Source organism: Harpegnathos saltator, unplaced genomic scaffold, assembly GCF_003227715.2.
Source record: "Harpegnathos saltator strain DR-91 unplaced genomic scaffold, Hsal_v8.6 scaffold29, whole genome shotgun sequence".
NCBI lineage: Eukaryota > Metazoa > Arthropoda > Insecta > Hymenoptera > Formicidae > Harpegnathos > Harpegnathos saltator.
The window spans coordinates 296,899-368,987 of record NW_020230083.1 but is presented as its reverse complement, the minus strand read 5'-3'; the positions used below and the strand labels follow the sequence as shown (position 1 = coordinate 368,987).

General features: G+C 43.8%; 4 protein-coding genes across 4 annotated transcripts in view; all 4 read right to left on the bottom strand.

Moving 5' to 3' along the window:
• Positions 1 to 30,596: 30,596 nt before the first annotated feature.
• On the bottom strand, positions 30,597 to 31,106 carry LOC105181504 (uncharacterized). The gene has a single exon (XM_011138314.1). It carries the CDS (start codon positions 31,104 to 31,106, stop codon positions 30,597 to 30,599), a length of 510 nt encoding a protein of 169 aa, XP_011136616.1.
• Positions 31,107 to 32,259: 1,153 nt separating this feature from the next.
• LOC105181503 (uncharacterized) lies at positions 32,260 to 33,057 on the bottom strand. Its single transcript, XM_011138313.2, has one exon. It carries the CDS (start codon positions 33,055 to 33,057, stop codon positions 32,260 to 32,262), a length of 798 nt encoding a protein of 265 aa, XP_011136615.2.
• A 9,621-nt stretch (positions 33,058 to 42,678) lies between these two features.
• On the bottom strand, positions 42,679 to 51,303 carry LOC109503689 (odorant receptor 24a-like). The gene is made up of 9 exons (XM_019840610.2): positions 51,103 to 51,303; positions 50,140 to 50,262; positions 49,921 to 50,038; positions 49,600 to 49,861; positions 46,563 to 46,736; positions 45,101 to 45,191; positions 43,081 to 43,217; positions 42,880 to 43,012; positions 42,679 to 42,797 (listed from the first exon to the last, which is right to left on the bottom strand). Exons 1-9 carry the CDS (start codon positions 51,247 to 51,249, stop codon positions 42,747 to 42,749), a joined length of 1,236 nt encoding a protein of 411 aa, XP_019696169.1. The 5' UTR covers positions 51,250 to 51,303; the 3' UTR covers positions 42,679 to 42,746.
• Positions 51,304 to 71,761: 20,458 nt separating this feature from the next.
• Positions 71,762 to 72,089, bottom strand: part of LOC109503688 (putative odorant receptor 85e) — a 5,574-nt gene continuing 5,246 nt past the window's right edge. Inside the window, exons 4-5 of the mRNA XM_019840609.2 lie at positions 71,956 to 72,088; positions 71,762 to 71,869 (exon numbers count right to left, since the gene is read on the bottom strand). Coding sequence (XP_019696168.1) covers positions 71,819 to 71,869; positions 71,956 to 72,088 — 184 coding nt within the window. The 3' untranslated portion in view covers positions 71,762 to 71,818. The remainder of the gene's footprint in view (positions 71,870 to 71,955; position 72,089) is intronic.

Sequence of the window (72,089 nt, the reverse complement as noted above, 5' to 3'; positions counted from 1 at the left end):
TCACATTGATAATCTTAATCGGTGCGTCCGATTCGTGCCATTGGTGCGGTTCTAATATATGGCTTGAAGAGAATCCCAAGAGCGATCCAATGTTGTTTGAGTTGCTAAAATTTATTCTATAAGCACATTTTATTTCACTCTTCATCGTATTGTTATTGACACGAATTATTATAGGATATTCATTCTCGTCATCTCTATATGGATTATTTTTGGAACGCACTGCTTTTGGAGAATGTGAAATTGCACGTTTCAGATATTCGTATATGGCGCGCAATTCGTACGATCCTTCAAGAATCGTAATTTCTTCATCATTAGCACCATAGTAAAATTTATTATTCGACGAATTTACGTTTGGTATGGTATTGTATGCTTCGAAATCCGTTAAACCGAGCTCGTAATCACCATCGTTCAAATCTATAGCGGGAAAGTAGCTCACCGTAAGGGTGCTACTGTTGCCAGTCAACGTGAGCGTTAGCGACATGTTTGCAAACTGCCGAACGAATACTGACTGCTGTTAGTGGAATGCCATCATCATCATTTAAATTGATCCTCTACCGTTTGGAGAAACTGTAAGCACAATTGTCCGCAAATGCTCTGGTTGTAATGTTGATATGATGTGCGATTGTACAAAATTTTCACTACATCTCTCTCAAGGTATCGAATCAATTCCTTGGGCGGTCGAAGATTACCAAAATTGTCAAAATATACTGCGTGATTTCCTCTTTTCGCATACGCCACCCAGTGAGTACCTGGTTCCTCTATGTCGTCTAAATTTACAATACCGCTCTCGTTTTGACGTACTCCATCTATCGGTAAGGCGTCACGCATGAAAACACCTCGAAAGAAAAATATACGCATACGCCTCGCTAGTCTTTCCAACTGTACATTAGTCATTGCACCCGTGAGTAATTTTAGCGTTTCTTTGACGTTTTTTTTTGCTGCAGCGCCTTTCCCGCACTTGTACGGAGCAAGATAGATTCCGCGACCTTTCGTAACGTGACCTTCCATTGCGCGATAATAACGTTTTAATTCTTCCAGCTGGCGTTGCGCGGCTTTGCCATCATTCACCGCTTTTGCGACACCCGACGCTCCACCGACTAGTGAACCGAGAACTCCCAGTAATGGTAGAACTGGTAAAATAGCACCCCGTTTTGCTACTGGAAGTGCTCGTTTTCGGATTTCTTTCTTGGACGACTTCTTTTTCTTCGTGCCCATGCCCGTGCCGATTTTCGTTTTGGCTTTCATAGCAGCCCAAACGACTGCAGCAGCAGCTTTCTCGCCTAGAGTTGATTCTTTCGAAGTTATGCGTTTCCGCGCTTTCACAGCGAGAATCTCGTCCGCCGCGTGCCGATCAGTGAGATTATTGCTACGCGTATAGGCTATATCGTGCTCACGACACGCCGCGTCCAATGAATTAATGCCTTGGTCACCTCTGACCAATCGTTTTACCAAGCGAGTTCCAGGACCACAAAATTGATATCCGGGAATGTGTAGTTCGATAGGAAGCGCATTTATCGCGCGATTCAATAGATCACTGACGACTTTGACTTTTGTCGTCGACATTCACTACAGTCCCTGATCAGCGGTGCTGGATATGTGTTTGCTGCCACGGACGATTGTAATGTTCCAAATACCGACGATACTGCTGAACTTCTGAATCGACTTTTAAATGTTACGGGAGTCTATCCTGCAAATCGTCAATATACTTTTTGCAAATTTGCGTAACAGTACAATCTTCGGTATATATTTCAGTTGTTCGGAGGTTAGCTCTCGAATATCTCGAATATCATGAGTATCTGTCAACAGGAGGAACATTTTCTAAACTGAGTGTTTTCAAGACCGACGCGCTTATATATAGTTAAATCAACGTCGCATTTAAATTAAATCGCAACGATCCGTTAGCGAAATCAATTTTTTGACTCACGGGGAAATATGCGGTTCGTGAAGCAACCGACGTCGATATGCATGACAAATTTCGACAATAGAACGGAATCAATGCTTGAGCAAGAGACGCGCAGGCATGGAAACATGTTTCCGAACACCATACGCGGCATCATATGCGGTCCCTTGAATTGCGGCAAAACAAACATTCTCATCAGCTTGTTGGAAAGTCCGCACGGTCTACGTTTCGAGAACTTGTACGTGTACTCGAAATCGTTGCAACAACCTAAATATCGCTACTTGGAAAATCTGCTGAAATCGATAGATGAAATTGGATACTTTACATTCTTCAATAACAGCGATGTGATTCCAACGACCGAAGCGCCCAAAAATTCCATTTTCATCTTTGACGATGTTGCATGTGACAAACAAGATACGATAAGAAAATATTTTGCAATGGGTCGTCATTCGAGCGTTGACTGTTTTTATCTCTGTCAGACGTACGCAAAAATACCCAAGCATCTTATACGGGACAATGCAAATCTTCTGATTCTCTTTAAACAGGATCTTTAAACAGGATGGTACCAACTTGAAACATGTGTACAACGATCATGTGAACACTGACATGTCATATGAGGATTTCAGTACATTGTGTTGCAAATGTTGGGAGGATAAATATAGTTTCACAGTGATTGATAAGGACAGCTCAATGACTGACGGACGATAGAGGAAAGGATTTAACGACTTTGCTGTGCTGCGAGATGCACAATCGTCATTTTAATCTCAACGTGGTAACATCTTCAATGTCCACAAGACAAACATATCAATGATGAATAGTAGCGTGAAGATCATGGATCGTGAAAAGGTAGCGGAAGAGATTGCGAAAACAAGCGAATCGATCCGCAAGAAGTATAGCGCTTTGAAAACCGGTAGAATGGTGGAAAATGCTGCATTGGAGTGACACTTTAAACCTATTATTGAACCTCTCAAGCAAATCGCGGGAAACAGCGCTAATGTGGAAAGTAACGTTGATCTTAAAACTGAGCCACTATCAATGAATACAAGCGAAGAAACAAAGAGTGTAATATTAAAACCCGAGAAGAAGATAAAGCGTAAGGCAAAACTTTCACCAGTCGCATTGACTACACCGAAATGGAAACTATTAAACGATTCTCTGATAGTTCCTACATCGACGGAAGTTCTACAACATAAGGAACTACATGGAATGTCGCATGAACCTTCACCGATCGACAATCTACTCACTGATGATGATGATGATGATGATGAGAATGTTTTTGAAATCTCCGATAAACCGGTAGTGACATCCGTTAGACATCAGTTGTGAACGTACAAAGGACAATAAACTTTACGTGATTATTTTGGTCCGTTGGGTCAAAAATATATGGGAGCTGTGCTAAGTAGTGGAAAAGATAACACCATAGATTATGTTTACGATGTACGTCTTAGTAACGATGGAGCGATGCTCGGTGATGAACGTATCGGTGTGGACAGAGACGATAATATAATCATAGGCGAAACAGGATATATTGGAACATCAGGTCTTCACGAGCTAATATTCAAAAGAATCCCCGACGATTCCATGCACACCGAAGCTGATATACAAAAATACAAAAGTATACTATTGGCGACGAATACTCACAGACGTAGGTAGCTCCCACAAAATCCTATACTCGGTAACAAGGGACACAAATATAAACATATCATCGCGCCCCTAGTATCACATGCGTCGAGTGATAAAGTGGCAGGAAAAGGTTTATACGCATCGCAAGCTATGATGACCTTAAATGACATCAATATCGATTACGTGCATTGGGATAATTCCAACGAGCTGGTGGATCGTCTGCGGTTGCTTGAAGCTTCGCGCAAAGCTGGCAACAACGCGCACAACGAAATTTTATCGATTATCGAAGAACTCCGTAAAGCTGGTCTCATTATAAATTAAGCAGCGTGGCATTGACATGAATCAGTCAGTCGGCACAACTTACTCCGAAATATCGATGAATAAGTTTGGAGTGTCGCGAGAGAACAATGGTGCGAAAACTGATCGAGCGCTTCAATGGAATGAATACATTGAAAATTACGTACATAAAAATGCCCTTACTTTAAACGCTGCCAAAGTTTTTGATGCAAAGTCGCGCAAGATAAAACATGTAGCACAACCGGAAGCTGACAGTGACGTTGCAACCAAACGATGCGTGGAAGAATGTGTTGCAGGTATGAGGAATCATTTGAACGACGTTGCAACCAAACGATATATACATGAAAATGTCTTTGTCTAACCGCCAATAGTAAAGATTTTGATGGCAAAGGTTTTGATGCAACACTGCACGCTACCGCGGCCGAAAGCCTTCAATGACGCTGCGCACAAAAATTATGTGGATGAAGGTATAAAGTCTGTAAAACTTCTACTGCATGAGAGTAATGTTGAAAAGAAGCAATATATACATGAGAATATAAATTCTGTAAAACTTCTACTGCATGAGAATAACGTTGAGAAGAAGCAGTATATAGATGAGAATGTTAAAAAATTGAAGGAATGGCTGGAAGATTACCGGAAGAAAATCATACAGAGCATAAAAAGCATTCATGAGAACATAGAACAAAATTTAGACTGGGCACATTCAGAGATATAAAAATTACGGGAAATATAAAAGAAGAATATTACAATTAAATTGACTTATAGTATCGACATAAAAAAGAGAAGGATCATCATCACGAGGTGCAATGGTGAAGCAATCGTCAAAATTTAACAAAAGAAGAAAAGTTCAGAGAAGCAACTCATCGGTACTATTTTAACTGTTACTGCTTATGTAAAGCGACAAAACCGCATGCATGATGGGGAAAACGACTCGACGAATAACGAGGAAAAATAATAAGAAGAAATATTCTGAGAAACAACTAATAAAAGAATTACACGCTCCAGCGAAACGAAATTTTCCTCGTAGACGCGTCATAGTGCGTGGATACGATGATCTTTGGCAGGCCGATGTGGTGGAAATGCGTCCTTACTCGCGATTCAACGAAGGCTACCACTACATACTCATCATTTTCGATGTACTGAGCAAGCATGGGCCATGCCGTTAAAGAGCAAAAGCGGAAAGGAGGTAACTAAGGCATTCGCAAAGATAGTTCGAAAGGATGAAAGATGTCCGAAGAACTTGCAAATTGATCAAGAGAAGGAATTTTACAATACAGAGTTGCAGAGACTTGTGAAGAAGCACAGTATTAATCATTATTCGACTTATTCACTAATGAAGGCATCTACTGTGGAACGATTCAACCGCATGTTAAAGAACGACATGTGGAAAATGTTTACATTCAACGGAACTTACAAATGAATTGACTCGTTATCGCGCCTCCTCGCTGAATACAACACGCGAAAACATCGAACTATCGGCATGCGTCCTATCGATGTGACTCCTGCCATTGCTAGTAAGCTCTACACGTCAACACAGTCTACAGTAACATAAAAATCGTAGCGCCTGCGATATTCAAAGTGGGTGATCTGATACGTGTCAGCAAATTCAAAATTATCTTTGAAAAAGGCTATATACTGAATTAGACAACCGAAGTGTTTAAAATCGTCAAAGTACAGACAACTAATTCTGTAACTTAGCTACTCGCAGACTCACGCAGGAAACCTATTGCCGGTGGATTCTACGAATATGAACTACATAGTATGACTAATCCAGGTATACAGGGTGTCTCATTTTAATGTCCCACCGTAAATAACTTTCCGTAAATAACTCTTCAGTATTGAAGTTTCAAGAAAAATGATATAAATAAATGTAGAAATTTAAGTAAGCTACCTTATGATGACTTTGACTTTAGCCTCTATTTTCAAGGTCATTTGAAGGTCAACTTGCGTTTTTTAAATAGGAACCCTTCTTTTTTATTATACTGTTTTTTCTACTAGTTAATTTGAACAACTTTTGTCTAAAACATTTTTTTATTCGTCTAATATATTTTTATTTGAGGAAAACTTGATAACTTTTTCAATATTTAACTTATGATATCTCGCTAACTATTTGTTGGAAGAAAAAGTAGTGCTAGACTTTCTTGCTTTATTTAGTCTCAAGAATATATTGTTACAAGTGCCCTGATTTTTGTTAATTTGATTTTGAAATTTCCAAAGTCGGTAAGTTACCAAACAACACGACTGTTGACTTGTAATTGATACAATTTCAACAATTTTTTCTCTAAGCATTTTACGACACCGGTCAATGGTTCAATAAGACAAATTATTTTTTTACACTCCAAAAGTAAATTCTTTCATTGAAGTATCAGCTGTATCTTAAACAGCACCCAGAACAATTTTATCTTAACTATAAAATAAATTCCAACATATAATTACCCGGATAGTACGCGTATAATATACAGGGTTTTTCAATTGGTGCGGGTCGATGTTGGCAGCCTGTGGCGGCCATGTTGTTTTGGCGACGTCTGTCTAATCTGTTGTTTATTATTCAGTTACTGATGCCAAATCACCATGACAAGTTACACGATTGAGCAGCACGTCCAAATGATAAAACTTTATTATCAAAATGAGTGTTCGTTAGTGCAAACGTTGCGCGCGTTGCGCCCATTTTACGGCAGATGCGGTGGCCCTTCAAAATCGACTCTCCAACGTTTGGTGGCTAAATTTGAGACGACCAGTTCGGTAAACGATCAGCCAACACCCGTACGTCAAAGGAACGCCAGATCGGCCGAGAACATCGCCGCTGTAAGTGAAAGTGTGCAGGAGAACCCGAGGCAGTCAATTCCTCGCCGTGCACAAGAACTCGGCCTTTCGCAGACTTCAACTTGGCGAATTTTGCGTCGAGACTTGGGCCTGCACCCGTACAAAATCCAACTGGCCCAGGAGCTCAAAGTTAATGACCATAGACAACGCCGTTTCTTCGCTGACCGGGCTTCGAAGCATTTGGAAGAGGACCCCAATTTTGGCCGAAAAATCATCTTTAGCGACGAGGCACATTTTTGAATGAATGGCTATGTTAACAAGCATAATTGCCGTATATGGCACGACGCCAACCCACACGAGGTTCACCAGGTAGCAATGCATCCACAAAAAGTTACTGTTTGGTGCGGATTTTGGGCCGGCGGCGTCATTGGTCCGTACTTTTTCGAAAACGACGTTGGTGAGGCCATCAACGTCGATGGCGAGCGCTACAGAACGATGATAACCAATTTCTTTTGGCTCAAATTGAACAATATGGACGTAGACGACATGTGGTTCCAGCAGGACGGCGCTACGTGCCACACAGCGGACGCCACGATGGACATTCTGCATGAACGATTTGAGGGTATGGTTATCTCTCGCAGAGGTGACGTGAATTGGCCACCAAGATCGTGCGATTTAACCCCGCTAGACTTTTTCTTGTGGGGTTTTCTGAAGTCGCAGGTCTATGCCAATAAGCTACAATCGACCGATGCCCTTAAAATCGACATAACCCAAGCCATCGCTCAAATTCAGCCTGATCTATGCGGCAGAATCGTTGAAAATTGGACCACTCGGATCCGTGCCACCGTAAGAAGCCGCGGCGGACATTTGAACGATGTTATATTCCACACATAATGGCATACATGGGCCTTTCAAATAAAAAAAGAATTTCGTTAATACCTCACACACAGCTTGTTTTATTCCATTGCAACATTGGAATGGCTTACGCAAGGGATAAAAGTTGGTAGTGTTTTGAAAACGTCTCGACAAAGGCTACTAGAATATTTAATAAAAATGGGAGGTTCTATTTAGGATTTTAAAGTTGACTTTTGCGTGACCTTCAAACAACAATCCAAGGTCAAGTCAAGGTCACCGTCAGATGACCCTTCAGAACCCTACAACTTTTGTTTGAAATATTTTTCAATAAAGTCATCGGCTTGCGAAATATAGCATTGTAAACTTTAAATTGGACACCTTGTATACCTATTTGTGAATACCAAATTTCGTCAGTCATAATTAGTATGTATAAGTGTTATTCAACCTATTAAACAATATAAAAAGGGGTTCTTTGTAGAGATTTTAATCGTTTTATTTTAGTTTCTCCACTCACTTTCTCCTTAACACTCATTTACACGCACAAACATTTCACACAATTTCTTTAACATAAGACCACCTTGTCGCAACGCGACAATTATATCTTGGCTTTGGTTATTTAATTGTGTGTTCTTTTTGTTTCCTTTTTTTCTTTCAAAAAATATAATAACATATACTATATGCTATTTCTCAAAACTAGTTGAAGCTAAATTACACCGAAGCGCATTAATCGTCAAATTCCTCAGATCGATAATGTAGTATGTTCCCGCTTCGAATGACTGTTATAAACGAGCACGTACTATCGGATAAAAATAACTGACAAGATATTATTATAATAAATATTGGCTACATCAGTCTTTGTGTCATTGTAGTACTTCTCTTCACTCCGTACCTCACTCGGGCACTATTGCTGCTGTCCAATGTGCTCTCGTGCGTTATTTACCAATTTTCTGCTGGAGTGAATAGTTCATAACGCACTTCGTGCTACGTTATTACCATATTAACAAAACCTTTATGTCAAGAGTCGGAGTTTGACCATATCAGAGCAGAACTATGAGGATACTAATACTGTGCGCGATAGTGTTCATCGACATCAGTTATCTAATACCAGAGGTATCGTTTGAATTTGCGTCAATCCCTCGTTTATAACATATTTTCTGCACTAAAGTATTCTATTCTACACTGAAGTATTGGTTTAAAATTTAATATAAGTAGTCGCTTAATCGCAACATAGATATAAAATATCTATGTTGCGATTAAATTAAAATACTAGAATAGTTTTCCACGACGTCACGAGATCGTCATGTAATAATTGTGAAAAAAATTGTTTAAGATATACATTACTTATTTATAATACAGCACATCGAGACAGCACAACTATTTTAAGTTTAAAATGACATTATAGTCGTAGTGTGGGTTATATTCAGTAGTAAAGGAAGAGGGTCAATAAATGTTTTTTTACGCCCACATGATTTTCAAACAAATAATTTTTTTGCATTGTATAATCATAAGGAATGTCAAAAGTAACTACTAGATGAGAAAAATTCGACCCATAAATCTCAAAATTAATTATTGATCTAATCTAATAATAATTTAGATATAACTAATCGAGATATATCACTATGGTATTTAAGACTTTTTTGTAACAAATAACTAGACTGATGAAATATTTTCGGCCATAATGTTTTTCTGCCATTATATTAGCATTATTTTGATTCATTAAGAAATTATAGGGATAGTATAGGTGAGATTATCTATTATTTTATGTCCTACTGGACAGATCAAGATGAAAAAGAAGGATCGTCGAATTCTGCATAATTTTCATCAGAAGATATTTAAAAGTCACGATCGTAATATTTAATATGTCTAAAAAGTAAACAGAAAATGAAAAAATAAGAAACTGAAGCAAAAATCAAAGATAAAAAATAAAATATTAGATGTACAATTTTGCTTTCGCCGTTTTTTTTTTTCGAAATTCGAGGCTTTATTGTAAAAAACTGGTTATACATTTATGATTCAAAGTATTGTCCATCGCTGGCCACTACTTTCTCCCATCTTTCGGGCAGCGTACGAATCCCGCGTTGAAAAAACTGTCATCTTTTGAAGCGACCCACGAATCGACCCAATTTCTTATTTCTTCATAAGACCGGAAGTGCTGGTCAACTAGGCCGTGTGCCATTGATCGAAACAAGTCAGAGGGAGCAACATCTGGAGAATATGGCGGGTGGGGTAGGACTTCCCATTTCAACGTTTCCAAGTATGTCTTGACCACTTTCGCAACACAGGATCGAGCATTGTCATGCTGCAAAGTCACTTTATCGTGTATCTCGTTGTACTGCGGCCGTTTATCTTTTAATGCTCGGCTCAAACGCATTAATTGCATTCGATAACGATCGCCTGTGATTGTTTCAGTCGGTTTTAACTCATTTCAGCTCATAATACACTACGCCGAGCTGGTCCAACCAAATACAGAGCATGACCTTGGAGCCGTGAATATTCGGTTTGGCCGTCAACGTGGAAGCATGGCCGGGATATACCCATGATTTCCTGCGCTTAGGATTATCGTAATGAACCTATTTTTCGTCCCCAGTCACAATGCGATGCAGAAATCCCTTCCGTCTTTGCCTTTCAAGCAACTGTTCACAAGCAAACAAACGCCGTTCAACATCTCTCGGTTTCAACTCGTACAGCACTCAATTTTCTTACTCCTGAATCATTCCCATGTCTTTGAGGCGTTTTGAAATTGTTTGGGCCGATTCGACGCCGAATTGCAGAAAAAACGGCCCCATTTGGCGAAGACAAAAGTGCTCTTCCACGATAACAACGCACCGGCTCACACCTCCGCCCTCGCCACGGTCAAATTGGTCGAATTGGGTTACGAACTGCTGCCCCATCCACCGTATTCTCCAGATTTGGCCCCTTGCGACTTCTTTTTGTTTCCAAACTTGAAAAAGTCACTAGCCGGGCAGAAATTTGAGTCGAATGAGGAGGTCATCGCCGCCACGGAGGCCTACTTTACAGACCTCGAGAAAACGTATTTTTCAGACGGGTTAAAGAAGTTGGAGCATCGCTGGGTCAAGTGTATCGAGCTAAAAGGAGATTATGTTGAGAAATAAATCGCCACTTTTCCAAAATTTTCGTTTTTCTTTTGTAGGCTAAGTACTTATCGGACCACCCTCGTATATCTTTTGAAACCCTACAATTTTTATTTGAAACATTTTTTTCTGAAATGCTTAGTTTTTGTGATATTTCACCGTCCCGGTACTTTTGATGCACCCTGTATAATGGATATATAGTCGTGGGAAAATGAAGTGGACACTGCATGAATTTTGGCAAATCCTATGTTTCATTCCAATGTTGTAAATAAATTTCAAATTTTGAACGTAAAATATTTTTGTTGACATGAGAGAATATTAATTTAGTATATATAATTATAAAAGCAATGTTTCTATAACTATTTACATATATTTATTTATATGGTTAGCATTTAAACCTTGGACAAAATTAAGTGAACAAACAGAAAATTTTATATTCAAAGTGGAATAATATAAACATACATATACAAACGTTGAGCTTTACCTGATATGTGATTTTATTGCGTCCTCAGTATATGTTGATCCTTGTACAATTAAAGTTAATAAACAGATATGTCTAAGCAAAGAAAAGAGTTTTCCGTTCATCTGTGAAATCTAATTTTTTAAGACTGCAAAAATAAGTTAAGTTATCGTAAAATAGCCGAAAAAATATAAAGTTTCGAAAAGCGTAGTTCATAAAATTTATACAAAATGTTTATAACATAAAACTGTCAAAAATGTACATGGTCGGGGACGGAGACGTAACACAAGTGCATGATGATAGAAGAATTGTGAGAGAAGCTCAACGTAACCCATCGACAACGTCACGAAACATTGTTGAACAACTATAATTAAACATATCTTCAAAAACTGTGAGACGAAGATTAAAAGAGTTGTGTAAGTAGATGTAAACTATACATTAATAAAATGTACAAAAAGAAACGTTTAACTTTTGCAAAAAAATATGTAAATAAGCCATTATCATTTTCGAAACGAATAATATGGAGCAATGAAAGTAAATTTGAATTATTGAATAAAAAAGGAGCACACGTGTGAGGAAAACCGAATGAAGCTTTAAAGAAACAATATGTTCACATATATGAAACAATATGAAACAATTCTAAAACTGGATCTCGATAAGGAATGGATGTTTCAGCAAGACAATGTTCCGAAGCACAGAGCAAAGAAAACAAAACAATTTTTCCAGAATTGTAAAATAGAAGTTCTTGAATGGACTCCACAAAGTTCGGATTTTAGCTCAATCGAAAATTTATGGAGCTTACTGGATGTAGAGATTCCATTAAAAAAACACAATAATAAAAAAGAGTTTTTAAACGAATTGCAACTAAAATTTAAAGATAAACATTATCTGGATTGATAAACATTATCTGGAAAAATTTGTTGAAAGTATGTTATGACGTTTAAAAGCAGTAATAAAAGCAAAAGGCTGCAATATAAAGTATTAATACTTACTTACTTTGTATAAAGTGTCCACTTAATTTTGACCATGTGCAGTTTTATGTTATTACCATTAATCAATAAAAATTCTAATATATTATTTGTTACAATTGGTTTTTCTTTATATTTTGTCAAATTATACTTCGTTAATTTAAATACGCAATAAAGGTTTGATTTTTTGACATTATTAATTAAATTAAATTAACTTTTTGTTATTTATGATACCTGTCCACTTAATTTTATTCACGACTCTATACATATAATTATACGATGCGTTACATAACAATGCAATTTGATTTTAAGGTGATGAAAACTGCTATGTCATATTTCACCACCTTTTTGTCCATGAAATAAAGGAAATATAATAAATAGTGCTACAGGGGGATTTACGGCCAGATGAGTATTGCGATATTTAAATAGGTAATTAATCATTGTGCTCATGAAACACGTTTACAATCGTCATAATAAAGTGTCATGTCTGTCATTAGAAAGACGAGCATGTTAATTTATGCCACTTCTGAAGGAAATCCCAGTCAGAATCATAACGTTGATTGAAATGGTCAATGAATCATTGAATCAATATTAATTCAACCCTTATTGACGTCGAATCAACCTTGAATCAACGTTGTGCTTCTGACTAGGAATTAATAATAACATGAAAAAAGGAAATCTTATTCTGCTATATAAAAATCTTTTTATTTTGACGTTATCTACTTTGTCGATTTTTTGAAATGGCTGATTTTCTCAACACATCACGAAATAAAAGCTAATTTGTCGTGAGAAAAATTGTCTAACAAATTGTTCTTAATTGGTCTTTCGTCTCATTCATTTACGATTCGCTCATCTAGGTTCCATTCATCTAGGTTCTATTTTCTTGCGTGTTAATGGAACATCTTGGTATACCTCATAAAAGATTCATACTTTTTTTTTCAAAGTGTTTCATGTAACGTTTTTCTTTGTGCGAATATAACTCTATAACAAGCTGTTACGACATGTGCAGAACGCTCCTCGTCGATCGATTAAATGCTTGCCTTTCACGACACGTATCCGATCGTTTTTGACAACCCGGAATTATTATAATAGCATCGTGTGACTATCACTCCACGTTGGACGAGGGGCGAGAGTCATACATAAATCATAGAAATTTAGAAGAAACGATCAGTCTCGTGAGAGAATCACATATACGGGGTATCTATAAAGTCCGACCTCACCCCTGGATCTCGGAAACGGCTTTAAATATGGAAAATTGTTTCAGACAAAAGTTGTAGGATATTGAGGGGGACATATGATAAAAATATAGACTTGACATTGAGTGACTTTCTCAAGACCAGGTCAATGTGATCGATGTTTTCTTAAATGGAACTCCCTACTTTTTACTGCATATTCCTATAGCGCTTGTCGAGACGTTTTCAAAAAACTACCCACATTTGTTTTTTGCGCAAGTCATTCCCAAGATATGAAATTTCAAAGTTGACATACCGCCGGCATTCGCATTTCATTTATATGAGTGCCCCCACGGATCCTCGTCCAGGGAGCTCACTAGCTCGTTCCAGGCTCTCTTTTTCTGCTCGGCGATGGCGGCCTTGAGGGCTATCCTCGCTTGGAGGTATCCCTCTTTCGCCCTTGCGGCCTCCACGTCGCGTCACCGGGCACGGGTATGTATCCTTCTAGCGCGGACGGAGGCTCGCTGAATTTCGGCGATCTCCTCCATCCACCAATAGGCTGCCTGGCGCTGACGGGGATAGGACCGGGGCATTGCGACGTCGCATGCCGACATCACGATGCCCACTACCTCCCTAGCTCCCTCACGGGGGCTAGGGTCACACACACCTAGCCCCTCAAGGTGCCAGGTGGCCACAAGGACAGCCGTCTGGAATTTGTCCGTATCCAATTGGCCGAGGGCCCATCTTTTAGGGAGGGGGAAAACCCCTTTCCCCGGGCGGCAGTCCAGCACCCGCTGAAGGGTGAGGAGACGGAGGGACCACACTATGTATCGGTGATCGGACAGTGTTTCGCCCTCCGTCTCCATCACTCACTCCCGAAACATCCGGACGGCGGAAGGAGAAACCCACGTCAAATCGATGATGGACTCCCCCCTCAGCCGTACACAGGTGCTGGTCAGCCCCTGTTCATTAACAAGAGGCAGCGGGAGTTGCCCTCCCCGCTCCCCTCTGAATGACGGAGCCTGGCCCGAGATGGCCGAGGGAGGCGCCGACTCGTGTAGGCCGGCGCCCTCTCCTCGTCTGATGCCACCTCGGGCCCGCCTCCGACTTCCCTTCCCCCGGGGGAGCGCCGGCCCCGCTGTCCTGTCCGAAGGCATTTGCCAGGCCGGCGCCTCCACTCGGCGGCCTCCTTCCGGGAGATTACCTCCCCGCAGAAGGAGGCCGCCGCGTCCCACGCCCTCTCGCTCCCGCACATAGCTCGCATCAGGTGGGGGAGCGAGAGCTGCCCGCCTTGGCAGTCCACCGCCCCGAGCAGAACCCGGCGCTGCTCCTCCCATGCCGCGCAGGCGGCTAGGGTGTGCAGCGCCGTGTCCTCTTGCTCGGGGCAGTGGTGGCACCGAGCGGTGGGCTCCTTCCTTATCCGGTGCAGGTATCTCCCGAAGCATCCGTGCCCAGTCAATACCTGCACCAGGTGGAAGGACATTCCACGCCCCCTCCTGTCTGTCATTTCCGACAGACAGGGGCGGACAGCCTCGGCCGTTGCGAGACCGGACCCACGGGGGTCGGCTAACAAGTCTTCCCACCGCTCCCGAGTCCGGTCTCTGGCCTAGGTCATCAGGCCCCTGGCCGTCAGCTCTCCCCCCTCGCGGAGCTCCTTCACTCGCCAGTAGAGGATCCTCCTCTCCTCGGCGAGGAGCTCCACAGGGAGGGAGCCGGCCAGGGTGGTCGCCGCTATGTATGACACGGTGCGGAACCCCCGAATCGCCCTGATCATTAGGGGCCTAAGGGCCTGCCTCAGCTGCCTCTTGGCCACCGCGGTGGCCAGCAGCTAAGGGGCCCATATAGGCGCCCCGTACAGAGCGATCGAGAGAACCGCACCGACATACAGGGGGCGAGCCTGCCATCCTAGGCCCTCCTGGGCGCGCATCAGCTTGGACACGGCCAGGCCGGTTTTGCGCACCCTGGGGGCCAGCAGCCTGAAGTGTGGGCCGAATGACTACTGGCTGTCCAACGTCAGGCCGAGATATTTCATCGTCGGCCCGACGCGGACGTGGACGCCATCGACTAGGACCCGGGTCTCCGGCGGCGCCCGACGCCGGCCGTGAAAAAACAGCCTGAGTCTTCTGGGGCGCCACCTTGAGACCCAGGTCTCCGATGGTTCCCACCACCGATGCCACTGCCACCTCCGCGCGGAAGCGGGCGTCCTCCCAGTTCCCTCCTTCGGCCACCACTAACGTGTCGTCTGCGTAGCAGACGACGTAGCAGCCGTCGGGGAGCGGAGTGCGAAGGACCCGGTCGAAGCCGATGTCCCATAGCAGGGGGCCGAGCACCGACCCCTGCGGGACACCGCGCTCCATAGTGCGCCAGCCTTGAACCCCGCCTTCCTTAGTGAAGGCGAGGTCTCTGTCCCCGAAGTAGGCGGACATTATCCGCCGGAGATAGGCGGGCACCTCGAAGTGCTCGAGGGCCCGTCCTATCTCTGGCCAGGGCAGGGTGTTGAAGGCGTTGGAAATGTAATGTCTAGTAACACCACCAACAATACCCCGCCCCTTATCTCCACGACCGCCCGGGTCAGGTCCCGGACCCACTGGATTGCATCCAGCGTGGATCGTCCGGGCCTGAACCCGTATTGGCGGTCCTGGAGGTCCAGCCCACTCGAGGACATGTGCTGGACGAGGCGGTCCGCAATGATGCGCTCCAGCATCTTGCCCGCCTCGTTCAGCAGGCATATCGGCCTGTAGGCTTACGCACTACCGGGCTCCTTGCCCTCTTTCGAGAAGAGGGCCAATTTGGCCCTCCTCCACTCGGTCCACCCCTCCTCTCCTCCTTTGATGAAGAAGATGAGCTCGAGTCTACGATAATCTTCGACCTCTTCTTCCTCGTCACCCTCGTCTTCTTGACTGGCGGCGGTCCTGATGACGGCAAGGCACTGCCTCCGGCCGCCTCCGAGTAGGTCTTCGTCTTTCTGGGAGATGGGGGAGCGGGAGGCGGGGCGGGAACGGCGGGGGCCTCCCTGGCCCTCAGCTCCTCCTGGAGTCGTCCATTCTCCGCCAGTAGCTCCCGGAATTCCTCGCGGAGCTCCTCCATCTCCCTCCTTACCTCCATAAGTGAGCCCTCATTGTCTTGGGCGCCGATCCTAGCAATCAAGGTCGACAGAACCGCCTCGGAGGTCGCCAAGGCACGGTTCAGCAACGACACAAAGGTACTTTCCCTTCAGGGGTTTTCGATCTCCGTGCCACCAGCTTCACGGCGCCGACCCGGCCTCTCTATGCAGCGCCCTTGTAGCGGGATCCCTAAAGATCTGCTCAACAGGGCGTGTATCTTTCTCCATACGAAGAAGGCTCCTGCTGAGGAGATCCTTCGCCTCCCGCTTCAGGCACCTCATCTCCTCCTTCCTCTTTTCCTCCGCCTCTTTTTTTATGCGGATACCTAATCTGAAGCCCGTGGTTGTCCTCGCGATCTTTTGGTCAGCTCAAGTTGAGGCGCCTCCGCCGCCGTTGGACCCGAGCTTCTACTGCTCGTAGCCTCCCTTGTTCTCTTCCCTTGGGCTGTTGTGGCAGCAGCCTACACAGGCCCGCCACCTGCATCTTCGAACCCTGGGAAAAAAAATATTTGAAACTACCACCGGTTTCCCAGTGGTAACTTTTATTCCCTCCTGTGCCTGCCTCTTACTAGAAAGGGGACCTGGTCTACTCATATCTTCCTTTTTGCTGGAGAGGGGGCCTGGTTTATTTGCTCTCTGAATTTTAACGGGGATGTTGCTCCTGAAGGCTTTCTACGTCCCTCGGTGGACAACTCCGTATCCCGCTTCAAATGTGATATGATATATCAATAAAATAAGTTAAGTTTCAAGTAAAACCAGCATGGGCTTACAACTTTAAGAATCGTTTCTACTGGAAAAGGAGCAATAATTAGTTTCTAATTTTTATACTGAGAAACATTACCAAAATGTTAACAAAACGTTAGTATAACATTATTTATAACAACTTTACATTTGTGAATTCAACATTACCGAAACCTTCAAATCGGAGTCAAAGTTTGTTAATTATGATATTGTATACAACGTGTTAGATACGGCATATATGAGAACTTTACATGTTACTGATGTTACGTCCTGGAAGAGGAACGCAACTTGACGCTTACTTTCGCAAGCTCCGACGTACTCGCAAATCTGCGGGGTAGATCAAGGGTCGGAAACGCCGTTTGAGAAGGCGCGTTTCAGTACCGCTGGAGTATTAGTGTTTGGGCCGGAGTAATTGCGGACCGAGTGGTGAGTATCATTCGATTGAAGAAACTTCTTTCTCGCAATGATTTTCTAACATTTCATAATTTTCAGATCCGTCCGTACTTTTTGCCTCCTCGGCTTAATGGCGAGATTTACGCGAATTTTATCAAAAATCAACTCCCAGGACTCCTCGAGGACGTCCCTCTACAGGCACGAGCGGAGTTGATCTTTCAACACGATGGAGCTTCTGAGTTTTAGCCGGCAAGTGCGAGATGCATTAGATACGCGTTTTCCGAAAAGGTGAATAGGTCGAGGTGGTCCGATCACCTGAAGTAGAATAGCTAGGCCGGTTCTAACTCAATTTCCAAAATATTCTTACAAAACCCGCTTTTTTAATTAAATATTTTTATTAATACTCCCTTTATTAATACCCCCTCCCTATAATTTTTTTGCTTCCATGGACTAGATGGTGACCGTGACGTCACGAGAGAAAAACTGTCGGGATGTATGTAGACTCGAAGCTGGGCCCTCGTGGTTACTATCCAATGCTCCAAACCTCCTAGACCACCGTCGCTTGTTTCTAGTAGACGTCTAGTGAAGGTTCTTATAGTGTGCGCATGATGACGTTACGACTTTTACAAAAGTTTGAAAATTTTGATCTAACGAAATACGACTGTTCAGACAGCTGCGTATATATATGATCAATGCAATATTCATAAATAAATAACATATTCTTAGTAGCAGCACTCAAATACAAACACTTAGAAGATAGCGTTAATTTTACAATTTTTGAACCATTTAGCTCGCACAATTCCACTCTTAAATTTCGAATCCGTAGCGGCAAGTACCATGGTTTGCTCGCTTCCAGAAGTCGTTATATAGCACCACGATTTTCCATCTGTTTTCCCCAAGTATCCGCATGTAATATTAGTTGATTACCGCGATTGTCACCGAGGACCATTTCCACGACGGGTACACGCGATTGTACATTGAGTCCAATCTCCAAATACTTATAAGCCGTTGTAGTCAAAGCGTATCTGAGCCCCAGGATGCAGTAAGCATGCCATGACTCAGGAATGCTATAAAAAATATTGGGTGAGTGTAAAAGTTCGTGCGGAGTTTGTGAGTAAAAGTCACACAGTGATTAGGCAAACAAAAATCTTTATTCAATCAATGATATATTCTCCATCGTTTTCTATAATCCTTTCCCAACGTTCTGGCAGCATACGGATGCCTCGATCATAAAAACTGCGCGGTTTAGATTTGAAGAACGAAGAGACGCCGTTTTTTAAGGCCTCCAAAGAGTCAAAGTTTTTTCCATTTAAATAATTTTGTAATGACCGGAACAAGTGATAGTCAGATGGTGCGATATCAGGAGAATACGGTGGATGCGTTAAGACATCCCATTTCAGGCTCTTCAGTTTGCGCAGCGTCTTTTTCGAAACGTGTGGTCTGGCGTTGTCGTGATGAAAGACGACTCCCTTGCGATTTGACAAAATCGGACGTTTCTCTTTTATTTCTCGATTCAGATTGGTTAATTGGCGACAGTACTTGTCCGAATCAATCGTTTCGCCAGCGGGGAGAAGCTCGAAATAGATTATGCCCTTGCAATCCCACCAAACAGAGAGCATCACCTTCATCGGGTGCAAACTGGCCTTTGGCATTGCGTCACCATGCTCACCTGATTGTTTCCATGTCCGTTTGCGCTGAACATTGTTGTAGAGGACCCATTTCTCATCGCCCGTCACTAGTCGATCCAAAAACGACTCGTTATTGAGCCGCCCGAGTAAAGAAACGGCTGCAGAAATTCGCTTGATTTTGTTCTTCTCGGTCAGCAAATGGGGCACCCATATATCGAGCTTCAAATCGAATCCCATCTTTTTTAAACGCCGAAAAGTGGTTGATCGGTTAACGTTTAGTGAATAGTAGCAACTTCTTCTGTTGAAATTCGCGGATTATTGAGCATTAAAGTATGCAAAACATCGTCATCAATGTCAGAAGGTCGACCAGAGCGTGGCTCGTCTTCAAGGTTAAATTCTCCGCGCCGAAATTTAGCAAACCATTTTTCCACAGTTCGTTTAGCTGGTGCTTCATCCTGATAAATATCCTGAATGTTTTTTACGGCTGCAGCAACGTTTATTCCCTTCCGAAACTCGTAAAGCATAACATGCCGTAAATGCACCTTATCGATACTCATTTTTAAAGTGATATTTCTCGAAGCAGTTTGTATGAAAACAAATGATTTTTTTTTAATAACAGCTGAAGACGTCACCTTTCCAACGTTATATAATATGTAGATGGAAGTATTAATGACAACACTTTACGACGCTTATAACTCCATCTATTGAAACTCCGCACGAACTTTTGCACTCACCCAATACAATAAATGTTATATATTAGGAGTACAAATAAGTTTCCGCCATTTTCTATCAGAAATTAGGAATTTATTGTGAATAAACGGTACATTACGTTTTATTCAAAGTATTGTCCATCACTAGCCACTACTTTTTCCCATCTTTCTGGCAGCATTTGGATACCACGTCGGAAGAACTTTTCATCTTTTGAGGTTATCCACGAATCGACTCAATTTTTAGTATCTTCATATGATGTAAAGCGCTGCTTAGACAGGCTATGTGCCATCGACCGGAACAAGTGATAATCGGAAGGGACAATGTCTGGTGAATACGGCGGGTGGAGTAGGACTTACCAATTAAGTGTTTCCAAATAGGTTTTGACCAGTTTTGCAACATGTGACCGAGCGTTGTCATGTAGGAGAATAATTTTGTCGTGTCTGGAGTAGTAATGGGCGCGTTTTTCCTTGAGTACTCGGCTCAATCTCATTAATTGTGCTCGGTAGAGAGCTTCAGTAATAGTTTCGCTCGGTTTAAGCAACTCATAATACATAACACCAAGCTGATCCCACCAAATACATAGCATGAATTTTTTTCCATGAATATTCGGTTTGGCTGTCGATTTTGAAGCATGGCCAGGTGGTCCCCATGATTTTCTCTTCTTTGTGTTATCGTAGTGGATCCATTTTTCATCACCAATGACTATACGATGCAAAAAGCTCTTTCTTTTATGCCTGGCAAGTAGCATTTCACACGTGCAAAATCGGCGTTCAACGTCTCTTGGCTTCAGTTCATATGGAACCCAATTTCCTTGTTTTTGAATCATTCCCAACGATTTTAAACGATGTGAAATTGCTTGTTGAGTCACTTCTAATATAAGTGCCAGTTCTTCTTGCGTTTGGCACGAATCTTCCTCCAATAATACTTCCAATTCCATGTCTTCGTACACTTTCAGCCTTCCACTACGTTCTTTGTCTTCCACGTCAAACTCACCGTTTTTAAACTTTTGAAACCACTCACGACGACTTCTCTCACTTAAAGCAGTCTCACCATATGCTTCTACAAGCAATCGATGCGCCTCAGCTGCAGATTTCTTCAAATTAAAGAAGTAAATCAAAAGTTCCCGCAAATGACGCATAAAACTTGACATTTTCGCACGAAAATATTATGTGATGCTGATACGGAGTCACTAATACTTCAAGGTTATGTTGTTACCAGATGTCCAAACTTACAATATTACGTTTTACATCTGACAATTTCAACATAACCTTCTGGTGGGGCCATCTTTTGTCAAACGGCAGAAACTTATTTGTACTCCTAATACATTTAAAAATTCCACCAGGAAAGTGCACACAAGGTACCAACCAAATTCACATTGATACTCACTTCTTACGTTCCATTTTGTATGGTGGCTCCTCGAAATACTCGTCGCACTTTTGTTTCCACCTGAGGTGATCCTCATCCTCATCTTAATGTTGAACAGGCATGTAATAATTTGCTTGTGTAGCGTTCATTTCGACATCGGACATTTTTGGTTTACTGTATATGGAAGCTACTGTCGAACCGTGTCTTTATAGAGCGACTGGCTATGCAGAGCCAGTCCCAACATTCCCCGACAACATTATGCAGGAGCTCCTTTAATACAGACAAGTTTCCCCCGCAAAAGCTGTATACCCTCCATCGTTTTCTTCAGAGTTCTCAACATATCTAATGCACATATCAATATATTTTCCGAAACTAGATAATAATTTTCAGTCATAGCGTTGTAGCCAGTCAATTAAACAGTCATACGTCGATGAAATAATATTAATTATAGCGCATCGCAGTACGAGAGAAAATAATGTGCAGTACAGAAATGCACAATATTTATACCTTTTTATTACAATTTTTAAACGCTGCAATATAATGGTGCTGCGTACTACAATATCACATTTTGACCAAAATATTTTTGTCAGTCGTCGACACCAGACTGCTGATATCAAATCGTAGGTCTACAAGCTTATTGTGGTGTTAGATAAATAAAAAATGATGTGTACATCATATATCATAGAGTACATCCTGTGAAGAACTTACAAGCAAACCTATCTTTGTGTCAATCGCCGATTTTATTTAAACTCAGTAGACTTGTAGAATAGTAAAAAATAATAGACACGAATTTTTTTATATCGGCAATGGTGCAATTTTAAGGGTGAAAACACCCTCTGAAAGGTAATTTGACATATTTGGTTTTGAGCGAATATCTTCGAAATCATGAGAGATAAAACAAATGTTTCAAATAAAAGTTTAATGGTAATTAACGTTTTTAAAGACAGTATAATCAAATTTTGCAATAATTTGATATTTTGCAAAATACCCCCACCACCATCAATTAATTTTGCAAAATTAAAAAATTTTTTAAAAAGTTTTTTAGGACAAAAATTAAAGAAAATTTCACGCCAAATTCAACCATGTATAACAAAGTTGATTTCGGAAATGCCATTTTTGGAAAATAATCCGTAAACAACTTGCTATGGTAGTATTTTGCAAAATATCAAATTGTTACAAAATTTGATTATTTCATTTTCAAGAACGTTAATTACCATTAAACTTACCTCAAACAATTTTTTATCTTTCACGGTTTCGAAGATATTCCTCCAAAACCGAATAAAGCGAATTACCTTTCAGGGGATGTTTTACCCCTTAAAAGTAAGATTAGGCACGTATAAAAATACATGTTTTTTACAAGTAAATCTACCTTTGTGCCACTCACCGATTTTGTGGGAATTACCTCTTATATTTACAAGAACGAGTAATTAATTCGTTGCATTTAAGCTCAGGTTATTAGAGATGTTTCTAAAATCTAAGGAAATGATAAGGGATTTTCATGTCGCTGAAAACAAATCCGATGTAAAAATTGTAGAATTAAAAATGACGGATCCAATATGGCGATCTGATCAATCAAAACAATTTTATCTCGCTCTTTTTTTTTGGCGAGGAGGAAATCCATCACGGATACTCTGGCCCTTCCCCGAGGGTCATCGGGGATGACCCTCGGGGAAGGGCCAGGGTTATGCCGGACTCCTACCGGCTAAAACCTCCGCGGGTGGCGCTGCGAAGGGACTTGCCTCGGGGCCCCGGAGCCTACGTAACTGCAATCGAGGCCCCGAGTCCAGGCAGCAAGCTGTCATCATCCCCGAGGGGTGCTGAGGGAGGGGGGAGCGCGAGCCTAAGCTCATCTTCTACCGCCGCTCCCTCAGGAGCGGTAAGCGAGCCAAGGGCTCGGCTTCGACCACCGCTCCCCTTGAACCCCTCACGCCCTATCTCTGTGGCTGGGAAGGGGGAAGCCGGCCAAAGGACCTACGCTTCAACCACCGTTCCCAGCCAGATAGGATACTGTTGTGTGATTAGCTGATCCACCTTCTCAGCTAGTCACCCTGCGTTTGGAGGGCTGGTTGGGACACTGGGAGTCCCCGCCCAGTGCACCACCCTCCTGACCGGCGGTTACGGCGGGAATAATCTTGTCCCCTAGCCGCCGGGCATATGTGTGCCTATATTATATAGGCAGGGGAGAGAGGGCTAGCCCCTCCCTTCCCTCCTACCCACATTCCCATGAATGTGGGCCAAATGAGGCGAAGGGGGGAGGGTGGATAGGCAGCTGATTGTCGTCGTCTTACTCCTTCCCCCCTCCTCCTCATCCGATCCCCGTTTTGGGGACCGGCGACCGACTGGGGGATGACTGTCCACCTCCTCCCCCCGGTCTTTGACTTCCTACCGTTACCGTGGCCGTGGCGGCGGTTTGTGCCAGAGCACTGGCCGCCGCCACTCTTCTTAGTTGGGTCCCTCCCTTCCCCAGTTTTGCCCTGTGCATCACTCGGATGAGGAGGGCCATTCCCAAGGTATTGACGCGGGTACAGGGTAAGGAAGAGGGATGGGGTAGTGGGAGAGGAGGATGTTGGGAAGGAAGAGGAGGAGGAAGTGGGGGTGGAAGGGGAAGGGGTAAAAGGGGAGGTAGTTGTGGGGGAAACCCCATCATGTCTTTAATCGCCTCTTCTTCCGAAGAATCGGCATCTCCCTCCCGGCTGGGGGAGCGGCGCTCGGCTCGGTGGCGCTGTCGCCTCCTTTGGGCTCGCCCCCATCCCTCCACCTGACGGCGGATCTCTTCCGCTGTCTCTTTCTGCGCCATTACGCTTTCGTAGAAGGAGGCGAATACTTCCCATTTTTTCTCACTCCCCAGGATAGCGGTGATCACTCTGGGGAGTGAGAGATCTTGACCTACTTCCCTGACCACGACTCCGCGCTCCGTTGCCCATGCTGGGCAGTCCTGCAGCGTGTGTTGCGCGGAGTCGTGGTCGTACTCACAGTGATGGCACTGCGCTGTGCGTTCCTTTCCTATTATCTGCAGGTAATCACCAAAACAGCCGTGTCCGGTGAGTACCTGCGTCATTCTAAATGTCAGGGCCCCCGATGCCCTGTTTACCCATTTCGGGAGACAAGGCTGGACGGCCTCGACAGACCTCCTCCCATATCTGGTATTAGTCAGATTCCTCTGCCATCTTTGGAGGAGGTTCTGCCATTCCTGGTGTCTTATTCGCCGCATAGCCCTGGCGAGCGTCTCATTTGCCTCCCCCCTTCTTCTGAGCTCCCCCCTTTTCCTGTACACTGAACTGTGCATCAGGGCAAGGAGCTCAAGGGAGGGCATGCCTGCCAGGGCCGTCGCCGCCACGTGGGATACCGTTCTATAGGCACGGATGACCCTAACTGCCACCGTCCTGTGCGCTCTGTGCAAGAGCGCTTGAAGCGGACGGCTGACAGCCAGGGCCTCCGCCCACACAGGCGCCCCATAGAGGGCTATCGAATTAAGTATCCCAGCGTGGAGGCGACGCGCCTTCCTGTCTGGTCCCCCGATATTCGGCATCAACCTTGATAGGTCAGCCTACACTACTCTCAATCGGGGGACCAGGCGGCTTATATGCTCTTTAAAGCACCAGGTGCTGTCCAAGGTGAGGTCCAGATATTTCATCTGGGACTCTATGGGAACCCTGACCTTCCCCATCCGTAGCTGTTGTGCCTGGGGTGGCTTCATTCCTCGATTGTGAAAGAAGATTGCTTCTGTTTTTCTTGATGGCACCGGCCACCTCATCCTCAGTGACCCCCGGCACCTCCCCCTGTTGTTCGGGGGTAGGGATCTGATAAGGGACCAATGGATCCCCCTCCCTGATTGATGGGAAGAGGGTTTCCATGACCCTTTCTAGGAACCGGGGGTCCATCGTTTCCGTAAGTGGGGGCGTCCACGGTTTTAGCTTCTGCATAACCATTTTGTACGGACGCTCCCACGGATCCGCGTCCAGCGTGAGGAGGAGGGTGTCCCACCCTTTTCCTCTGGCCCCAATTACATCACGCAGTTTCTTTGCTGCTCTGCAGAACTCCTTGCGGGCGGCCAGAACGGCTTCGGGGTATTCCTCCGGGTCTCTTTGATTCCGGAGCCTCCTAAAGTCTCGCCTGAGATGAACGGACACTCACCGAAGTTCGGTGATGTTTTCCGTCCACCACCAGGCGGTCCTCTTAGGGCAGGATCTGACCCTGGGCATGGCCTGGTTGCACGCTCGTGTGACCATCTCCATGAAGTGTGCCACCCTAGAGTCCAAATCCTGCCCTTCCATCTTTTGTGGCCAGGTGGCTGCCTCAAGGAATATTTCCAGTTTTTCCTTGTCCAGTCGGCTTAGGGCTCATCGTTCTGGTCGGGGTTCCTTTTTTTGCCTGGACCGCAGTCCATCGGGGGTGACGGAGAGCTCCATCTTAATGATTAGATGGTCCGAAAGGGACTTAAACTCCTCCGCCATCTCCCAGGCCCGCATCCGCCTCAGGGCCGCGGGGTTGCCCATGAAAGGTCTATAATGGACTCCCCCTGCGAACCCACAAACGTTGATTTGTTTCCTCTATTTAGCAGGTGCAGGCCTAGCTTTGCGGCCCAGTCTTCCACTTCCTCTCCCCGCCTGTCCACCATTCCGGGATCCCCATAATTGGGATTTGGCGTTGAAATCACCGGCGATGATGACAGGCTCCGGGAGGTACCGTCTAACGGCCCTCCCGATTTCTTGGAGCCTAGACCTATAGCTCGGTAGGTCCAGGCTCTTAGTTGGGGGGAGGTATACCCCGACCACTATCAGGACCCCCCACCTGGCCACGACAAATCCCCTCCCTTTGCCTAACGAGGCTGCGGGGGGATTTTTTGACTGGTCCTCCATACTATCGCGACGGAGCCCAGTTCGTCCCCGAACCACCTAGCGTTCCTGGGGGCATGATGGTGCTCAGCCACGATACCCAGTCCTGCACCGCGCTCCGCCATTGTGTGCTCTAAGAGCGGTAATGCTTGACGGGCGCGGTGCAGGTTGGATTGTAGGAGCTTGGTGCCATTATGATGATGTTTCCTTTTCAATTACCACCACTTTTCCCCCAAGCTGCCACTCCCTGTCGCTATCGCTCTCATCCTTTGGGCGGACGCACTTCTCTCCCCTCCTCTCTATATCCATTTCCTCTTCCCTCTACTTTTCTTGGGAAGTGGGAGCCTTGATGACTGGAGGAGGGGGCAAGGATTCAGCTGTCCCCTCATTCTCCCTTTCCTCAGTAGGAGTGGCAGTGGGTACGGATGGCATCGGTGCGGGTGCCTCAACGACTACCCTCTGTCCCTTCCTTACTTTTTTTTTGTTTGGGTGACAGGCCGGTCCTCCCATCCTATGTCCCGACGCCTGTCCCCTTTCTTCGCAAATTTGACACTTGGCCTTTGCTTCGCAGCCACTGGCCAGGTGTCCTTCCTCTCCGCATTTGTAGCAATTACGCCTTCTATCGATGCTGTTGCCACAATTACTCTGGATATGCCCTTTCTTGAGACACCTGTAGCATTGTAACGGCCTCGCCTCTAGTAGGTCTATTCTGACCTGCGCCCACCCTATGCTTATCTTCCCCCCCTCCGCGGCCTTTTTTGCTGCCGCCAGGGGCATTGTAGCCACAAGGTTCCAAGGCCAGCCGGTGTGGTCCTTATCTTCCCGGTTTTAATTTCTTTTATCCCGCAGCCTCCTTTCTTCCCCACACATTCGGCTGCTTCCTCTTCTGTAGTCGAGATTTCTAGACCTCTCAGCCTGATCTCTCCCATCTTTTGGGGGCGGTTCACTTTGGCCCTTTCTGCCAGAATCTCCCTCAGTCTATCCGCAAGCTTGTCCACTTGCTCGCTTCTATTCTCCCCGGGGATCTCCAGAACAAGAGTGCCGGTGGCACCTTGCCTTGTTCTTATTTTAGATATCCCCATACTGTCTACGTCGATCTTCCTCTTCACCTCTGCTAATAACTCTTTGTATTTGCCCTTTTCCGCCGTGATTGTTATTGCCGCGGTGTTCGGTACCTTCCGTTTCGTTTTCTTCTTTTCTCCTCCTCCGGCCGGTCCTTTTTCCCCTGCACTAGCGGGCTGCCTTACTTGTTGCAGTCTCCTTTCTTTCTTTCCGCTTCTCCTTCCTTCCCACCACCTTCGTCCATTGCTCCTGAATTTGGGTAGTGGGATTCTCCTGTTGTTGCCGCGGTAGCCGGGAGTATTCCTTCTCCCCCAGGGGAGGTGGGGTAGAAGCTTTTCGGTGAGTTACCTCCCTTCCTGTCCCTGTTTTTCGGCCGTGGTTACCCGCTTTTACCTCCGTTCCCTTCTTTTTCTTTTTCTTCCTCTCTTCTCTTTGGGGAAGAGGTCTGTCCACGGGGTCACCCCTTGCCTCGAGTCGCTTCTCTTCCTTCCTTTGACTCATCGCGATTGCTCCTTTTCCTTCCCTTTCTCTAACGGCCGCTCATTCATTGCCTTGAATAGCTTGGCCGTTATTCTTTCTTCCATGGATTCCTCCTTTTCCTTTTCCCTTGCCATGTTCTGGTCTTCGATCGTTATTCTTGTGTTCAGCAAGATGTCCTCCCTTATTTTAGGGCCAGGTTAGTTTTTTCCCTGCGCCCTTGTCTCTTCTATTATGGGGTGTACCTTTCCCCGCTTTACCTCTCCGGGCTGGACCTCGATGGCCCCAACAACCATCGGGTTTACCTCCTCTGTGTCGGCATCCGGGAGCATGATCGCTCTCCCTCAGGTTCGCGTCCTCAACTCTTCCTCTTTCACATACTTCGGATGAAAGGGATTCATCGGTGCAAACAACGTCGGTGTTGGCGACGCCTCCTTTATGGCCCGCACTGTCTCCCATAAATCCTCCATCCCCTTCCTCATCGCCTCCTGCTCCGTTTGTCGTCTTTTATTCTCCTCACGCAGCTCTTCCGCAATCTCAATGTTCTCCCCACTTTTGCCCGTGTCCATTCTCTTGACCATGAGCGTTGTCTCAGCCGTAATTACCGCCGAGGCATCCCTCAGTACCTTTACGTACGTCCCTTTTAAGTTTTGGACTTGACCGAAAAGCCCAAAATCTTCATTGCCACTTCCAAGACCGAAGCAGCCAGGTCCCTAAACGGGGCCTCTCCCAGTTCGTCGGTCAACCTCCTCAGCTCCACCTTGTATTTGCGGTTATCCGAGCAGTCCCGGAATGTCACGGCCGGACCCTCCAATCCTCGTATCAGTTCCTCCTCTCTTTTCCTGGCCATGAGCCCCTCCTTCTTGGTCAAGAAGGCCAGTTATTTCCTGTTCTCACCCGTTGTGGTTGGTCTTCCCCTTGGTCGAGTGGCCTTTTCCTCGAATCTCTCCTCGTCCGTTTCCCCATTCGATTTTCTGGGGATATCGTACTTCCCCTCCTTAGGGGCTACCACCTTCTCTCTTCCATCAGACGAGGCTAATTCGGATGAGGTCCCTACTATTCTGACAGGCTACCTCGATCTGGATCTGGAGACGCTCTTTAACCACGCACTTCTCCTGGTGCTGGCGTTGCGGAGACCCCCTCTCCTTGCCATGTACCTGCTGATCGGGATGCTAGAAGCAATCTCCGCCTTCCCCTTTTTAGAGCTGCAGGGAGCATGCAGCTCAGTTATGTCCTTGGACGTTGCCGTGGTCGTCATAGTCTGTTCCAGGTCCGAGTTAGGTTTGTTATTATAAGAATCGCTCATTTTTGTCTAAACCCCACAACTCCGTACGGCTCCGCTGCCCGGGCGTGCCCGCATCCCCCCCGGAAAAGGGGAGCCCCCGAGTTCCCCCAGAGGAGCAGCATGGCTCGGGTCGGCGAAATAATCATCGCCGATACTAGCCTCCTGCCCCCTACATGCGCCCTAGCCATTATTTCTGATGACCAGGCCGCTTTCGGGGGTCCCATACCTCCGACAATACGGGCACCGTACGGTTTATTTCGCTCTTTTTCTTTTTTTTTTTTTTTACGAGGAGGAAATCCATCATGGATACCCTGACCCTCTGACGGGGAAGGGCCAGGGATATGCCGGACTCCTTCCTACCGGCTAAAACCTCCCCGGGTGGCGCTGCAAAGGGACTTGGGCCTGGACCCCGGAGCCACACGTGACTGCTAATCGGGGTCCCGAGTCCAGGTAGACTTACCGTCTGTCCCTAAGGGGTGGAGCGGGGAGGGGGGAGGCGAGCCTGAGCTCTCCTCAACCGCCGCTCCCCAGGGAGTAAGGGGGAGGCGAGCCGGAGCTCTTCTCAACCGCCGTTCCTCCCCTCCTCCACCCCTCACGCCACGCCCGTGTAACCGAGAAAGTGAAGCCGGCAAATGCCTGCACTTCAACCCCCGTTCTCGATCCGGCGGGGCGCCGCCAAGATATCGTTGTGTGACTGACTGACCCACCGAATCGGCCAGCCACCCTATATTGGGAGGGTTAGTTAGGACACTGGGAGTCCCCGCCTGGTGTCCCACCCTCCCGCCCGGCGGTTACGGGGGGAAATTGTCCCCTAGCCGCCGGGCGCTCCCACCTCCAAAGAAGGAATGGGAGGGGTCTACTAACCCCTTCCTGCACGCCCCACCCTAATGGTGGGCCTTGCAGGGGGGGAGAGATGTTACAACCGGTGGCATGCCACCGACACTCTCTCCCCCCCTTATTGTCATCCGACTCCCATGTCGGTGGCCAGGGGACTATGGCTGGGGAGGGACAGATGCCCTGCCCCCCTCCTACTAGTCTCCCTATCTGCCGATGATGCGGCAGAGGGCGGCTACTCTGTCGCTGTCCTATTTCCCATGATACGTGGTCTCTTTGCCCCCCGGACGCTCGCCCTGTGAGGGGCATCGCTCTTGGGGGCCCTTCCCCTCACATGTACGGGAGGGGGGAGCAGGTTGCAGGGGGGAGGCGGTTGAGGTTATTGCCTCAATGCCTCCCTCAGTGCCTCTTCCTCGGAGGAATTAACACCCTCCCTACTCATGTTCCTGTTTCCCCGCCACTCCCTATGGCGTTGCCTTCTTCTTTGTCTTTTCCCCCTCCCTTCCACCTGCCGGCGGATCTCCTCCGCTGCCTCCTTTTGCAGCATTACTGCCTTGCAAAATGAGGCAAAGTCCTCCCAGTTCCTCTCGCCCTCCAGCATTGCCCTCACCACTGCTGGGAGCGAGAGGTCCCGGCCTAACTCCTTGACCACGACTCCGCGCTCCACTGTCCAGGCTGGGCAGTCTTGCAAAGTGTGTTGCGCGGAGTCGTGGTCGTGGTCACAATGGTGACATTTCGCCGTGGGCTCCTTTCCTATGCGACACAGGTACTCATCGAAGCATCCATGCCCGGTGAGTACCTGTGTCAGCCTATACGTCAGGATCCCGAAGTTCCTGCCTACCCAATGTAGGCAGAGCTGGACAGCCTCGACGACCCTCCTCCCGTATGCTGCATGCGCCAGCAATCTTTTCTATCTGTGGAGGAGGGCCTGCCGAGTTTGGTGCTTCATTTCTCTTATAGCTCTGGCGATTGCCTCGTCTTCCCTTATCCGCCCCTGGAGCTCCTTCTTCCGAAAGTACATCCTTCTGTACATTAACGCCTGGAGCTCCAGGGGGACATGCTCGCCAGAGCCGTCACCGCCACGTGGGATATCGTTCTATATCCCCTGATGACCATGGCCGCCAGTGTTCTATGCGCCTTGCGCAACTGCGCACGCATTCGGCGATTGACGGCCAAGGCCTCAGCCCATATGGGCGCCCCATATAGCGCCACCGAGTTCAAAACTCCCACGTGGAGACGACGGGCCTTTTGTCCTGGTCCCCCGATGTTGGGCATAAGTCTGCCCAGCCTTATTGATATCATCTTAAATCGGGGGACCAAGCGGCCTATATGTTCCTTGAAGCACCAAGTGCTGTCCAGGATAAGATCCAGATATTTCATCTGGGCCTCAATCGGGACCCTGTGCGTACCTACTCTTATCTGAGCCTGGGGTGATTTAGCTCCTTTGTCATGGAGAAAAATGGCCTCGGTCTTCTTCTCCGTCACCCCCAGGTCCAGATCCCTAATGGAGCCCACAGCGATTGCCACCGCCAGATTAGCCATATTAATGGCATCCCTGCAGTCTCTCCCCCCGGCCAGGATGAGTATGTCATCTGCGTAACATATCATGTTACAGCCGGGGGGGAGGGCAGCACGGAGTAGCGCATCGTACCCGAGGTTCCACAGGAGCGGGCCCAACACGGACCCCTGTGAAACCCCGCAGTACATCCCCCTCTCGCGTACCTTGCCGTCGGCATCGGTCCAACTGAGACGCCGACCCCGGAAGTAGTCCTCAATGATGGCCGTGAGGTAAGGTGGGAAGGTGAAGTGCTCGCGCATAGCCTCCACCACCTTACCCCAGGGCAGGGTGTTAAAGGCGTTGGCGATTCTAGTGACACCGCCACCGCCACCCCGCCCTACTCCACAATGGCTCCCGAGAGGAGTCTGAGATGCTCGGTCGCGTCTATTGTCGATCTCCCCTCTCGGAAGCCATACTGGCCGTCACTGAGGTCCGGGCCCTCCCGGAACATATGTTCCTTGAGGCGGGCTGCAATTATCCTCTCGAAGACTTTGTCTGCCTCGTCGAGGAGACATATGGACCGGTACGCGGAGGGGGAATCCTTTGGCTTGCCCTCTTTATGGAGGAGGACCACATTAGCCTTCCCCCAGACTGGAGGGAACCTTCTTTCCTTCATGGGTCCCGTAAACAGATACGAGAGCCTTTCACATATGTACCCCGAGGCCAGGATAAGGACTCGGCCGAGGATTCCATCGGGTCCGGGAGCTTTGTTGCTCCTGACCCCTTTGATGGCCCCGGCCACCTCCTCCTCTGTGACCCCCGGTACCTCCCCTTGTTCTTCTAGGGTAGGGATTATTCGCGGGACCACAGGAAGCCCCTCCCGAATCGGGAAAAGGGTCCCCATAACCCGTTCGAGGAACCGGGGTCCAACGTCACCGTTAACGGGGGCGTCCATGGTTTGAGTTTATTCATAACCATTCTGTATGGACGCCCCCACGGATCCGCATTCAACGAGAGGAGGAGGGTGTCCCATCCCCTTCCCTTGGCCGCCCCTATCGCTTCCCGCAATGTTATAGCGGCTCTACAAAATACAGACGGCCAGGGTGGCCTCGGGGTTCTGGTCCGTGTCGTTACGGAGCCTTCTGAAGGTCCGCCTGAGGCGGACCGTCCTTTGCCTTAACTCGGCTATGTGGTCGGTCACCACCAGGCGGACCTTTTTGGGCAGGACCTGACTCTGGGCATGGACTCGTTGCACGCAAGTGCAATGATGAAGTCCGATACCGCAGAGTCGAGGTCCTGCCCTTTCTCTTGTCGTGGCCAGGTGGCAACCTCCAGAGACAGCTCGAGAGCCTCTGTATCGAGTCTGCTCAGGGCCCATCTTCCTGGTCGGGGTTCATCCTTGTTTTGTGGCCCCAGGCCCTTGAGGGTGACGGACAACTCCATTTCGATCAAAAGATGATACGAGAGGGATTCCAAGTCGTCCGCCACCCTCCAAGACTGCACCCTTTTCAGGGCCGCAGGGGTACCCCAAGTGAGGTCTATTATAGACTCCCCTTGCGGCCCCACGAACGTGGATTTGTTCCCCTCATTTATTGAGTGCAAGTCCAGGCCCGCAGTCCATTCTTCCACTATTCCCCGCCTGTCACCCCGCCGGGAACCCCACAGCAGTGACTTTGCATTAAAGTCCCCGGCGATGATGACAGGCCCAGAGAGGTACCGTAACATGGCCTTCCCTATATCATCGAGCCTGGATCCGTAATTAGGTAGGCCCAGGCTCTTTGCTGGGGGGAGGTAGACCCCGACCACTATCAGGACCCCCCACCTGACCACGACAAAGTGTCTCCCGCTTTCCAACAGGACAGCAGGAGGCGAACTTTCATTTGCCCTCCATACAATGGCGACGGAGCCCAATTGGTCCCCGAACCATCTGGGATGATTATTGGGGATTTTATAGGGCTCCGCCGCCACTCCTAAGCCTGCACCGCGCTCAGCCATAGTGTACTCAAAAAGAGCAATCGCCTGTCGAGCGCGGTGCAGGTTTGATTGGATGAGCCTAGTTGCCATTATGACGACTGGATAACGAGCTTTTCAGCTGGCTCCTCCGCTCCTTCGCTCCTGCTGTCCATAACCGGGCGTACCTGCTTCTCCGCCCTTCTCTCCACTTCCATCTCCTCTTCCTCCTATTGAATGTTGTCAGGAGTAGGAGGTTCGGCAGATGGAGAAGGAGGGGAGGGAGATTCTTTTTCCCCTCCGACTTCCTTATTCACTGGGGGTGGGACTGCAGGCTCGGGTGGCGTCGGTGCAGATGCCCCGAGTGTTTGCTGTCCCCCTTTCCTTCTTTTCCCCTTTGGTGGGTGGCACGCAGGGCCACCCATTCTGTGCCCAGAGGGCTGTCCTGTCTCCTCGCATATTTGGCATTTGGCGGGGGCGGTGCATTCTCCGGCCAAATGGCCCAATTGACCGCACCTATAACAGTTCCCCCGTCTGTCGATGTTACTTTTGCAATTCTGCTGGACATGGCCCCTCTTATTTCGCTCTTTGCCGAACCCAGGAATAACCGACGAGGAGGTAGCGAGCAAATCACGAATTGGTAATGATTTTTGTAGAGCATTTTCAAATTGAGTGAATACATATTCTGAAACTTTTTGCAGCTTTTCGCGCGTACTTCCGCCTTTTGAAATGTCTTTTTTCCATCTATATAGTTGTTTCTTCGAAGTAACACGTTTAAATCTGGCTTGGACTGTCGCAAATTTTAATTTATATTTTTTCCCTGATTTCCAAAATTCAATAACTTTACGTTTATATTCTTCATCGCATTCTTCTATATTTCCGGTAGATGAATTTAAATTAGAATTCGTAATATCCTTAATGTAATCGTCATAATCATTTTCCGCAACTGAAACTGTTTGTGGAATAACACTTGCTTCTTCTAAATTCAAAGTAGTGAAGGTTTCTATATACAGATAATCTTGAATGGCATCTTTTATCATATTCTCTAATTGCAAACTAAATATTTTCTCATTTTCGCTGATAACAGTTTCAACATTATATTCAGGCAGATCAAAGGCCATTGTTAACAATTTCAAAATGTTCTTTGCATTTAGCGCCATTTTATTTCCTAAAATATAGAAAATTGACGAAAAAAAGAAAAAATGAAAAATACTTGAAGAAATAAAAATAGGTTAGGTACTTATATACCCTGGGCGACCCGAACTCGTACGCGAGTGAACGGCAGCCCAGTTCGCCTCTTCGCGGCGTCCTCGCAAACTAGCGGCGCCCAGGAGACTCGCGCGCTCGGGCCGCGTCCGCAGCACGGCAACTCGATCCGCGTCAAGACGTCGACTCGTCGCGTGCTCAGGCACGGTCTTGAACAGAGGTGTTATATTCAATATACAGTCCGTGAGAAAGCTATGTTAGTTTTCGCACCACCGCAAGACGGTATGCGGAACTTGCTTTGTAGTGAGTGAATTCTTCCGCTCTGTATAAGTTCCGCTGTGTATAAGTACAGGCACGCGATAGCCCCGAAGAGCGTTCGTATTCAGAGATGACAGATGGAGGACGTGGCTTACGGCCCACAAATGGAGTATAAAGCCCACTTTTAATTCTACAATTTTTACATCGGATTTGTTTCCAGCGACATGAAAATCCCTTATTATTTCCTTAGATTTTAGAAACATCTCTAATAACCTGAGCTTAAATGCAACGAATTAATTACTCGTTCTTGTAAATACAAGAGGCAGTTCCCACAAAATCGGTGAGTAGCATAAAGGTAGATTTACTTGTAAAAAACAGGTATTTTTTTATACGTGCCTAATCTTACTTTTAAGGGGTAAAACATCCCCTGAAAGATAATTCGCTATATTTGGTTTTGGGGGAACATCTTCGAAACCGTGAAAGATAAAAAATTGTTTGAGGTAAGTTTAATGGTAATTAACGTTCTTGAAAATGGTATAATAAAATTTTGTAACAATTTGATATTTTGCAAAATACCACCATAGCGAGTTGTTTACGGATTATTTTCCAAAACTGGCATTTCGGAAACCAACTTTGTTATACATGGTTGAATTTGGCGTGAAATTTTCTTTAATTTTTGTCCTAAAAAACTTTTTAAAAAATTTTTTAATTTTGCAAAATTAATTGATGGTGGTGGGGGTATTTTGCAAAATATCAAATTATTGCAAAATTTGATTATACTGTCTTTAAGAACGTTAATTACCATTAAACTTTTATTTGAAACATTTTTTTTATCTCTCATGATTTCGAAGATATTCACTCAAAACCTGTCAAATTACCTTTCAGAGGGTGTTTTCACCCTTAAAATTGCACCATTGCCGATATAAAAAAATTCGTGTCTATTATTTTTTACTACTCTACAAGTCTACTGAGTTTAAATAAAATCGGCGATTGATACAAAGGTAAGTTTGCTTGTAAAAATTCCTGAAAAATTTAGTGATTAATCATTGGCCAAATTATTACTGAAATACTGCTATCCCTATGAACGTTTAGCTCATTGTCGAATGGTAGAAGGAAGTCAACTTGAACATTTAATTAATTGAAAAATGTTGCACATCTTAAAAGATGAGATAAAGTCACTTTGCACAACAGAAAGGGTTTGGAGTCATGAAATACTACGGGAGTGACGAACCGTGGAATCCTCGTTTCTGTTACATAACATGCAGACGCACACACACACACACACGCACACACACACATGCGCGCGCGCACACACGCACACACACACACACACACACGCACGCACGCACGCACAGCACATATATACACACACACTCTCTCTCACACACACACACACACACACACACACACACACACACATACAAGAGGTGTAAATCCGATCGTGCAACCTCCACGCGGTACACCTTGGGTAATGCCAATGCCGACGGTACTGTAAATTTGAAGCTTCATAACTCGGAATGTACTTAACAAAAAGATACTTTGTTGTAATGTTTTGGAAAGCTCTTGAAATACGTTATAAGAACATGCCAAAAAAAGTAGAGCGTTCCATTTGAAAAGTTTAAAGTGACTTTGCCCTGACCTTGTTGATGCTAGCCAAGGTCAAACTGATAAGATCAGTAAATAGACCATTTTAAACCTTACAACTTTTGCCTGAAACATTTTTTCCAGAAACTGATTGTTTTCGAGATATTTTATTGTTTGAAGACTTTTTGAGAACCCTATATTGTATGTATACAGGGTGCACGATTTATCTGAAAACATTGAAATATCTCGAGAACTATGCATTGGATAAAAAAAAGTGGTTGATGAAAGTTGTTAGTTTCGAAGGGAGACATCCAATGATACCAAACTCGACCTCCCACCCCACCCCCTGGGGGTGGGGGTTGGGGGCAACTTTGAAATCTTAAATGGAAACCCCCATTTTTTATTGCAGATATGGATTCTACGTCACAAAATACGTAAATTTTGTCCGAAACTTTTTTTTGATTCGTGATAGATGGCGCTGTAATCGCAAAAAATTATATTTTCCGCAATTCTTCAGAAATGATCATTGGATTGAGAAATAAAAAATACCTGTTCAATATTTTTAAAGAACATAATAAAAGTTATCCCCCCCCATCCTCTCGGGGTAGGGTGAGTGGTAACGTTCAAATCTCAAATGGGAACCCGGATCGAAGAGGGAACTGCTCGACGCTCCACTGTGGGTGCATGGCGAACTACGGCTTATTATAAAAGGCAGTGCAAAATTTCGAACATTTACTCTAATTAATTGAACAGTGAGAGGCAAGGGGACTCACATTAAAAAAGCACCCCGATCTGTAAGAGGCAAGGGGACTCACATTAAAAAAGCACCCCGATCTGTAAAAGGCAAGGGGACTCACATTAAAAAAGCACCCGAAGGGAACATAAAACTACTACGTCCTCGTCGTTGTTCCTGTGTAACGCTAAAAGTAGTTTCTCGGAAAAATTCAACGCTATCTATCACGAATGAAAAAAATTATTTCAATAAAAATTTCACGTACAATCTAATTCTGCAATGAAAAATGTGAGTCCCCATTTGAGATTTGAACGTTATCACCCACCCTGTCCCGAGAGGATGGGGGGGAATAACTTTTATTATGTTCTTTAAAAATATTGAACAGGTATTTTTTATTTCTCAATCCAATGATCATTTCTAGAGAATTGCGGAAAAAATAATATTTTGTAATTTCAGCGCCATCTATCACGAATTAAAAAAAAAGTTTCGGACAAAATTTACGTATTTTGTGGCGTAGAATCCATATCTGCAATAAAAAATGGGGGTTTCCATTTAAGCTTTCAAAGTTGCCTCCAACCCCCACCCCCAGGGGGTGGGGTGGGAGGTCGAGTTTGGTATCATTGGATGTCCCCCTTCGAGACTAACAACTTTCATTAACCACTTTCTTTTATCCAATGCATAGTTCTCGAGATATTTCAATGTCTTCAGATAAATCGTGCACCCTGTATAATAAGATATATGTATAATACAAGGGTAGTCCCAGAAGTACCTGACCTAACAAAGAAAACAAACATTTGAGAAAAAATATCTTTATTTCTCTACATAGTTTCCTTTTAGCTCAATACACTTTTCCCAGCGATGTTCAATAGCTTCGATATTGTGTTTATAGTGGGAATCGTCTAGCTCCTCAAAATAGCCATCAACCGCAGACTCCACCTCTTCATTGTTGGCAAATCTTTTACCACCGAGTCATTTTTTCAAGTTTGGAAACAGAAAATAATCTGAGGGGGCTAAATCTGGCGAATAGGGTGCGTGAGGAAGCAATTCGAACTATATCTCATTGATTTTGGCCATCGCGATAACAGATGTGTGAACTGGTGCATTGTTTTGATGAAACAAACTTCTTTCACCAAATGCGGCCGTTTTTTCTTGATTTCATCACTCAAACGCTGCAATAAGTTCGCATAATACTCACTGTTGATTGTTTTTCCTTTCTGAAGATAATCAATGAAAATTATCCCACGCACATCCCAAAAAACTAACGTCATGATCTTGCCTGCAGATGGAACTGTCTTCGCCTTCTTTGGAGCCGATTTTACCCTTTCAGTCCATTGTTTTGACTGTTCCTTCGTCTCAGGTGTGAAGTGACGGACCCATGTTTCATCCATGGTTATGAATCGACGCAAAAACTCGACTATATTGTGAAACTTTGCCAAATACTCGATTAAAACATCCTCACGACACTGTTTTTGTTCTATTGTGAGTAATCGCGGCACCCATCTTGCGCGCAGTTTTCTTATGTCCAAATTTTCAGTCAATATGCGATGTACAGCACTTTTTGAAATGCCTACCATATCTGCTAACTCGCGCACTTTCAGTTTACGGTCGTCCAATACCATTTTGTGGATTTTCTTCACCATTTCTGGCGTGGTCATCTCATTTGGTCGACCACTGCGATGTTCGTCTTGGCAGCTCGTACAGCCTCGTTTAAAATCTGCCACCCAATATTTTACTGTTGTAAACGAAGGAGCAGACTCCTCCAGAGTAGAATCTAACTCCGCTTTGATATTGGTTGGACTGAGGCCTTTCAAATGAAAGTATTGTATCACATAACGATGACCAATTTTTTCCATGTTTACAAAATCATTGAGAGCGTTCACTTTTGATGGCTGCCAAACAAATATTAAACAACATAGCGTCATCAAATTTCAAACTTAAGCTTTATAAGGTTGGCACTTTCTACCATAGTCATTCTTTTCAAACAACAACCGCCATCTATACGTCAGGTCGGGTACTTCTGGGACTATTCCCATACTTGCCACACTTTTGCTCCCACGCGTCGTAAGACCCTCGCGAATTCAGACGAGTGGATTGCGCCAACAGTTCTCATTCGGTTTGAGCGAAGTCTTCCATGCCTTCATTAACTGCAGAGAATAGCTCTGCTCTCTAGAATGCTTTACTTTATATTCTTTCTATGAGAAAATAGGTTTGGACATGCTTAAGTCAAATGGGAAGGGGTCTAAAACAAAGATAGCCACATCTCGTTTACTTTCTCGGTTTGAAGAATGTATCTGCGCATGCGCTACAACTCCGAAGAGTAAGAGGAGGGGATGCCTTATAGTAGCTATAATATTAAGCGTGGTCTACAATGGCCGCAAGCAGTAATAAGAAAGCGTGAACAGTAAGAAATGGACCAACCACAGTTGATTATTTTTGTCATAATCGACTATGATTGGTTTATTTCTTACCGCTTACGCTTACTTCTTACTGCTTACTGCTATTGTAAGACCATGCTTTAGACTTCGGAAAAAAAACTTCTGTCTTTCAGTCGCTCTGTGAACACGAGATTCATCGGTTGTGTGTCTACATAGTAAAGTTTAAGTGTGTCTACATAATAAAAATGTACGCTGCCGATGCTGAAGTGAACGCTAAACAAGCAATTTATTATATATCTGTTCAAGATGAGGACGAGGCTCCACCGTGCAAAGAAATATGTGAGAGGTAAGTATCATAACGCTGTTTCTTTTAATTCATTCGTAGTAACTTTTCCGAGATTCAGACATGTAAATTTTCTATATCTTTTCAGCGTTCCACGGCCTCCTGCTATGTATATCTTAGAACGTCGATACGCTTTGACTGCAACTGCTTATAAATATTTGATTATCGGTATCAGAGTAGGAGCTGAGTCAGTCATAGACATATTCATTGATGATAACCGTAGCAAACAACTGCTATTGCCGATCAAAACTTGGAATACGCTAATGGGGCAACGTGTTGACATCCAAAGATTTCTGCAGGCCAATTTTTACAAGTCATCGTCTCCCCCGATGCGTATAGAAGAATTAACAATAACGTCATGTAAGATGTACAACTCACAAATTGTGAAACTCACAATTTTTAATAATTGCTTATATGTAACACCAGATACGTTAAATGTTTTATTTAGTTTTGAAAATTGCATCAATCATATGTATGGATGGTTATCAGAAAATATCTGTATAGTTAGTGTAAAATTTAAAAGTTTTGTAAATATTCTTCGTGAAAAGAAGAATTACATTACTAATATACATACTGCAACAAAAACAATACAAGAAAGCAGCGACTTTGACCGCGAGTCGCTCATTGATCGTGAATTGCTAGCATGCGCTTTAAAAAATATAATGTATAAAGCCATGAACAAATAAAAGAAGCGGCGATACCGAAGAATGGAACTATTTTTTCACACTACATCTTCACGAGTCCGATGCCATGGTTTCTGCTCACAAGATCACACAAATCGAGAGCCTACTGGTTAACGGCTAATCATCATGGATTACGATGAGAAGATGGTACAGTCAAATACTGCAGAGCTGAACATTTGATTAGCACAGCTGTAGTGGGTGATATGTATGGCGAATTTGAAGATGTCGCATCTCAACTTGTGTATGTAAAGGAACATGAGAAGCGGGAATGATTGTTACACCTTCCGGATGACAATGTGAGAAGCAACGTGATCATTAAGACTCTGGACACCGATTACAATGACATGCCTTCTCTGCAAAAATGGAACAATACTTTTCGATGTAATAATCATATGAAAAATTGTGCCTTACAGAATGTACTACAAATTTTCAATTGGTGGTCTCGAAGAAAATTATATGACGCTTAATAAAACATGATTTCAAATGTACAGATGTTTCTTCCAACACGCTTATTCCCTTTTACCTCTTAGGATTTTATATGATAATTGTGTTTGATAAAAATACAGTTCTTTATTTGCGGTATAATGATTATTAGATGTTCGAGAGACATTCGATAGATGTTCGATAGACGTTTGATAGACGCTTGATAGACGTTCGAGGAACGTTCGAGAGACGTTCGATAGATGTTCGAGAGACGTTCGATAGACGTTCGATAGACGTTCGAAAGAGAGACGTTCAATATGGTACAATAAACGAGGGGTCCGGAGTTCAAGTCTGGCCTAGATTCGACTTATTTTTTTCTTTTGACGTATGCGTGATGTTATCATACACACTGTAAGAACTTCACTAGACGTCTACTAGCAATAGGCGATGGTGGTCTAGGAGATTAAAGCGTTCGATAGTAGCCGCAGGGCCCAGGTCCGAGTCTAGCAACACCCGGCACGTTTTCCTCTGGACATGTGCGAGACGTCATGGCCGCCATCTTACCCGTAAACGTGACGTCTACTAGCAATAAGCGATAGTGGTCTTAGAAGATTCAAGCGTTCGATAGCAACCGCAGGGACCAGGTTCAAATCTAGCAACACCTGGCACGTTTTCTCTGGACATATGCGTGACGTCACGGCTGCCATCTTGTCCATAGAATCAAAAAATTCTGGGAAAGAGGGAGAGTATCAATAAAGAGGGGGTATCGATAGGGGGGTATCATTAAAGAGGAGGGGTATTAATTAAAATATTTTATTAATAAAATTAGGATTGAAAATATTTCATTAATAAAGTCAGGTTTGAAAAGATTTCATTAATAAAGTCAGGTTTGAAAATATTTCATTAATAAAGTCAGGTTTGAAAATATTTCATTAATAAAGTCAGGTTTGATAATATTTCATTAATAAAGTCAGGATTTTGAAAATTCATTTTGAAAATTGAGTTAGAACCCGCCTTGTTTAACTACTTGCTATTGAAGCGGTATTTGCGAAAATGGACCAAACACGATTGCAGGCGGCATGCTCGCGCTTTCGCATTAGGATCGAGATAGTAATCGAGGTACATGGCGGCTACATTGAGAGAAAGAACTTAGAAAAGAATTCTCAACTTAACTATAGAAAAATTTTTTTGTATCTTTATATATTATTTCTGTAATAAGAACGACTTTTTCGAGAAAATATGTTCATGTCTGGATTTAAGTGGTGGACCCTATATATCTTTGAACCGTGAATATTGCGCCTAGGAGTAGATATTGCTGATTAGCCTGGATCAACCCATGAATTTTCGTTTAGGATTATCCAAATAGATTCATTTTTCATTCCCAATAACAATTCGAACCCAATAACAACAATTCGATACAAAAAACATTTTATTTTTTGTCTGACGATCAACGAAATGCAAATGTTCAATTAGTTTGCAGTGGCATTTTCCAATAATTGGTGTAGAATACATTTTTCTTTTCTGTAAATCTTTCCCATATCATGTAAACGTTTAGTAATTTTTATTCGACCAACATTTGCTCTGGCAAGTTTTGAAATGGATTGGACCAGACTTTCATCCAATGATACGTGCAAATCTGCATTTTCTAGCTTCTTGCTTATCTAGAGCGATCTTTCTTGTAAAAATTGAAATCATCACTTTTGAATCATCTACACCAATATTCATATGTTTTAATTAATGGAGCAACATAACCATAAGTTTCTATCAGAATTCTATAACTTTCGACCGCCGTTTTCTGTTGTTAAAAAGCAAAAGCAATGCATGTCGAAAATGTTCTTTAAGAAACTCCATTTTTAAGATAGTATTAATACGATTTTTACTGCGTCTATTGCTAGTATATGACTAAATATCATGGATTAATATTAAAGCATTAAGAAATAATAACTGTGATTGGAATCTCTTCGACAAAAATTACATTATTGCCATCTCTTACAGAACCCTCAAAACTAAATTTTACTGCTAATAAAAAGTGAAATCCGCATACGCACATACGCACGCACGCGTCCATTGTTTTTTCCAAATTATATTCTCATACATTAGTTTTTTCTACATTAAGTAAATACTGATGTTTATCGGAAAGATACTAACATCGTGAAGTAAGACAATGACGTCTGCAACATCTATACGTAAACCATGAAAATTTATAATGTAATATTCAGACCATCGACATTAAACCATAAACTTTCTCGCAAATATTCATACCATACAAAAGGTTTCCAATGATAATACGAACATATTTCCGATAGTCAATTGGCACTGTACGTTGCTTCTTATTAGAATCAATACAAAATCTCTTTGAAACTTAGTAGATAGATTATACCAAGCGCTTGAATATCTGCAAACATACTGTTTTCAATATATTTCATATATGCAATAATATCTGTGCTTGTTAGATACACTCACGCTGATTCATGAACGTTCAAGCTTTGGTCCAATATAAATTGCGCCATTAAACTGAGAAAGAATAAATGCATCAGCTCGCCAATTATATATACGCCTGACATTGTCATTTCAGTCCAACGAAACATCTTGCTTACTAGCTAAATAAGAAAAAGAAAAAGTAAATATATATAATAACGGACCACCCTCCCACGGTCTTGATGTTGACATATATTATAGAACTAATCCTCCTGAGTAACAATCAAAAGGTTTTAGCTGTCGCTCATTGTTTATTAAAAAGTGATTAAGAAAGAAAGTGTAATAAATCAATATATATAGATATTATAGTTTCCTATCGTCATATCGTTCGATAAGCCTAAGTTGTTTTGTTTATATTTCTGATCGGAATGAAATAAGCTATTGTTAACATTAGATCTACAAAACGTACTTGCAAGGAATAATGAATCAATGCACGCTTCCATACAGTTAATGTTTGACTGCTGAAAAATGAAATTTTATTTGGAGAAATATTCGTGGAAATATTCCTCAATATGGTGGTAAAGAGCAACATCTTAATCATTATTTAGCAGAATTTGGCTTATAATAATTTAGTTATAAGTGGAGAAAAGAGCTCCACCTCTCCCCCGCACTTTCCCATTTTTTTATTCACAAAGGAGGATCTTTATGAATACCCCCGCCCCTGTGGGGAAGGACGAGAGTTATGCCGGACTCCTACTGACTAAATCCCCCCCTCTTCTAAGCGGGTCGGAGTGGGGAAGCTGGGCGAACCACGCCCAGCATTCCTTCCCCAGCACCCCGGCCCTGGGGCTCGAAGTGGGAGCCCTCGCCCTGGCGTGAGTGCCGCGTCCCCCCGCATTGCGCGAAAAAGAGGGACGCGGCGCTTCGACCGGGCAGGCTTACCCGCAATCCGGCCGGGTTGGCCATCCTCTCTCTGCACCACCTCCCCAAACAAATCCTAACCTAACCTAACTTATTGCACCTTATTGCACCAGGAGGGTTATTTCTATAATATAAAGGGTGTCCCAAAATTTACTTAAGGAGTAATTTTGATAGAAAACAGGTTTATAATTAAAAATCGTAAATTTTTTATTAATTCATAAAGTATACAGTATAGGGTTATGTATGGAATAGCATATTGGGTAAATGGCCTCCACGGCTTTGCTGACACATATGCACTCTTTTTTTGAAATTTTCCATGACCGTTTTGCATAAATGTGGCTGAATTTCGTTAATACAGCGCTCAATTTCCTCATTCAAGGCGTGAGTGGTCGTGGACTTGTTGGCATAAATCTTAGACTTCAAAAGACCTTAAAGAAAAAAGTCCAACGGTGTTAAATCACATGATCTAGACGGCCAAATCTGATCACCAAAACGGGAAATTACACGACCAGAAAATGACTCATGCAGTAATTGAATTGTTTCTCGGGCTGTATGGCATGTGGCACCGTCTTGTTGAAACCACATGTCGTCCTCATCCATATCTTGCAATTTAGGCACAAAAAACTGGATTATCATGTCGCAATAGCGAGCACCGTTAACTGTTATTGTCTGACCAACCTCATTTTCGAAGAAGAATGGTCCGATGATACCTCTAGCCCAAAATTCGCACCAAATAGTGACACGTTGTGGATGCATTTGTTTCTCAACAATCATTCGTAGATTTTCTAAACTCCAAATGCGACAATTTTGTCGATTAACCAAGCCATTAAGATGAAAATGAGCCTCATCGCTGAAGATGATTTTGTTCGAAAAATCAGCATCCACTTGTTCCATAATTCATTCAACGAACTCTCTTCGCTGTGCATGGTCAGTTTAAAAACCCTAAACTGTCAGCTGTCACGCTGTTTTTTTTTCGTTAGCAACACTTTACCGTACAAATGGCGCAAAATTCAAATCTTGCGTGAATTTTGGGACACCCTTTATGTCAACATCAGGACGTGGAAGGGTAATCCGTTATTGTATATATTTACTGAAGAAAATCAAAGATCGAGTTGAAGATTCCCTTTTCATAATTTAAACTTACTTGAACCGCTGAGATACTTATACTGATTAAGTTGAGGATCACCACAAAGAAAATACACCATGCGTAAATATATTGTAACACTCGAGTGTATCTAATTAACGAGAGTTTAAAATCAATCATTTGTATACAATACGGAAAAGCATATAAATGTATTCTATACAAAATATATTTTGTAATTTTGTAACCTAACTCTCTCTCTCTCTCTCTCTCTCCCTCTCTCTCTCTCTCTCTCCCTCTCTCCCTCTCCCTCTCTCCCTCTCTCCCTCTCTCCCTCTCTCTCGCTCTCTCTCGCTCTCTCTCTCTTCCCCCTTCCTCCCCCTCTCTCTTTACCCCCTTCTTTCTTCTTTCCTTTTTGGAGAGCAAGCATACAGTTTAAAAACTCGGTTTGTCTATTGAATCAATTCTGAATGAATTTAAATTAATCGCGTTCGTTAAAAGCAAATGATTCAATCAAGTAATAACCGTCATTTATGATCATATCACACCTTCTAATTAAAAATATATCTTTTCTAAACCTTTTGACTGACGTAATATGTAAGAATTTCGGTGGGACATGTATACAGTATGACTGGAAAATTTTAGGACTGATGTAATTGAAACGACGTAAGTGGCATTATTTATGTACGACGAACGAAAGCATGTAGTTCAAATTTCTGAATTTGCCAAATTGTATCAATTTGAATTCTCGCAGAGATATAACATGTCGTGTGTTATTTGCGGTTGTCACGGAATCATATTTGGAACAGAGTTATGCGATCAAGTTTTGTTTTAAATATGGTAAAACTACTGCTTATCAAACAATGCAGAACGCAAGCAGTAAGAAGTATTTGTCTCAGTCGAATGTGTTTGATTTGATAAATTTTGAGACAGTAGAGAGGGCATACAGGATGCCGAAAGAACGGAGCGTCCGCGCACTAGCCGAATTGGGGCGAACATCAAAGCTGTCCGTTCCTGAAAGACAAATAATGAATGCAGAGTTCTACGGTGTAATGGAGGTGTAATGGATCGGCTATTGAAGCGTGTGCATCCGGATTTGCACGCAAATGAAAATTGGTTTTTGCTGCACAATAATGCGCTGCAACAGTAATTCGCTAATTTTTAGCAAAAAAAACTTACTGTGCTACACCATCCACCGTACGACGGATTTGACACCGGTGGATTACTTTTTGTTTCCAAATTTTAGCTAATATTGAAGCTAAAAGGATAGCGATTCGACGATATCAAGACGATTAAAGATAACGTATCGAGCAAGCTACGAAGCATTCCTGCATTAAGAATTCCACCACGTTCTGGAGCGGCTGACGGAAAGCGTCGAACGATGTATAGTTTTATGAAAATCATATATAAAATAATTAGTAATACAAATTTTTTACCATACTTTCTGTTATGAGCTTAGACCTAAAACTTTTTAGCCACATTGTGTACGTGTGTGCTTTATAATTATATCACTACTAATACCAACTCTATCGCTTTCTTGTGACTAAGAACGCATTCTCTTACAACAATGGCTTGTTTTTCCAATTTCAATCGCGATTCTTCGCATTGGTATATATTATACTTGCTGTTACCAATATCATCCTTAGGAAATTGCAAAGAATATTTTCTGATCAAATCAGTCATATGTCTTAGTTTATTCCTATAAATTATATTTTTCATTTATTCTACATATTCAAGTATTTCTATATATTCTATATATCCTATATATTCCTATAACATATATTGTACTACGAATATACAGGGTGTCTTATAACTAATCTGGCAGAGCTCGTGGAGACATAGAGCGAGTTAAGATAAATATAAAAGTCCCATACCGTTTTGTGAGATTCGCAATAATTATCGAGTTATTAATGACAGAAATCTGAGGAATGAGTGCACGCCGAAACGTTATGAGAGGAGCATCTAGCCGCTCAGGCTAGAGAGCACTGCCCAGTTGACAAAGGAACTGTTGCCGGCGCGCGGCGAGAGGAAGAACGACGCGCCAATGTTTATGTCCTTACCTCACCGCTCCTACATCCCGCCGCACCGCGTCTAAGCTCGCGCCGATATGGCCGCTGAATATTCGCGATTACAATTATGAGATTATTTTATGAGGTACCACAGATAGCTCATACTGAATTGTAAAGATCAAGATTCAAAATTCTTTGATCAAGGAAAACATCGAAAAGGAGAAAACGATAGAGAGCGATGAGATCTACAGAGATTCTCATTGTTTTCCATCGCAATCTATCGTTTTGCTGCATTGGATCCGAAAGAAATGATATCGCGTAAAGATAGAATACGATGAACACTTTTCATCGTACTCTATTGTATTCTATCGTTAGGAGAATATTTAATTGTTAGAGTATGATAGAATTAGAGTAGAGATTCATCGTGTCCTATCGTTTTATTCAAGTCTACACAGAAAATATGTTTGGTTGAATGAACCAATTTTCTGACGAAATGAGAGAGAGAAAGAGAGAGAGAGAGAGAGAGAGAGAGAGAGAGAGAGAGAGAGAACGATTAAGAAATTTTGATTGAGAATAGCACAATTTTGTTTAAGTTAACCATAAACCTTAATGAATTGGACTCAATGTTAATATTTTCAGTTAATATTTCTCTGTATCGTTCATATTTCATTTGCAAGCTGTATCATGGACCAAACATTTTAGCCATATATCATGCATAAATTGTTGTCTTATATCGTAATTCTTGTCAGTGGTATATTAACGACAGAAGAAACTGAAAGTGCTGTATCGTACAATTGCGAAAAAGAGGACCATCGTTGTCACACGCATAAAAATAACGTGTCAAAATAACACACTCGGATTTGCGTTGTATCGCAATTATACCTAGGAATCAATTTTATGCCGAGTATCGTTGGTGCACCATTGACAACGATGGTCCTCTTTTCGCAATTGCACGATACAGCACTTTCAGTTTCTTCTGTCGTTAATATACCACTGACAAGAATTACGATATAAGACAACAATTTATGCATGATATATGGCTAAAATGTTTGGTCCATGATATAGCTTGCAAATGAAATATGAACGATACAGAGAAATATTAACTGAAAATATTAACATTGAGTCCAATTCATTAAGGTTTATGGTTAACTTAAACAAAATTGTGCTATTCTCAATCAAAATTTCTTAATCGTTCTCTCTCTCTCTCTCTCTCTCTCTCTCTCTCTCTCTCTCTTTCTCTCTCTCATTTCGTCAGAAAATTGGTTCATTCAACCAAACATATTTTCTGTGTAGACTTGAATAAAACGATAGGACACGATGAATCTCTACTCTAATTCTATCATACTCTAACAATTAAATATTCTCCTAACGATAGAATACAATAGAGGACGATGAAAAGTGTTCATCGTATTCTATCTTTACGCGATATCATTTCTTTCGGATCCAATGCAGCAAAACGATAGATTGCGATAGAAAACAATGAGAATCTCTGTAGATCTCATCGCTCTCTATCGCTTTCTCCTTTTCGATGTTTTCCTTGATCAAAGAACTTTTAAATCTTGATCTTTACAATTCAGTATGAGCTATCTGTGGTACCTCATAAAATAATCTCATAATTGTAATCGCGAATATTCAGCGGCCATATCGGCGCGAGCTTAGACGCGGTGCGGCGGGATGTAGGAGCGGTGAGGTAAGGACATAAACATTGGCGCGTCGTTCTTCCTCTCGCCGCGCGCCGGCAACAGTTCCTTTGTCAACTGGGCAATGCTCTCTAGCCTGAGCGGCTAGATGCTCCTCCCATAACGTTTCGGCGTGCACTCATTTCTCAGATTTCTGTCATTAATAACTCGATAATTATTGCGAATCTCACTAAACGGTATGGGACTTTTATATTTGTCTCAACCCGCTCTATGTCTCCAAGAGTTCTGCCAGATTAGGTATAAGACCCCCTGTATATACAGGGTGTTTGATAGCTGATCATGCAGACGAAAGTTGGAGATAGATTGGGTGTAGCCGAGAAGAAAAGTCATGTACCATAATGTCAAATTGGCAATAATTACCGAGTTATTAATTAAAGCATGTGAGCCAACGAGCGCGTAGAGAGCGGAGGGCGACCGCAGTAAGCACGTAGACATTTGATACAGGCGGAATCAGAGTCGTTCGCGCTCGTCTCTTGTCGTTTACGTTACCCCTCGCCGCGCGCGCTTGCCTACCTCCACTCTCTGACTCCGCCTGTATCAAATGTCTACGTGCTTACTGCGGCCGCCTTCCGCTCTTTACGCGCTTGTTGGCTCACATGTTTTAATTAATAACTCAGTAATTATTGCCAATTTGACATTATGGTACATGACTTTTCTTCTTGGCTATACCCAATCTATCTCCAACTTTCGTCTGCATGATCAGCTATCAAACACCCTGTATATTTGAACTATAAATAGTTTTTATCAAATTAAAATCTTAGTAACTTGATTCATTCGATACATGGATGTTCAATTCTTTTCGAGATCAACTTTTTATAAATTGCTGATCTATTGAATTACGTTGGATACTGACCTTGTAATCTCGAATAAACAGGAAGCGTGAACAGTTAACGTAACATATATTACATCTGCTCCTACAATATTACATATAACCATTGTCCCAGCCACGCAGGTATGTAACCATAACCAGAACCAGTAAGTCTGCATGTTAACTCCATAGTCAAGATCAAAACCTAAACTTCTCACGCGAGTTTCGTTGCGAGGTAAAATGATATCCAACATTGGTGAGATCATCGGCGTTACGATAAAACACATGAGTCCATTATACATAATTACTGAAAGGATAAAAGTGATGTCATGCATGATCGCCACACATTGACGACATTTGCCATACCTGCGTATATGATGCAAAATGTCTTCGTTTTTGAAGCATAATTTGTTAAAATCTTATTTTCTTCTTCCATATTTATTTCTATCCATTTTGTTTCAATTTGACACAATAACGTTTTCATCTGGCATTTTAGAAAAACATGTAGTTTAAGCTAAATTATATTTTCATCTATATTACAGTGTATCGGGACAACAATATGTACAAGAATGATGCGATTAATACCTCCGAATCGAACCAAATAATAGTCATGGTCTTAGCTGTGCATATTAATATGGTGAGCAAAGGTGGCATGCACATACATACTATGTCTATATCCTTCCCCCATACTTGATAGAGTCTCGTCAGCTAAATCGAAATTAGACAATAAATATGAGTACTTTATGTTTTTTTTTCAGTTATTGTATTTCAGTAGTTAAAATTGACAAATCACGAGGCTATTAAACAATGATTTATGATGTATTGTAGAAAAAAGAATTGCATACAAGAATATTTTTTATTCTTTGACTTGTTATTTTTTGATACACCAAAAGATATTTTATTTGAATAAAAACAATTATAACACCTAATATAATGTCTAAATAAATAACTGAAAGCAATAATAATACATAATGGTTGCATATAAAAAATCAGAAGACAATTAGCGTAACTGCGAAGATCAATATCAGCTGAGCTGCTTAAAATCGGCAACAAATGAATGATGATAAGTATGAGTGAACTCTACGTGATGTCAGTAGTCTATTTTGACCACTTATAAAATAAAATATCGCGACCTCAACTTTTTTTATTTAGAATTTATAATTCCAATTAAACACACACATACACACACAAACTCAAATATTCTGTTATAATATTATGTTGTAAATTCTTTTTATCCTTCTTTTCTTTCCACAATGAGATACTCACTATACTGGGTTTCAAATACCCAGTATAATATAATTATTTTCTATTGATGTCCTTGTACTTATATAATTATTGATAACAAATATTCTGTGCTAATGTTAATATAAATATTGTAAAAATATATTTGACACACCGTTACAAACATGTAACGAATCTTCCTTTATAATAAGAATTTTTTAAATGTATTTAAAAATATTCTGCACGTTTTTCTGCAACGTTTTTTACTGTTTTATTATATAAAAACATTAACGTCTTCCTAGTATAACAGAACATATACCATTTTACCTGAGGTGGAAGATACGAAAGTAACACAAATAAGTTGAACGATAAAATGACTTTTCTTTTTAACCGTTTTTGATACGGCCATAAACCCACTATCGAAGAAAGCAATTTCGTTGCGCGATAATAATGAGTATCAAAGAACCTCTTCATGTTGCTTCGTGGACAATTCTAAAATTTCTTTTACAGCAGCCAGAGAACAATGCATCAACGCGGAAATTGCTATAATACAGGATTCGGTAATATGCACTTATCATGACCTATGGACAATGGTTGCGATCGATAAACTTATGATGTTTAATATATAAATTTTTCATACCGCAACCTGTGTCGTTGTAACGTGTAAAATGGAAATGAAGAAATTGACAGACAGATAATGAATAAGCAGGAGAAATACAGTTATTTGTATATATCCGGAAAAATATAGCATGCAATGTGAACGATCGGGCTACTTTTATATACTTATGGTCCTCACGCACAGTATATCAGATATTAGAAATTGTTTGTTATTGTAGAACAAGTATAACAAATGCAACTTCACTTACACTATTCCGTCGTATAACAAGATGTTAGTAGAAACTTTTTTACAATATTTTGTAAACATATTTTGTAAATATCGGCTTTGGAGATGTCTATTATTTGGATTTATGTCTTTTTTAATATCTTTTGGCGACTGGCAAGTTCTACACCTCTCTGGTCTCTAATGAAACTCAAAATGTAACGCATTTCTATTTATCGTCAATCTATATGGGGTTGGACATCACTGAACCCAAATCCGGGGGTCAGTTTTGTAAAGTTCAAAATGACAGATTTAATATGGCGGGTTTGATATATAAAATTTGAGATTTCGGGAAAACAAAAAATACCATCGTATTCTACGTAGAATTTTAAATCAAAACTATTCTTAATGCTTTTTTGATTACGTGCGTTGCTTTTGAGAAAAAAATTCCCAAAGTATGAGTTTTGTCAAAATTATTCAAAATTCTCGTCTCTTTAGATTTTTGCTCTTAGACTTCGATAATTTTCTGCAAACTATAGTTCATATAAAATACGCATGAAACAAATGTATGACGATATGATATTATGATGTCTATGTATGTTTCTCCATACTATTAATCATAATTTGAAAATGAATGAATATATATAAGTGATTCTCGAGATCGTCTACCTCCTCGCGGGGAGAATTGGGCAACTTTGGATATTCAAAAGCAAAGGGCGTGTTCATAATAAGAATTTTAAATAATTTTGTCAAAACTCGTATTTTGGGAAATTTTTTCTCAAAAATAACGCACCTAATCAGAAAACATTCAGAATAGTTTTGATTTAAAATTGTGCGTAGAATATGATGATATTTTTTATTTTCCCAAAATCTCAAATTTTATATATCAAATCCGCCATATTAGATGGGCCATTTTGAATTTTGGAAAACTGACCCCATATTTGGGTTCAGTGATGTTCTACACCATATAAATTGACGATTAGCAAGTTCTACACCTCTCTAGTCTCTAATAAAACTCAAAATGTAACGCATTTCTACTTACTGTATAGGAGCCGCCATCTTGAAATTTGATAATATGGGCTAATATTTTTTCTATAAACCAAAATAAGTGAGCCATTGCTTTGAATTACTTATTTTATACGATTATATTATGAAGAAACCTAAAAAATCCAAGAATGTAGGTATTTTCTCAGTTTCGAAGAATTTTTGGCTTTCAGACGCCATTTTGAATTCCAAAACGATCAAAATATTTCAATATATATTTTTGAAGTAAAAGTATCAGAAACACGTTTCTAATACCTCAGAAGCTGCCTAAAAATCGGTATCATAATAAAAATTTCAATTTAAAAAAAAAATCGTACTACAAAAATTGTATTTCTTTGAGTACTTTTGGAAAAATAAAGGGTTAAACGTCATTTTTCGGAAACTTCAACTACGCCATTCGAAAGAGCAGTCTCAAAAGTAGTAGGATATAGATTTCCCGACCGTGATCTGTCTTTTTTCTTCAAATAGTACGAGGTTGAAATCAAAGTGAAAATTCAGCACATCTGGGCGTTAAGGGTTTAATACTGGGTTCAGGTAACCGAACATATTTTTGGGACAATAGAAATCTTCTAACGGAATTTCTTTTATGTAGCAACTAAACTACTAAGTTTTCAGTGTTTCTTGTAATGTATTAATTTCGCACATGTAATTAATAAAGAAAATATACAAGATATCTTAAATATTTAACGACGGTCGCTCATACATGCATATATAATATGTCCCGGGAGGAAAGGTCAATATTTCGTGGGGGTATAAAATGAGGTAATATGAGGCAAAAATGTTATATAAACATGGTGTCGTTTATTACTGGTTTTCGAGATACAGCTATGTTAAATTACATGTCGGAATTTAAAATTGGCGCGTCATTGGGATTTCATTCTTCACCGTAACAGAGCGCTGCAGGCTGTATATCAGTTGGAAAGGTTAGCGAAACACACCTGGTGATCTGTCCTGCTGTTTGTGACACACTGCAAACATTCCGCACGTGTTTTCTAATGTAGTGTACGCAGATATGGTTTATGCTTACGGGTATTGTGATGGCAGTGCTCTCACAGCTGTTGAAGAATATCATCGGCGTTTTCCGATGCGCCGCATTCCAGATCGAAGAGTATTCTCAAACGTGTTTAACAGCTTACGTGAAAATGGTACACTTCCCAGTGCTCACATCACATCTAAACGTAGAGTTGAGAGAAATGTTGAGGAAGAAAAAATGTACTTCAAATGGTACAAAGGAGCCCTACGACTAGTACAAGAAGGGTCTCTGCACGTACTGGTGTTCCTCGGACATGTGTCTGGCGGATACTGCATAACCAACATCTGTACACATTTTATCCGCAACGAGTACAAAATCTCCATGAAGAAGATAGAGCCACACGTCTACAGTTTTGCCAGTGGTTACAGAATCATCATGAATTGAATCCCGTCATACTTTTCATTGACGAGGCAACATTTACGCGTAATGGCATAAATGACACGCGTAACACTCATCGTTGATCGCAAGATAACCCTAACGCCATTGTTGTACGGAATTTCCAAGTTCGTTTCTCCGTCAATGTATGGTGTGGCATGATTGATGGAATGCTGATTGGTCCCGTTATTTTACACAATCGTATGACAGGGCAGAGTTACTTCGACTTTTTACAAAATAGGCTCCTACAACAACTAGAAGATATTTCCCTGACTACACGAAGAACAATGTATTTTCAGCACGACGGGCTACCTCCTCATAACACACATCTTGTGAGAGAACACTTAAATGCAGTGTTTCCACATCGCCGGATCGGTCGCAGTGGAACAGTACAGGCCACAAAGATCACCCGACCTAATTTCCCTGGATTTCTACTTGTGGGGTTGGTTAAAATGCGAAGTGTATAAAACTAAAGTAAATACACGGGATGAACTTATTGCACGTGTAATAGCCGCTGTTGACCAAATTAGGGGCCGTGAAGATGCCGTCCGACGCGCAACCCGCTACCTTCTCACAAGATGTAACGACACAAAATGTATCGAAGTATGGGGCAAAATATTCGACCATTTGTTATGATAGATGTATTATAATGTAATTGCAGTAAACTTCAACTCATATTAGACAATTCCGACGTGTAATTTAACATAGCTGTATTTCGGAAACTAATAATAAACGACACCATGTTTATACAGGGTGAAGAAAAAACCCTGGGACCCCGGAAATTTCAAAAAATATACACTTTATAAAAAAATGTTAAAGACAAAATTTGTAGCGTTGAAAAAGATCTATTTACCGATCATAATCATTTGACCTTGGGGTCATCAAGGTCAGGACAAGGTCACCTCGGATTTTTTAAATAGGACCCCCATCTCTTTATTGCATATTCTTATAGTCCCTCTTCAGACCTTTTCGAAGCACTATGGTTTTATCCAATTTGAATAAGCTGTTCTGAAGTTATCGAATTTTTTAAAGTAAGATATCTAGCCAACTAAAGCAAGATCGTAGGATGATCCAGCTAACTAAGGCAAAATCGGAGGATGATTCAGCCAACTAAGGCAAGATCGGAGGATGATCCAGCCAACTAAGGCAAGATCGTAGGATGATCCGGCCAACTAAGGCAAAATCGTAGGATTATCCGGCCAACTAAGGCAAGATCAGAAGATGATCCACCCAACTAAAGTAAGATCGGAGGATGATCCAGTCAACTAAGGCAAGATCGTAGGATGATCCGGCCAACTAAGGCAAGATCGTAGGATGATCCGGCCAACTAAGGCAAGATCGTAGGACGATCCAGCTAAGGCAAAATCGTAGGATGATCCAGCTAAGGCAAGGTCGTAGGATGATCCGGCCAATTAAGGCAAGATCGTAGGATTATCCGATCAACTAAGACAAGATCGTAGGATTATCCGGCCAACTAAGGCAAGATCGAAAGATGATCCATCCAACTAAGGTAAGTTCGGAGGAAGATCCAGCCAACTAAGGCAAGATCGTAGGATGATCCGGCCAACTAAGGCAAGATCGTAGGATGTTCCAGCTAACTAAGGCAAGATCGGAGGATGATCCAGCCAACTAAGGCAAGTTCGTAGAATGATCCAGCCAACTAAGGCAAGATCGGAGGATGATCCAGCCAACTGAGGCAAGATCGTAAGATGATCCAGCTAACTGAGGCAAGATCGGAGGATGATCCGGCCAACTAAGGCAAGGTCGGGAGTTGTCCGGCCAACTAAGGCAAGGTCGGGAGTTGTCCGGCCAACTAAGGCAAGAACGGATAATGATCCAGCCAACTAAGGCAAGGTCGTAGGATGATCCGGCCAATTAAGGCAAGATCGTAGGATGATCCGGCCAATTAAGGCAAGATCGTAGGATGATCCGGCCAACTAAGGCAAGATCGGAAGATGAACCACCCAACTAAGGTAAGATCGGAGGATGATCCAGCCAATTAAGGCAAGATCGGAGGATGATGCAGCCAACTGAGGCAAGATCGTAAAATGATCCAGCTAACTGAGGCAAGATCGGAGGATGATCCGGCAAGTTAAGGCAAGGTCGGGAGTTGTCCGGCCAACTAAGGCAAGATTGGAGGATGATCCAGCCAACTAAGGCAAGATCGTAGGATGATCCGTCCAACTGAGGCAAGATCGTAGGATGATCCGTCCAACTGAGGCAAGATCGTAGTATGATCCGGCCAAGTAAGGCAAGATCGTAGGATGATCCGGCCATCTAAGACAAGATCGGAAGATGATCCATCCAACTAAGGCAAGATCGGAGGATGATCCAGCCAACTAAGACAAGATCGTAGGATGATCCGGCCAACTAAGGCAAGATCATAGGATGATCCAGCCAACTAAGGCAAGATCGGAGTGATTGAGCCAACTAAGACAAGATCGGAGGATGATCCAGACAACTCGTAAAAATAATTGCGCGACTAACTTACAGGCGTTGGCTCCTATTGACTTCTCTTAATTTCGTTGATTGATTTATTTCAGTTATTTATTTATTTGGACTATTCTGCTGTTCGATGTTTACTTCTTCCATTTACTCATTTAATACTCATTACAGTTTAGTGAATCGCAAACTCGACTGAAATTCCTCTATTTTTTTGAAAATTATTAAGAAACAGTTTGAAGCTAGTTGTAAGCTGACTTAATTGCACTTCATTCCGTGCTCATTATTATTCTTCAGCACTATCTTTAGAATAACTTTGAATTGATCCAAATATTAATTTAGTCGATTAGACTAAATCTTACCACTTCTGCTTGTCAATATGGCAAGTCTTTCAGAACGAGGACGCATATCTCTTTTGATGATGAGAGGATGGGATGATCAACTAAGGTAGTACAATGATGTGAGGCGGCTTTTTAATGAAACTTTTCGTAATCAGGATAATGCCATTTCAAAATCTACCGTTGAAAGAACGATAAGGCGTTTTCAGGAAATTGGAAGTGTGAAATATCGTACAATACCAGGTAAGCCAGTATCAGCAACAAGTGTAGAAAAATCATTAGATGTTCTACAATCCTTTATCGAAAATCCGCATGATTCGATCTGCAAAGTAGGACAGCAACATGAAATAGATCAAATGTCTGTGCTTAAAATATTGAAAATGAATAAATTTCATCCTTGTAAGATCCATCTTGTAGAAGAGCTAAATGAAGATGATTTTGATAGGCGCAGAATTACCGGATCATCCTCCGATCTTGCCTTAGTTGGCTAGATATCTTACTTTAAAAAGCTCGATAACATCAGAACAGCTTATTCAAATTGGATAAAACCATTGTGCTTTGAAAAGGTCTGAGGAAGGGCTATAAGAATGTGTAATAAAAAATTGGGAATTCTATTTAAAAAATCCGAGGTGACTTTGTCCTGACCTTGATGGCGCTACCCAAGGTCAAATTGTTAAGATCATTAAATAGATCTTTTTCAACGCTACAACTTCTGTCTGAAACATTTTTTTATAAAGTGTATATTTTTCGAAATTTTCAGGGGTCCCGGGGTTTTTTCTTCACCCTGTATGACAGTTATATTCTGTGTTTGCTGGGTAAGATCAAATGTCTGAAATTCACTTAAAAATAAGTTAATAAGCCATTGGACTTTTGAAAAATGATCTGGAGTGACGAAAATATAAAACTTTTTCAGTCATAAACAACAACTGCAGGTTTGCATAAAGCCTGGCGGAAAACTTTTGAATAAAAATGTTCACAAGACGGTCAAGCACGAATGAGGCAATTTTATCATGTGGGAATGTTTTACATAATCAGAAGTCTGGCTCTGGAAAATCTAGTCAATATCAATTATATTATGAGATCAAACGTATACATTGATATCCTCAACAAAAATTTGTCTCTGTTAAATATTAATCTGAAAGATGATTGTAATGACCGAACTTCGCGGTTCGGTCGTCACTACGTGTTTTGTGCGGATAAGGCTCGTCGGAGTCCAGGTTCGGTGAGGAGAAAAACAGCGAGACGCAATATAAATACAAGTTGCGTGAAAAGTGCCCAAAGCTGCATCTATAAGTAAACGGTAGAATTATAAATTGTAGTCGGTTATATAGAATCACTCTTCACATGTGTTACGTCCTGCGGACTCCGCGTACTTTGAATTTGTTGTCAAGTAGGGCGGATTGCATTTTATATTATACTACCAAATGTTCACATTCCGCGACCCTCCGAGAACTGTGACGTCACACACACACAGATTTCTCTTTCTTTTCTCTCTGCGTTAATCACCAGAGTTTCCTCTATTTCCGTCGGAAAAGATCCGTTGAGTCATTTTGGCCATATACCTCCTCTCCAAATAACCTTAAATAACTTCCCGTTCGGAGCAATAATTTTCTTTGAAGACGGACCGACCAGACAATCTTTCATGCTGTTATATGATATTGCCAGCCTTTGATCTTCGGAAACTCATGTGTTTCCCACGTTATTCATAAATTCCTATCGCGCACAACCTCTGACTAACCCTAGCGGAATCTTGAAGTCTTTTACTGCCATAGATACCTGACCCTTTATCATATTTATCTAAGAACCCTACTAAAACCCCACTTCCGAAAAGTTTGCAACAAAATCCTATACCCATATTTGGACATAAACTTTGGAGCCTGACGCAACTTCCCAAACCCCACCTCTCGACCGAGGTGATGTTTTTGGTAAAGTGAAAAAGCTATGCCACTTCTATTTCTCCTCCCGACCGACCCGCAGCCAGGACAGAGCCTTCTCTCCAACACCCCTTCAGGGTCTCTTAATAACCAAGCCTACTAGTGAGGCAGATCAGAGTCCTTCAGTTATTATTTCTTCTGTGCAACGATTTCGTGCACCCTTGAGACATTGCGAGAGATCTTGCTGAGACCAGTTTCTAGTCCTTGGCGCAACTTGGGTCCATCCTCACAGAGACGCAGCAACCACACCTTTCATTGTCTACTAAGATCAGAGAAATCCAGCAGTAAGTTACTTATATTTTCTTTTACCTGAGTGACCTCTTTCGTTTCATTTTTTTATCTTTTCTTCTCTCTCTTTTCTTTTCCTTTCGTTTTACTTCCGTTTTCTATCCTCCTTGGCATTCCTCCTTAATTGTTAAATCAGACGTCAGTGGCCCAATCCTTTCGATCACAGTCGGACATAACGAACACGGAATATTGTTCTGAGTTCTGAGCGCGATTGTTAACCACATATGTATACAGACACATTATAAAATCTTACAAATTTTATTTCATTGTGAACTTCCGTCTAATCACTAATAAAACAAGTTGTTTGTAATTGTAAACCAATCACGTTTTCCAAATAATTATTCTCAACCAAAAATTCTCCCTTCCCTCAACTGTCGCTCACGGTCCTATCCCAGGTAAAAGGATTCAGTTTCTTGACCTAAATAAAGGACCACCGACGTACGTCTGCGCCAGATAAAGGGGTCATTCCGATCCTTGATCTGTTCCGCAGATTTGCGAGTACGTCGGAGCTTGCGAAAGCAAGCGTCAAGTTGCGTTCCTCCTCCAAGACATAACACATGAACCTAGGTTAAGTTTCATTTCCATATGTCAATTCTTTTTGTATTTACAATTGAAGTTGACATGTCAGTATATTTGTTTGCAATGGAAAATTTGAAACAGCGTGCAGTGATTGAGTTCTTTGTTAAAAAAAGGTTTAAAGGCAATGTAAATTCATTCCGAGATGATAAATAGAGATGTTAGGGAAATCTGCTTCTTCAAAAACAATGGTTTGTAAATGGGCACTTGAGTTTCAACATGGTCGTACAAACATTGAAGATGATCCACGCAGTGGACATCCAAAAAGCGCATCAACACCAGAAATCATTGAGCAAATACATGTTATTGTTTCTGAAGATCCAAGTGTGATTATGCGCGTGAAATTACTCATACCATAGGCATTTCAGATGAACTGGTACGGCATATTTTGCATAAAGAATTACAAATGAAAAAGGTGTTTGGAAAAGTGGTGCCGCATACGTTAACAATTCAACAAAAACTCACTTGAAAGCAAATTTCTCAGCGTCATTTGGATCGTTTTAAGAAGAATAAAACCGATTTTGTGCGTCATTTTATAACTATGGATGAGACTTGGATCTATCACCATAATCCTAAATTGAAACAGGAACGTTTGCAGTGGACTGAAGCTGGATGTTCAGCTCCAAAGCAAACAAAGCATGAAAGATCGGCAAAAAAGGTTTTGGCATCAGTTCTTTGGGATGCTAAAGAGATTTTGTTAATTAACTATCTGGAAAAAGGTAAAACAATTAACGCTGAATATTATGGTAATCTTTTCGATCAATTGGATGCAAAATTTCGTGAGAAAAGATCTGGTTTGTAGCATAAACAGATCATTTTTCATCAAGACAACGTACCTGCTCACACAAGTGTTTTATCAATGTCTAAATTCAATGAATTGAAGTGCAAATTGCTTGATTATCCACCGTATTCGCCAGATTTGGCACCCAGAGACTTCTATCTGTTCCAAAACCTGAAAAAATTCCTCCGTGGAAAGCATTTTTTGTCGAATGAAGAAGCTATAGCAGTCGTAGAGGCATATTTCGCAGACCTTCCAGAAACACACTTCCGCGATGGAATAAAATTATTGGAGAGCCATTGGGCCAAGTATATCTAAGTTAATGGAGACTATATTGAAGAATAAAATAATTTGTAGAATTTGGTATTCTTTATTTCAGTTTCGCTCCGCGAACTTTTCACGCAACCTGTATGTTAGCTTTATTTGATACTTAAATGTGTATAAGAGTTCGGCCTCGAAGGCGCTGTCGCGGGTTGCGTTCAGTAGGTGCGTCGGTACGGTACGGTGCGGTGCGGTGCACGGTACGCGCGGGCTTACGGACAGATAGGCCGCGTGGTAGGCGGGGCCTATTGCGCGTGTAGACGGCGAAGAAGGTAACGGCGCGGTTAAGGCCATCACACACAAGCTGAACTTAAGCAGTAAGATACAAGCAGCAAAGAAACTGACCAATCACAATCAATTATTCTCGTAAGTTTTAAAATGGCGTCCTTAAGTTTCGATTGTGATTGGTCGATTTGCTTACTGCTACGTCTTACTGCTTAAGTTCGTTTGTGTGTGATAGGGCCAGAGCACAGACTTCTGTATAACGCATAATACACAACGCATAAGAGAATCAACCAATCAAAGTTCTTCATTTCTATCTTGAGGATGGAAATAAAGAAAACTAATTGGTTTATTCTCTTATGCGTTATGTGTTATGTGTTATGCAAAAGCTTGTGCTCTTGCCCATAGCCTTTATTAGTCTCAACTCGTGACGCTGGGCGTCGCGAACAATTATCGTCCAATACTCGGCTCGCAATCGCTCGTGCAAAAATGGTCGCCGAACCGGAGATTTCGACTCTCGGTCGAACACTCGCATGCGATTCCCGAAAGACGAAGGATTTCGTCCGTCAGGGTCGAGAATTCTCGACAGAGAAAGCGTACACACCTTCCCTTTTCCCTACGTCTGTGGCGGAGAGCGACCAAGTGTTGCGGAGACGGCGGACGCACCGTCCCGGGTTCTTGGCCGCTAAACGGATCGTCCAGAGGCTGAGTACGCTCAGCGGAGTTCGCCGACGGACGAACCCCTGGCTCGAAGCATCGGGTTAAGGCTAGAGACGGCCGAGTACGCTCGACTGAGCTCGCGCACGCACGAGCCCAGAAAGACAGGAGGCAGCTAAGTATCGAAGATACTCGATCGAGATTGCGGACGCACAATCCCGTTTTCTTAGTCGTCGGTCGGGTAATCGGAATTCGGAAGGCAGAGCGAAACGATCTAGGTATTCTCTCCTTCGGCATAAAGCGTCTAGATCGAATGGCGGTACGGATCGGTCTGGTCTGGTCTTTAGGAGCTTGATCGCCGCCGTCTTATAGTCGTACTCAGTACGACTGATATGGCTGCGATCGAGCGGCGCGCCAATAAGCGCGAAGCATAGCGGCAGCGCACGCTAGCGGCGGCGCGTGATATCGGCGGCGCGGGATAGCGGCAGCGCACGCGAAACGGAACTTCAGGTGGCGCTAAGCCAGAGTTGCTAGATGCAATATATTGCGACGCTACAGTGCATGCGTGAAATGACGTAGGAGCACGCTGCTTGAGTAAAATTCTTAGTATCGTATCTTTTTTAAGGTATCATAGCGCCCGTATTATACTTTTTTTTATAACGGTGAAGAAATCCGTTAAGGATACCCCCGCCCCTTGAGGAGGGTAGGGGTTATGCCGGACTCCTACCGGCTAAAATCTTACCGGGGTGCCTACTGATCGGAACGAAGTGGGGGGAGTCAGGGGAACTACACCTGCATTCCCTCCCCGACACCTCGGCCTCGGGGCTCTAAGGGAGCACCTCGCCCACTCCCACAAAGGGAGTCGAGGGCGCGGTGCCCCGTCCAGTTGCCTGGCCGGGTTGGCCTTCCGGTCTAAATTAGGAGGGAGGGGGATACTTTCCTCTTCCCCTTTCCCTACTGATTGGAGGGAGAGGAGGAGGGGAGTGGAGCCAGGCCTCAACCCGGTCTCCACTCCCCCTTTCCGTTCCCTTACCGACGCGCGCTGTGGGTGGGAGGGTCAACCCCCTCTCTCACCCACCCCCGCCGCGCTGCCGAAGGCGGACCCGAGGCAGCCGAGAAGCGTCCTTTGAGGAATCGGAGGCCGCTCCTCGGCCGGCGCCACCTCAGGCCCGCTCCCCACCCCTGGGAAGCGTCTCCCTCGTCGCTCCCTGCGACGGGCTGCTAGGCGTCGCTCCCACTCGGCGTCCTCCTTGCGGGACATCACATCCCGAAAAAAGAAGCCGCCGCTCCCCATATCTCCTCGCTCCCGCACATTGCTTCGAGCAAGCGCGGGAGTGAGAGGGCCCTCTCTTGGCACCCCACTGCCCGGGCGAGGACACGCCGCTCATCCCACGCCTGGCATTCCACCAGGGTATGCTGCACCGTGTCCTCCCGCGCTGGACAGTGGTGACATACCGCGATGGGCTCCCTTCCAATCCGGTGCAGGTACCGACCGAAGCAATCATGTCCGGTCAGCACCTGCACCAGATGAAAGGTGAGTCCGCGTCCCCTCCTGCCTGCCGTTCTGGCAGACAGGGGCGGACGGCCTCGGCCGTTCGGAGCCCGAATCCTCGGGGATAGGCCAGTACGGCCAACCACCGTTCCAAGACTCGGGCTCTGGCCTGGGATCTTAGAGCCCTCAGGCCTCTGGCCGATAAGCCCTCACCCTCCTCGCGGAGCTCCTTCATTCTCCAATAAAGGATGTGCCTTTCATCGGCTAGAAGCTCCACGAGGGGAGAGCCGGCCAGGGCCATCGCCACCCTATATGAAATGGTGCGGTACCCCCGGATCGCCCTCACGACCACCGACCGCATGGCTTAGCGCAAAAGCCTTTTGCCGCGGTCGGAGGCCATAAGCCGGGACGCTTATATGGGCGCCCCGTAGAGGGCGATCGAGAGCACCACACCAATATAGAGGCGGCGAGCGTGCCATCCGGGACCCCCTGGGTCTTCATCAGGCCCTCCAGTGACAGACATGCTTTTCGGACCCGGGGGCCAGGCCTTTGAAATGAGTCCCAAAATCCCACAGGCCGTCCAACATCAGGCCCAGATACTTGATCGTGCGCCCGACGCAGACACGGACTGCGTCCACCAGGACCTGAATCTCCGGTGGCGCCCCCCGACTGCCGTCATGAAAGAACATGGCTTCAGTCTTCTGGGGCGCTACCTTCAGTCCCAGGTTCTTAATGGACCCCACCACGGACACCAGTACCTCCGCTCGGAGGCGGACTTCCCGCCAGTCCCCTCCCCCTCGCCACCATTAACGTGTCATCCGCATGACGTGGCAGCCAGGGGGAAGTGGAGAGCGAAGTACCCCGTCGAACATAATGTCTCATAGCAGGGGGCCGAGAACCGACCCCTGTTGGATACCACGCTCTATAGCGCGCCGACCCTGGACCCGTCTCTCCCTGAGTAGGCGAGGTCCTTGCCGCCGAAGTAAGCCGATAGGATGAGCCGAAGATAGACGGCCCCGTGATATTCGAGGGTCTGTCCAATCTCCGGCCAAGGCAGGGTGTTGAAAGCATTAGTGATGTCCAATGACACCGCTAACAACACTCTGCCCTCCCCCTTACGACCCCACGGGCTAGGACTCCGACGCGCTGGATGACTGTCAATATGGGTTTAGGCCCGGACGTTCGACACTGGACGCCATCCAGTATGTCTGGGACCTAACCCAGACGGTCGTGGAGGAAGGGGGCGGGATGTTACTGGCGGTGTCTTTAGACATCACAAACGCCTTTAACACCCTGCCCTGGTCGGAGATTGGACGGGCCCTCGAGTATCACGAGGTGCCCGTCTATCTCCGGCGTATCCTCTCAGCCTACTTCCGGGACAAGGACCTCGCCTTTTCCAAGAAGGGAGGGGTCCAAGGCTGGCGTACTATAAAACGCGGTGTCCCGCAGGGGTCAGTTCTCGGCTCCCTGCTATGGGACATCGCGTTCGACCGGGTGCTACGCACTCCCCTTTTCTCCGGCTGCCACGTCATCTGCTACGCAGATGATACGTTAGTGGCGGCCCGGGGTGGAGGGCTGCGGGGAAGCCTGCCTCCGTGCGGAGGCGGCACTTGCATCGGTGGTGGGCACCATCCGGGACCTGGATCTTAAGACCCACAAGACTGAAGCCGTGTTTTTTCACGACGGCAGTCGTGGGACGCCGCCGGAGACCCGGGTCCTGGTGGATGGAGTCCACATCCACGTCGGGCCCACGTTAAAATATCTGGGCCTAACGTTGGACAGCCGCTGGGACTTTGGGTCTCATTTCAGCCAACTGGCCCCCCGGGTGTGCAAGGCGGGATTGGCGGTAGCCAGCCTGATGCGCGCCCAGGGGGCTCAGGTTGGAGGGCTTGCCGCCTGTACGTGGGTGCGGTGCTCTCGATAGCCCTCTATGAGGCGCCTATATGGGCGCCTCAGCTAATGGCCACCGGCCGCGGTAAACGCCTTATGCGCTAGGCCCTGCGGTCGGTGGTTATGAGAGCGATTCGAGGGTACCGCACTATATCGTATATGACGGCGACTACCCTGGCCGGGACCCCTCCCGTGGAGCTCCTCGTAGAGGAGCGAAGCATCCTGTATTGAAGGGTGTGGGAGCTCCGCGAGGAGGGGCAGTTATCGGCCAGGAGCCTGAGGGGCTTGAGGTCCCAGGCCAGAGCCTGAGTCCTGAAGCGGTGGGCGGACATGTTATCCGACCTCCACGGATCCGGGCTTTAAACGGCCGAGGCTGTCCGCCCCTGTCTACCCGAGGTGGCAGGCAGGAAGGGATGTGGACTCACCTTCCGTCTAGTGCAGGTGCTGACCGGGCACGGGTGCTTCGGTCGGTACCTGCACCGGATCAGGAAGGAGCCGACCACCCGATGCCACCACTGCCCGGTACAAGAGGACACGGCGCACTATACGCTGGCAGCATGCCCCGCATAAAGCCAGCAGCGCCGTGTCCTCGCCCGGGCGGTGGGGTGCCGAGTGGGGGAGCTCTCGCTCCCGCGCATGGTGCAAGCTATGTGCGGGAGCGAGAAGGTTTGGGGGGCGGCGGCCTCCTTCTGTAAGGACGTAATGTCCAATAAGGAGACCGCCGAGTGGGAGCGCCGCCACGAAAACCGCTGAAGGGGGCGGCAGAGGCAGCGCTCCCCGGGGGCAGGAAGCGGGCCCAAGGTGGCGCTGGCTGAGGAGAGGCCCCCGATTCGTCGGGATCTCCTTCGGCCGCCTCGGGCTTGCCTCCGTTGGCGAGGGGGGAGACGGGGTTAAACCTGACTCCTCCCTCGCCACGGACAGGATAGTGCAAGGGGAATGGTGGCCCGTTTGGGGACGGGCCCCATTCCCTGCCCCCCTCAAGTAGTGAGGGGGGCTTGGAGAGGGGATGGATGTGCCCCATCTCCGTAACGGAACCGGAAGGCCAACCTGACCGGGCAACCAGCCGGGGCACCACACCTCCCAATTCCTTTTAGGGAAGAAGCGCGGTACTTGGGCGTGGGGCTCTATAAGAACCCTAGGGCCGGAATGTCGGGGAGGAAATACTGTCGTAGTTCCCCTGACTCCCCCCATCTCGGCCCGAACGGTAGACATCCCGCAGGGGTTTTAGTTGGTAGGAGTCCGATATAACCCTCGGCCCCCCCCCGAGGGTATCCATGATGGATTTCCCCTGGAACAACAAAAAAGGGGGGGACCACTCCCCATCTTCCCCCGGGTACTAGGTCCGCCCGGTTTCCTTACCCCTCTTCTCTTCTTCCCGGAGGAGGGTTTGCAGGAAGGTCCGCCGACCTTATGTTCTGCTGGCCTGCCCGCCTCAGCGCACACGGTGCAGTGTGCCAACGCCGCGTGACATTGTGCGGCGCGGTGGCCGGGTTTACCGCAGCAGTAACATAGACCGCTACGGTCGACGGCGCTCGTACACCGCTCGCGCACGTGACCCCGCCAGGCATCGGAAATAGATCACGACGCGAGCGGGCAGCGCCGCCACCCCGACACGAGTCCAACCAACCAGGACCCGCCCCGCCTTGACGATCTTAACGGCCGCCGCCTGCGGGCACCGCATCACCACCGCCGCTATCCCCCGCTGGGAGATGCTCATCTGGCTGACAGAGACCTCTGCCGGGGAGCATCCCCCAGCCTGGGATAGTGCAGCCACCACCTCCTTGGCACCGGTCGGTAAGATCGTGTCCGGTGTGCCGCAACACGGTTGTCTTCACCAGCCTCTGTACCCTATAACCAGGGCCCTTCCCCGCCGTCAGCTGGATGAGCTCCTCCGCCGGCGTGAGGGCCTGGCGGACCCTAAGGGATCTATTGATCCCCAGATCCGCCGGGCTGATGAGCCTGGCCTCCTGCATAAACTCTCTGTATGAGTTCTGGGGGCAGGTGACGGTGATGGCTGCTGAGCGGGGCGGTTTCAGCCCTATTCGCCGTGCTACCGCCTGGCCCCTTCCTCCGCGTCCAGCTTTTGGAGGAGGAGGGTTCCTCTTCCCCTTGTCCTTGTCCTCCGTCTTCCTTCTTTCCCTTCTCGCTACGACTTTCGCCCAGGTTATCGTGGCATCCGGAGGTTGAGGGGCCTTGGGAGGGGCCACCTCTACCTTCTCCGTCTGATCCCGATCACTCCCTTACGGACGACCTTCTTGCCGGCTGCCGTGTTGGCAGATCTCTCCCCTGAATCCTCTCCGGTTCGACGCTGGGGTAGCAGCCACCGCTGCATCCGCAGTTCCCTGCTGTTGCCGCCACTGCTGCCTCTGCCGCCTCTCCCTCGTCCTCTTCATCCTCTTTCTACTGGCGCCCGTATTATACTATGCATTGAGAATTGCAATCGAGTAAATTACGTAATCTAAATCGTGGTTGTTTTAATTGGTCCGATAGTAATTCTCAATTTACATTACAATTTTTCACTTAACAATGTCATTGTTACATAATACAACTATTATGTAACAGTTACATAGTCGAGTGAGAAATTTTAATGTTAATGTAACGTAACTGTTACTTAGTATCCACTAGACAACATAACCTGGGATAAGGCACTCGAGCAAAAAACGCGGGAAAACTATATAGGAAGATAGCTGATTGAATAGCGCAGGCCCCTCCATGTACCATGTGATGCGCTTTATTGCCGTCATTAGCATATGCTTTCGCATAGAGCTTACGTCATCTCACGCATGCGTTGTAGCATTGTAATATATTGCATCTATTAGGTGTACAACTTTGCTTCCGCTGCTTTTTCCGAAATTCGAGGCTTTATTGTAAAAAACTGGTTATACATTTATGATTCAAAATATTGTCCATCGCTGGCCACTACTTTCTCCCATCTTTCGGGCAGCGTACGAATTCCGCGTTGAAAAAAACTAGTCATCTTTTGAAGAGATCCACGAATCGATCCAATTTCTTACTTCTTCATAAGACCGGAAATGCTGGTCAACCAGGCCGTGTGCTATTGATCGAAACAAGTGATAGTCAGAGGGAGCAACGTCTGGAGAATATGGTGGGTGGGATAGGACTTCTCATTTCAACGTTTCTAAGCATGTCTTGACCACTTTCGCAACATGGGGTTCGAGCATTGTCATGCTGCAAAATCACTTTATCGTGTCTCTCGTTGTATTGCGGCCGTTTGTCTTTCAATGCTTGGTTCAAACGCATTAATTGCGTTCAATAACGATCGCCTGTGATTGTTTCAGTCGGTTTTAACAGCTCATAATACACTACGCCGAGCTGGTCCCACCAAATACAAAGCATGACCTTGGAGCCGTGAATATTCGGTTTGGCTGGTCGACGTGGAAGCATAGCTGGGATATGCCCATGATTTCCTGCGCTTGGGGTTATCGTAATGAACGTCCCATTTTTTGGCGGAAGCAAATTTGTACACCTAATAGCAACACTGCGCTAAGCGCTGTTCATTGGCCCGACAGATGGTCGATCGGGCCGGTAGTAACGAGGCGGTTGTGTCTCATTATATGATCTCTCTTTATCTCCCAATAAACTATTGATTTAGAACATATCATTCGTAAAACTACTATCTTTTTACATAACTTGATGACTAAAGCACTGGATTGGTTCATGCAATCGCTATATTTAAATTCAATTTCAATTGAAAACCTGCAGTCCATTTTAGATCAGAAAGTTGACAAGAGCGACATAACGAACAAAGTAAGTTATTTAAAACATTAGAAGAAAGATGGGAAAAACATCGACTAGCAACACATTGAAAATCTGATCAAAAGTAAATCTCGGCGTTTGCAAGCAATTTTATTCAAGGTAAATATGGTAATAAATGTGACGAATTTGACTATTGAAAGATTTTTAAAGTTTTTAGAATTTTTTTCATGTAAAACTTAAAAGTGGACTAAGAAACCTTCTTTTTGTCCGAATACATATTTTATTTTTCTCAAGACAAGTTAATCACGCAAACGTGAAAGTGTGTATTTTGTCCAGAACTGTATATCTTTTCCATTGTGGAATCCATTTATTGTCAGAAAAGTAGGAAAAAATTGTATTGGGTATGGGAATAAGTTTTAATCGTTTCCCCATAGATGGCATTAATAGTATTGCTTGCATCTTTTCTAACCTTTCGATACATGGATTTAAAAGGTGTATATGTAAGTTGTTAAACGCAGTATAAGACTTTTGTTTGGAGTGCAAACAGCAAATATTCATATCGCATCGAAAATGTCGGAATTTGTTTCAAAAAAGCAACATTTGCGGGAAGTTCTTCTCCACTACTATCTTTTGAAGAAAAGTGCTGCGGAAACGTGCCGTTTGCTTGTGGATGTTTACGGCGACCATGCTCCATCGGAGCCAACTTGCAGATATTGGTTCCAACGCTTCAAAAGTGGTGATTTCGATGTCAACGACAAAGAACGCGATAGTGCCCCAAAAAAGTTCCAAAATGAGGAACTTGAGAAATTGCTTGATATTGATCAATGTCAGACACTTGAAGAATTGTTTGCAGCATTGGATGTTGATCGATCCACCGTTGGAAAACGCCTACATGTGCTGGGAATGGTTCAGAAGGCTGGAAATTGGGTACCACACGAGTTGAAGGAAAGGGACATTGAAAGGCGCTTGGTCACGTGCGAAATGTTGCTTCAACGACAAGAAAGAAAGAGTATTTTGCATCAGATCATCACTGGCGAGGAAAAATGGATTCATTACGACAATCTTAAACGCAAACTAGCATGGGTGAAGCCAGGTGAACCAGGTCCATTAACGCCAAAGCACAATTTTCACGGGTCAAAGGTCATGCTCTGTATCTGGTGGGATATGCGGGGTGTAGTCGACTATGAGCTTCTGAAACCGTCCGAAACTATTAATTCCCAATATTACCGACTTCAACTAATGCGTTTGAAACAAGCTATTCAAGAAAAACGGCCGGAATGGCGCGATAGACACGAGAAGCTGATTTTGCAGTACGACAACGCATGGCCACATGTTGGTCAACCCGTCCGGACATACTTAGGAGGGGTGAAATGGGAGATCTTACCCCACCAGACATTGCCCCTTCAGACTATCATTTGTTCCGGTCGATGCAGTCGGCACTTACTGGAAAGCGCTTCACCTCATATGACAGCATATAAAAATGGGTCGATGACTGGATCGCCTCGAAAGAAATAGAATTCTTCACTCGAGGAATTCGTTTATTGCCCGAAAGATGGGCGAAGGTTGTCGCTTCAAATGGAAAGTATTTTGAATAAAATCATTTGATATTTTCATATTCAAACTGTTTTTTATCTACATAAAAAACGATTAAAACTTATTCCTATACCCAATAACAAGTGATGAAAAAAATTTTTTTTAAATAATTTAAATACCTCTCGAATACATAAAACTTTGTCATAAATAATTTTCTTGAACAACAGATATTTTTAGAGATTTTGAGTTGTCATACTTTATGTGGGCCACTTTATATATACAGGGTGTCTCATAATAATTGTTACAGAGCTCGTGAAGATATGGAGTGGGTTAAGATAAACATAAAAGTCCCATATCATTTTGCGATATTCACGATAATTATCGAGTTATTAATTACAGAAATCTGACGAGACGAATGATTAAAGAAGCGTCGCAGCCTCTCGGTCTACAACACAGCCCAATCGATTTAGTAACTATTGGTGGCGTGCAACCAAACATAGATACAGCGAGATAAAACACAAATAGCAGCGCGTTATCCTTCTCCTCGCCGCATGCCGCCAATATTTGCTGGATCGCCTTGGCCGTGGTATAGTTGCGACGCTTCTCCAGTCATCCATCTCAGAGCGCGCTCACTCGTCAGATTTCTGTAATTAATAACTCGATAATTATTGTAAATATTTCAAAGGACTTTTATGTTTGGCTCAACCCGCTATATGTATTCACGAACTCTGTAACAATTGTTATGAGACACCCTATATATTAAGCATTTATATGTAAAGAATATTTTATGTATAAATTTTTTCAACAATTTTTCGACTAAAATTTCTCTAAAATTTTCATATATAGAAATACTTCTATATTCTAAGAATTCTCACATACATACACATGTACTCATCTCTGGTTAGTTCTTTTAAAATAAGTTTTTAATATTTTTCACAGATTTTTACCCACACAGAAAAAGATACAATGAGAAGTGTTTATGAATAATAAAAAATTCTGAGAATTCTAATTTACTTCCTTCATATTTACTTTAATCCATTCTTAATCGGAAAAAAATTAAGAAATATTAATATTGCTCAGAAATATTAATGCATAAAGATACCGGAAAATTCTAAAAATTCTCACCCAATTATTTTTAAGCAAAATTGAAAAATTTTTCTATGAATCTTCATAAGTCATTTCTCAAAAAATCTGAAAAGCTTTTCATATTTTTTCCGAATTTCTCAAAAATCTAGATGGTGAGAGATTCAAAAAAAATTTTTGAGAAAACCTGAGAAATTTTTTTCATCAGGATAATATGAGATTAATAAAGTAAGTTAGAACTTTCACAAAAAGTTGAGAATTGACATAAAAAAAAGCAATTCCAATTCAAATCTAACACATTATAATATTAATATCACATTTACATCAGAATAGTGAATTGCTTCAGAATAGTAAAGTACTTCAAACAGTGCAGACTTAAATAGTTCGCTGTAGTCATAAATATCAAATAAGTCATTTATTAATACTAAATATATAACCTTTATTATTTCTTCTAAACATAAAAAGTGTGCGTTAATTTCAAACAAAACTGCTGCAGATATTTATCGAAAAGATACTAATACCGTAAAATAGGACATCGAAGTCTGCATTATCTAAAAAATTTGAATTAATTTATAATATAATATTTCGATATAGAATTTCGATATTTCAATAATCAATTTTTTCAAATATATTTTACCGAGCAAAAACTTTCCAACGACATTATAAACAATTTTCCAGCTGTCAACTGACACGGTAAACGACTTCTTATGAAGATCAATACAATAGCTTTTTGTATTTTAGCAGGCATATTATACCAAGCACCTGAATATC

What these genes read in the sequence shown, in the direction of transcription:
- LOC105181504 (XM_011138314.1), bottom strand. Translation starts at nt 31,106, where the DNA reads ATGGCTAATCTGGCGGTGGCAATCGCTGTGGGCTCCATTAGGGATCTG.
- LOC105181503 (XM_011138313.2), bottom strand. Translation starts at nt 33,057, where the DNA reads ATGGCTGAGCGCGGTGCAGGCTTAGGAGTGGCGGCGGAGCCCTATAAA.
- LOC109503689 (XM_019840610.2), bottom strand. Translation starts at nt 51,249, where the DNA reads ATGAAGAGGTTCTTTGATACTCATTATTATCGCGCAACGAAATTGCTT. An exon ending in AGTCACAAGAAAGCGATAGA is followed by an intron (nt 45,192 to 46,562) that starts GTTGGTATTAGT and finishes CTCGTTAATTAG; the next exon opens with ATACACTCGAGTGTTACAAT. An exon ending in TTGAACGTTCATGAATCAGC is followed by an intron (nt 43,013 to 43,080) that starts GTGAGTGTATCT and finishes GTATGTTTGCAG; the next exon opens with ATATTCAAGCGCTTGGTATA.